This window comes from Nerophis ophidion, linkage group LG06 (assembly GCF_033978795.1).
Source record: "Nerophis ophidion isolate RoL-2023_Sa linkage group LG06, RoL_Noph_v1.0, whole genome shotgun sequence".
Taxonomy (NCBI): domain Eukaryota; kingdom Metazoa; phylum Chordata; class Actinopteri; order Syngnathiformes; family Syngnathidae; genus Nerophis; species Nerophis ophidion.
The window spans coordinates 49121943-49173988 of record NC_084616.1 but is presented as its reverse complement, the minus strand read 5'-3'; the positions used below and the strand labels follow the sequence as shown (position 1 = coordinate 49173988).

At 40.9% G+C, this 52046-nt stretch overlaps 1 protein-coding gene across 4 annotated transcripts; it reads right to left on the bottom strand.

Annotated features, from left to right (window-relative positions):
- Window positions 1–2415: 2415 nt before the first annotated feature.
- si:dkey-70p6.1 (uncharacterized protein LOC570575 homolog) lies at window positions 2416–38667 on the bottom strand. Of its 4 annotated transcripts, none has more exons than XM_061904061.1 (7): window positions 38266–38667; window positions 26966–27190; window positions 17495–17552; window positions 17184–17262; window positions 16287–16750; window positions 8661–8798; window positions 2416–4677 (listed from the first exon to the last, which is right to left on the bottom strand). In XM_061904061.1, exons 2-7 carry the CDS (start codon window positions 27097–27099, stop codon window positions 4144–4146), a joined length of 1407 nt encoding a protein of 468 aa, XP_061760045.1. In that variant the 5' UTR covers window positions 27100–27190; window positions 38266–38667; the 3' UTR covers window positions 2416–4143. The 4 variants fall into 4 exon arrangements, with proteins under 4 accessions (XP_061760045.1, XP_061760046.1, XP_061760047.1 ...); XM_061904062.1 differs by having other exon boundaries at window positions 16287–16633; XM_061904063.1 differs by lacking the exon at window positions 38266–38667 and having other exon boundaries at window positions 17184–17251; window positions 26966–27109.
- Window positions 38668–52046: the final 13379 nt, after the last annotated feature.

Genomic DNA, 52046 nt, shown 5'->3' with positions numbered 1-52046 from the left:
GGCCAATTTAATGTTGCCAATCAACCTATCCCCAGGTGCATGTCTTTGGAAGTGGGAGGAAGCCAGAGTACCCGAGGGAACCCATAAACACCTATTTTTTTCTTTCATCTGACATCACATGAACAAAGATAAGACCTTCTGGAGGAAAGTTCTGTGGTCAGATGAAACAAAAATTGCTTGTGGGTGGCTACCGAAAGAGCCTTATTCCAAACTTGCCAAAAGACACGTAACCAAATATTAACATTGCTTTATGTATACTTTTGACCCAGCAGATTTGGTCACATTATCAGTAGACCCATATTAAATTCATAAAAAATCAAACTTCATGAATGTTTTTTGTGATCAACAAGTATGTGCTCCAATAACTCTATCAAAAAAAACAAGAGTTGTAGAAAATATTGGAAACTCAAGACAGCCAGAAAATTATGTTCTTTACAAGTGTATGTGAACATTTTCTCGCGATTATATATAGTACTTTTCATGCACAGGCGAGTTGCAATACAAAGTGCTTTTCAACCAGTAAAACACTAAATCAAAACATAAACACATGCACAGACAACACTGACAATAATAAAACATGGCCCTGAAGATTGAAGAAAAACACCACCCGGGGAATAATAAATAAAAAATATGTCGTCATGTAAAATAATATAAAACATATTTTAAAGTATATATACACATATATATATCCATCCATCCATCCATTTCCTACCGCTTATTCCCTTTCGGGGTCACGGGGGGCGCTGGCGCCTATCTCAGCTACAATCGGGCAAAAGGCAGGGTACACCCTGGACAAGTCGCCACCTCATCGCAGGGCCAACACAGATAGACAGACAACATTCACACTCACATTCACACACTAGGGCCAATTTAGTGTTGCCAATCAACCTATCCCCAGGTGCATGTCTTTGGACATGCACCTGGGGATATATATATATATATATATATATATATATATATATATATATATATATATATATATATATATATAACCATGAAATATTGCAAGTAGTAATAATAGCAATAAATCAAATAAACTTAAGAACCCCCGTAGAGTTTAAAATGTTCAGTAAAAAGCATGATTAAAAGGTGTGCTTTTAATCTTTGTTTCAATACTCTGCAGTCCTGAGGCTCTTATATTTTATCTGGTTGGTCTTTCCAAAAAGCCACTAATGTACTGCGTGTTGTTTGAGCCTCTCTTCCTTTCCGAACATGGTCACTCAGAGTACACGTCATACACTGAAAGCCCTGCAGGGGTCAGTGTTGTTTACATTTAAGTTCCTGTAATAACAAGACGGGGTATATCGCGCTGGCTACACTTTGTTGAACATGTTTAAACGTATAAATGGCAGTTTCTGCCGAATGTGTTTTACTGTAAAATGTGTGGTGTGTGAATACGAAATAAACTATACAATTTCACGTCAGGATAGAAAAACAAACAGTGAAAAAAAAACTATTTCTCCACAGTTCGCGTTGTGTGATAACAATCCACCCGTGCAACCTTCTGCTCTAATTTGATCATCATAATGAAAGTGACGCCTTCACTCGTTCGTTCATTTGTGTACACGTTGCGTTGAAGGCCTAACACGGCGTGAGGATGTACGGCGCCGTGGCACATCCACGCGTGTTTTTGGCTCGTTCCTGTGCCAGGAGCGGGTGACACTACAATCACAGATGTCACAGGACGCACACTGCATCCTCCAAGACAGCGCAAGACTCACTCGACCACATGACTCCTGCCTCAAGGTTAGCCTGTTGCCATGGAGACAAGCCCGCCAATGAAAATTGGGCAGGCAGTTGCAATGTCGACTGCAAGCTTTTTGTTTAAAGGGATGACCTATTTTCACCCCCATCATACATATAAGGGAACGCGTGTAGATGACCGCCCCCCCCCCCTCACAATAAAAAGGCTACACTTACTTTACACTAACAAAGGGAATTGGGTAAAAAAAAAACATCCATATATGCTGTATGTTTATTTTTTACTAATTAATGCAAAAATGAAGACACGTTTTCCCCATCCACAATCATGTTGCATCCTCTTCCCCCACACACCCTCTTAATTTGTAATAAGCGAGACTATGAGATAAAACATATGGTGTTTTAAAGTGCCACTTTATTACAAAAGTATAAACTTGACGGACATTTCATGAATAGTAGTCTGGATATAAAATGTACAATCTTTTGCACTTAGCACTTAATCACACGCTGGCGCAGTACAAGACCCTGTAGTCTGAATAGCAAACACAAAACAAGATCCGTCACGCTGAAGTGGCGTGGAGATTTCCAGGGACACGCTACTATAGCTTCATGGCTTTCAAATAAAACAGAACACACTGGAATTTACATTGCAGCTGTGTGGGTCACCAGCGAAGTTATTCCATAACACCATTAAACATCATAGAAAAAGATAGATTTCTTGACATTGATGATATATTTATTATTCTTTCTCTTTTGTAATGTACATACACATTGCATCAACATACAGTATAATCACACACTTTGCTGAAGATATTTGGTCAAATGAAATCATCGTCCAGCATGTGGTTGCGTCTGCACTCTATGTCCTGCTTGTCTTCTTCTTATTCTTGCAACATTTGAACACTGATAACAGAGAAGATGTTGGTGATGGAGTGATGATGACGCATGACTTGTACACACCATATACTGTAATCTTTCAAAGCCGTAACTATGAAATCTAGACAGATGACCACAAGGCAGGGACTTTGATGTGATCAAGAAGGAGTCGAGCACTCTGTTGCCACCTTAAAATACTTAACCAGTTTGGTATTGTTTGTGTTGCAGGCACAAAATGAATATAAATGAATGAGTGAATGATGAGTCCCAACTCTAACTGGCCTTGTGCTCTACAGAGAAATAACGCACTGTGGAAATAAACACCCTACAACAATAGGAAAAAACCCCAAACATTAATATAGGTACCACTTGACAGGGGTTAATTTTTATGAGGTTATTTTTTATTATTTTTTTACAGCATGCAACTTGTCGCAGGCAAAGTGCAGGACAGGGTCAACAAAATAAAACAGCTCATTTACAGACAGCAGTTGAGACAGTGTTCAGTCCGTGTCAGCTGGGACACAATTTGTAACCATGAAAATGCTTTGTGTTGGCGTTAAGCAGGAATGCAAAAGGTGTTCAATTTATTTTCCTTAGAATACTCTCATAATTGTTTCTCTTTCTCCCTGAGCGTTCAAGTGTTTTGACTAGTAATTAATTCTTTAAATAATTTAAATTCCATCCTGAATCTATTTTGTACGGAGCCCCTAAAGGGACATGGAGGGTAAAAAATGTTTTGCGAGATCTCGCAAAAGGTCCTTCTTTATTCGTAGTTCATGTTCTCTAATTTAGTATATATCCACCGGTATTGTAGTTCGTTGCTGATGAATTCAAGCTGGACCGCAAGAGAACAGTACCCATTACGATGAGAAAGCGCCCTCGCCCTGAGTTTTCTTTTCAGATGTCTCTCACTTATGTCAAAGCCATGTCTACATTGAATGCAAGAACATATTTGATGTCTTTATATGTTAGGTCAATAGTAAAATATAAATCGCTAATTCTCCCACGGATGATGGGTAGGCTCATCTATCGCCGTGTCTGTTTTACTTCCGGTTCACTGACATAGGGAAAACAAACTTTTGCGAGGTCTCGCGAAACATCTTTTTCCCTCTATGTCCCTTTAGGGGCTCCGTAATATTGACTGCATTTCAGGGAAGGCCTATTCACAAGTGCTACCGAAAAAAATGTAATTGCTGTGCTTGTTTTCCAGCCCATAAACAAGTATTACCCGCTAGATCAGAAATAATTTAGGCTTCTTACTTTCTTGTGCTTTGCACATTTATAAATGAATGAACTACAGCATAGTGCTACTGTTACCTACTGATTGCGCTGCAATAGTCTTGTGCTCATCAATTACTCACTACCTTTGGGTTGCTTAGAAGGTTTGTAGATTGGACTTGGCCTAGGTCATAACAGATAAACATTAGTACCTTAAGGCCCCTGGAGCCCGGGAAAGGAATGACGTTATGATGTAAACAGTATGTGTGGGGGGGCATGACGGGGGCTCAGCCGTCATTCCTTATGGTGTTTGCTCCTTGTCGATAAGGTCACAGTGCAGCGGCCACCTCAGAGCCCTGTTACGTACATCTCCATGCCGTCATTGAAGGTGAAGATGGTGGTGGTGCTAGAGGAGGTGGAGCCTTGCTTCAGGTCACCGATGCTCTCGTACAGGCTCTCGCCCGGCAACAGCAGAGCTTTGGCAGGCAGGTGCTGTAATTTGGGGTTGTGCTGCGTGGGCGGCGGCGGAGGGGGCTGTTGCTGCTGCAAGGGCTGCTGGGCTTTCTTTCTCCTCGGCCGCAAAGTGGCACATGTGTTGGGGGGTCTCTCTCTTCTCCAGCCGCCCCCGCCATCCAGATTCTCGTAGGCCGGATCGCACTCCTCAGCCCCGAAGGACTCATAGCAGTGGTCGTCAAGGGACCCTCCAGTTGCTTTTCCCTCCTGAGGGGCCCACGTCTGAGGTTTGACAACTACGCTAAAGCCCCCGTCTCTGTCTCGGTCACCACGACCCAAGGTCCTGAAGCCGGGATTGGACGGCGGAGACCCAGGTACTGCTCTCTTCTTCTTTCCTGGTTTACACACCTTTGAGTACATCTCAGCCACCTGAAATGAAACAATTGATGACAATGGGCCCCATTCAGCAACCGTTCTTAAGAACAAACTTTGTTCTTAGGCCTATACTTACGAAGTTTTTAAGGGAGATTTTTGTATTCACCAATGTTTTCTTACTGGGATTTGTTCGTAGGTAAGAACAAAATCTATGAGTGCTCCAGAGCACTCTTAGGGTGGCCTATTTGTTCTTAAGTGTGACAAATTCCCTTACTTCTATTGTCTAATGTTCAATTAATAGCAAAAAAAAGTATTTAGTCAGCCACCGATTGTGCAAGTTCTCCCACTTAAAATGATGACAGAGGTCTGTAATTTTCATCATAGGTACACTTCAACTGTGAGAGACAGAATGTGAAAAAAAAATCCAGGAATTCACATTGTAGGAATTTTAAATAATTTATTTGTAAATTATGGTGGAAAATATGTATTTGGTCAACCATTCAAAGCTCTCACTGATGGAAGGAGGTTTTGGCTCAAAATCTCACGATACATGGCCCCATTCATTCTTTCCTTAACACAGATCAATCGTCCTGTCCCCTTAGCAGAAAAACATCCCCAAAGCATGATGTTTCCACCTCCATGCTTCACAGTAGGATTGTGTTCTTGGGATGCAACTCAGTATTCTTCTTCCTCCAAACACGACAACTTGAGTTTATACCAAAAAGTTCCGTTTTGGTTTCATCTGACCACATGACATTCTCCCAATCCTCTGCTGTATCATCCATGTGCTCTCTGGCAAACTTCAGACGGGCCTGGACATGCACTGGCTTAAGCAGGGGGGCACGTCTGGCACTGCAGGATTTGATTCCCTGTCGGCGTAGTGTGTTACTGATGGTAACCTTTGTTACTTTGGTCCCAGCTTTCTGAAGGTCATTCACCAGGTCCCCCCGTGTGGTTCTGGGATTTTTGCTCACCGTTCTCATGATCATTTTGACCCCACAGGATGAGATCTTGCGTGGAGCCCCAGATCGAAGGAGATTATCAGTGGTCTTGTATGTCTTCCATTTTCTGATAATTGCTCCCACAGTTGATTTTTTCACACCAAGCTGCTTGCCCATTGTACAAACCCCGTTTCCGTATGAGTTGGGAAATTGTGTTAGATGTAAATATAAACGGAATACAATGATTTGCGAATAATTTTTAACCCATATTCAATTGAATGCACTACAAAGACAAAATATTTGATGTTCAAACTCATAAACTTTATTTATTTTTTTGCAAAAAACAACTAACTTAGAATTTCATGGCTGCAACACATGCCAAAGTAGTTGGGAAAGGGCATGTTCACCACTGTGTTACATCACCTTTTCTTTTAACAACACTCAATAAACGTTTGGGAACTGAGGAAACTAATTGTTGAAGCTTTGAAAGTGGAATTCTTTCTCATTCTTGTTTTATGTAGCGCTTCAGTCGTTCAACAGTCCAGGGTCTCCGCTGTCGTATTTTACGCTTCATAATTCGCCACACATTTTCGATGGGAGACAGGTCTGGACTGCAGGCGGGCCCGCAAAGTACCCGCACTCTTTTACTAGGAAACCACGCTGTTGTAACACGTGGGTTGGCATTGTCTTGCTGAATTAAGCAGGGGCGTCCATGATAATGTTGCTTAGATGACAACATATGTTGCTCCAAAACCTGTATGGACCATTTAGCATTAATGGTGCCCTCACAGATGTGTAAGTTACCCATGCCTTGGGCACTAATGCACCCCCATACCATCACAGATGCTGGCTTTTCAACTTTGCGCCTATAACAATCCGGATGGTTATTTTCCTCTTTGTTCCGGAGGAAACCACGTCCACAGTTTCCAAATATAATTTGAAATGTGGACTCGTCAGACCACAGAACACTTTTCCACATTGCATCAGTCCATCTTAGATGAGCACGGGCCCAGCGAAGCCAGCGGCGTTCCTTGGTGTTGTTGATAAATGGGTTTTGCTTTGCATAATAGAGTTTTAACTTGCACTTACAGATGTAGCAACCAAATGTAGTTACTGACAGTGGTTTTATGAAGTGTTCCTGAGCCCATTTAGTGATATCCTCTACACACTGATGTCGGTTTTTGATGCAGTACCGCCTGAGGGATCAAAGGTCCGTAATATCATTGCTTACGTGCAGTGATTTTTCCAGATTCACTGGACCTTTTGATGATTTTACGGACTGTAGATGGTAAAATCCCTAAATTCCTTGCAATAGCTCGTTGAGAAATGTTGTTCTAAAACTGTTCGACAATTTGCTTACAAATTGGTGACCCTCGCCCCATCCTTGTTTGTGAATTACTTAGCATTTAATGGAAGCTGCTTTTATACCCAATCATGGCACCCACCTGTTCCCAATAAGCCTGCACACCTGTGGGATGTTCCAAATAAGTGTTTGATGACCATTCCTCAACTTTATCAGTATTTATTGACACCTTTCCCAACTTCTTTGCCACGTGTTGCTGGCATCAAATTCTAAAGTTAATGATTATTTGCAAAAAAAAAATGTTTATCAGTTTGAACATCAAATATGTTGTATTTGTAGCATATTCAACTGAATACGGGTTGAAAATGATTTGCAAATAATAGTATTCCGTTTATATTTACATTTAACACAATTTCCCAACTCGTAAGGAAACGGGGTTTGTAGATTCACTCTTCCCAGTCTGGTGCAGGTCTACAATTCTTTTCCTGGTGTCCTTCGACAGCTCTTTGGTCTTGGCCATAGTGGAGTTTGAAGTCTGACTGTTCGAGGCTGTGGACAGGTGTATTTTATACATATAACGAGTTCAAACAAGTGCCATTAATACAGGTAACGAGTGGAGGACAGAAGAGCTTCTTAAAGAAAAAGTTAAATATCTGTGAGAGCCAGAGATCTTCCTTGTTTGAAGTGACCAAATACTTATTTTCCACCATAATTTACAAATAAATTCTTTAAAATTCTTACAGTGTGAATTCCTGGTTTTTTTTTAGTGTACCTATCATGAAAATTGCAGACCTCTGTCATCATTTTAAGTGGGAGAACTTGCAAAATCGGTGGCTGACTAAATACTCTTTTGCCCCACTGTATATATGTATATATATATATATAGAGAGAGAGAGAGAGAGAGAAAGAGAGAGAGAGAGACAGAGAGAGAGAGAGAGAAAGAGAGATACATAGAAAGATAAGACAGACATACATATAGCAAAATGAAAAATATATAGACATCTCAAAATGCTGTGTGTGTGCAGGCGCGCACACACACACACACACACACACACACACACACACACACACACACACACACACACACACACACACACACACACACACACACACACACACACTCTCACACTGCAAGATGGCAAGATGCCGCAGATGGTGCCCTGGGGAGGGAGCACATATTTTACAACCATGTACGAAGTGATGAATATTTATTTGAATGCTTTAAGTAACCGAGAGCTGTCCCCCCTTTCTTAAACTTACGTTTTGACATTATTTATTTCCCCGTGGGATAATACGAATTTCTCTTCTGTAATCTGTTTGTGTTTTCTCCGTGTGTCTGATGTTTGGCTTTTCCGCCGGAATTGTGCCCTTATATGGGGAATTTAGGGTGTTTACCTGTGCAAATTATGGAATTAGGCGTGTTTACATAAGGGTGTGTTTGTATTAAAATAATGACATGCACGCCCGCGCTAACCATTTGGCATTCAGCAAGAAAAGCAGGTGGGAACAATTTGGGCGTTTAAGAACACGTCATGAATTTGAATGGACTCCCCTTAGGAAATCACTGAGGAAAAAAGATAAGATAAAAAGTTTGGAACTAATTGCTGAATGGGGCCCAATATGTTTGTATGTTTTGTTGCTTGTATTGTTTGCACTGGACTTTATGTTAATGTGATACATGTGAGGCACAAACTGTGTACCATTTAAATCAGTTAAAAAGCAATCAAGAATTTTCGGGGCAAACAAGTAATTTAGGAATAATTAAAAGAAAACGTGTGTCCTCCCTTCCTTACCACAGCAGCAGAAGGTTGCATACTCTCCATCGTGTGTGCAGCCATTGGGCCCAGGGCTTTATTTTGGAGCATGAGGGCATCTTCATCCTCTGGAGGCTTCCAGATGTACTGCTCTCCATTGCCCATAAACATGACTTCCTGTCAGCAGAGCAACACATTACATTTGGGATTGAGCTGCAGGGTCACACCACTATAAGGTGGTGCGTTACAGCTCTTGAATGTCCGTATATTCTTCAGTTTTGCACAAATAAAACAATTTAAATAAAGAAGGTGCGTTTTGAAATCACAACCAAAAGGCTCTTAGGGGGCATAGATGTATGTTTTTTTTTTAAGTGCGTAGACTTTCACTTGCACTGTGAGGAACCATGTGCTTGGAGTCTGGGTGACTCACTTTCAGCATCTTGCATCATGCACTGGAAATGCACGCCGAGCAGCTCAGCCAGCAGACTGTACGCATGTAATCCTGTCGACCGTGTCATGTGACTCAACTCAGGTTCCTGTGCATAGTTTGACCTCAGTGACTTCACATGAGACAGTAAATGGCCTCCCACTGTGACTGGAGGAGAGCGCCTCACATTTAATGCATACAGTCTACCATGATTAGTGGCAGCAATTACAGAGCGTGCTCTCTATGTTGTTATTGTTGTTAACGGGAAGTAGCATCCATTGCTGAGCGCTCTGTGAAATCAATGCGCCTAGGAAGGAAATATGTTTTTGCAATGCTTAAAATGAGCCATATACTGTAAATATTATGCTATCCTGAATGTGCCTATTACTACATGGCTGTATTCATGTGACTAAATGTATATTACCAGCATTGTTAGTCCCCCTGTGCTAGCAGTTGTTTACTATCTAGAACGCAGGGACAAGAGAAAGACGTCTATTGTTTGTCCCACATAAAGATCGTGGAGGATGAGATAAAATCCCCAAAAAGTGCAATTTTCTTTTAAGTTAACAGTTACAGTTAGCGATAGAGCCACCAAGACGTTAAATAAGGTTGCTTACATTGTTCCGGAAAAACAAAGTGTTTATAAACCCTCATAATGGCCATGAAAGCCATGCTAATTTGGGGATTTCTATGATTAATTGGAACTTTTCTTTTTTCCAGGGTGGCCCTAATGTAGCTGGAATAGGCTCCAATCTGCCCCCTGTGGGACAAGCTGTAGAAAATGAATGGATGGATGGAATTATTTTAAAATTTTAAAACAGGAACTGAGGGCACAGGTTAATTTGAATGTTCTCAAATTACACAACGTCAAAAGTATATATAAAGAAATGCATAAACTCTCACTAATACTTTGAAAATGCCCTTTAGCAAGTTTACCCTTGACTAGAATTGATAATACTTGAAGATCCCACCTAGTACCAACCTCGTCACGTCCGTTGTGTCCTGAGCAAGACACTTCACCCTTGCTCCTAATGGGTGCTGGTTGGCGCCTTGCATGGCAGCTCCCTCCATCAGTGTGTGAATGTGTGTGTGAATGGGTAAATGTGGAAGTAGTGTCAAAGCGCTTTGAGTACCTTGAAGGTAGAAAAGCGCTATACAAGTACAACCCATTTATTTATTTAAGAGATTTATATAGCACTTTCCTCAACACTCAAAGCGCTTCACAGGGAACTGAGAGAACATTGTTCATTCACTTCACATTTACATACATTTTTTGCCACATCTGCCCTGGGGTGAACTGACGGAAGCGTGGTTGGCAATTTGCGGCTACGGTTTTAATTGATTGAAATTGAGACTTTTAGTAGTAGATTGCACAGTACAGTACATATTCCGTAGAATTGACCACTAAATGGTAACACCCGGATAAGTTTTTCAACTTGTTTAAGTAGGGGTCCATGGTAAATTCATGATCCGTCTGACTACCACCAAACATTCATGAAGTCAAGTGTCTTGCCCAAGGACACAAGTGCCGTGACTAGGATGGCAAAAGCTGGAATTGAACCAGGAACCCTTAAGTTGCTGGACGGCTGCTTTACCATCTGAGCCAATCGTTCTAAAATTGATGTTTTCCTTACGGAAATATCCAATTATGAATTTACATGTCCAACCACACCACTAAATTGGAAAAATTGTCCTGTTAGATCGCACAGTTATGTGGAATTTTCAACCATTTATCGGTTTAATTTGAGGTGGGATTGAAAACATTGGAGGCACTATAGTCCTCATTATTCAGGATTCCTCCTAAAATGGCAACAAAACGACCTCAGATGCTCTCAACACCATGCTTGACGTTTGCTACAGTGTTCTTAGGTTGAAAAACCTCCCCTTGACTCCGTCAGACAAACTTTCTATTGTTATGGCCAAATATCTCAATCATCGGTTTGTCTGCAAATTCCATTGAGATTGAAACTGTCAATTGCACCTTCTCGCTCCATGAAATGTATTAAAAATTTGATGCTCTTGGAATTTGCAGAGCTTTAGTATTATATTTTTACTGAAACGTGTGCACGTTGTTAATTCTCCTTCTTAGGCTATGTCTACACTAAGCCGGATAGCCCATTAAATTAATATTTTTTTAGCGTAAGCCCCGTTTCAGGCACACTAAACCAGCGTTTAAGGTTCCCCTCCTCGAACAAATTTTAACACGGGAAGGTGTGCCGTGTATTTCTTAAATTTCCGGCACTTAGCTTTGTATGGACTCATTGATCGTTTACAAACTGAGTTCGGAGAGGAAATGACGCCAGAGAGACCACACCCCTCACCGGAAGTGGCATCAAAAAGAACGCGCCACAGCCAGCTTCATAATAAAGCGGTTTTGTAACTCAGAGCTAACCACTGGAAATATGGAGGCGAGTCATCCAGACATGCCCGTGTTTCTCCTTCTTCTACATGTACAAACGCTTGTGGAAATCACGGATGAATACCTTAAGAGAAAGCGATTGCAGCTATTTCAAATACAACACCTCTCAGACGGCAAGAGAACTTTCGAATGTCGAGGTCAGCTGTGATTCTACTTTCAGAAAAACTTTGTGCATTTGTCGGAGAGACAACGAGAATGCGAACTCCCATGGATGTGATAAAAAAAGGTAGCGTGTGCTTTGTATCACCTGGCCTTCGAGGAAAGACTATGGAAAACGGCGAATGCATTTGGACTGGCAAAGCAGACTGTATCAGTTTTTGTCCGCCATGTATGTCGCAGACAAAACATCTAGATCCAGTGTATATAAAGTCACCAAAAATTAATAGACAATGAATGTGAAGGCAAAAGAGTGATGAGTGTCCTGACCAGATATCTAGATCCCTAGTTTGAATGATGTAAAATGTTCCTTATCACATTGTTTATGTGTCAAATAAAGATTTGATTAATGTATGATGTCTCAGGTGTGATTCACTACAATAGGGCCCCACAGCGCACTGGATTCCAGTTAATTGAAATACCACAACACTGGATATTGTTCAGATAAGTTAAATTTTAGAACTTGCACACAAAGCAACACTAGAGGTGACTATGATGTGCGCATTTTCCTCTCAAGCGTATTAGGTCGCGTTACGGTGGCCTGACGGAGGGGGGAGGGAGTCTTTAACGGTGGCATTGTTGTGTGTGAACACTGTTAGGTGGGATTTACACTGGATAACCTTTTCGGCATGGGCTTCACGGTGGTGAGGGGTTAGTGCGTCTGCCTCACAATACGAAGGTCCTGCAGTCCTGGGTTCAATCCCAGCCTCGGGATCTTTTTGTGTGGAGTTTGCATGTTCTCCCCGTGAATGCGTGGGTTCCCTCCGGGTATCCCGGCTTCCTCCCACCTCCAAGGACATGCACCTGGGGATAGGTTGATTGGCAACACTAAATTGGCCCTAGTGTGTGAATTTGAGTGTGAATGTTGTCTGTCTATCTGTGTTGGCCCTGCGATGAGGTGACGACTTGTCCAGGGTGTACCCCGCCTTCCGCCCGATTGTAGCTGAGATAGGCGCCAGCGCCCCCCTGCGACCCCAAAAGGGAATAAGCGGTAGAAAATGGATGGATGGAACCTTTTCGGCTTAGTGTAAACGGGGCCTAAGTTCCTTGTACTTATCAAATTAGTTCACCCAATGCGTTCTGTCAAACAAACCATGTTTATGATGGCGAAGAGAAACCTGCAATATGTTACGGTCACACATGGTGGCTTGCGATGTGACCCCAGGATGCAGACGGCAAGCAACGTGCAGGTAAACATTGAAAAAGGCAGGTAGCTCTAGTGTGGTCTAGGCAGTTGACCATAGGTGAGTCAAAAACACTTCAGCAAGAAGTGCAAAGCAGAATTACCAACACTAACAGAAACAACGAACCAGCACTGTCTAACAGACAGCCTCCTGATTGGCAAACAGTGACAGGTGAGCCTCCTGATTGTCAACCAAGAAACCAGTGCACTGACCGCTGAAATTACCGTCTGACATGGCAACAAAGGAAGTGGATAATGAGACTATGAGCATTAGCTAGTAAGTAGACCCAAACAAAATAAACAATAATATGGAAGTTAATGTGTATCTTTAATTTGTGTGCTTTTTTGACACTGAATTTATGTTATTTATTTTTTGGCGTTTCAATTTTGTGAACATAATTTTTTTCACATCAAATTATGCTGACAATTTCATTGAAAAAATAATTCAGTGTTTAAAATTTCAGTGTAAAAAAAATTGAGTGCTGAAAAAATTTGTGTCGAAAAATTTGCTGCTTCAAGTAGCAGGACTCACTTCCAGTACAATGAGGGTAAAGCAATCGTTCCTGTCTCAGAACCAGTCAATGAGGTGTCAAGTTTGAAGTCACGTGACACGGGTCTTGCAAAACAGCATAAAAAAAGGCAGCTACATTGGCATAATACAACATATTAAACACTTCAATGTGGCCCGCTGAATGTTTTCAAACTATAGAAATGATTCCAATAGTTGAAATCTGCACTTTTTTATGTGACATACGAGTTAGTACTTTTATGATATGCAGTTAAAGGCCTACTGAAACCCACTACTACCTACCACACAGTCTGATAGTTTATATATCAATGATGAAATATTAACATTGCAACACATGCCAATACGGCCTTATTAGTTTACTAAATTATAATTTTACATTTCACGGGAGTTTCGTCTTCGAAACGTCGTGTAATGATGACGTGTACGCAAGACGTCACAGGTTTTTAAGAAGTATGAGCGCTACGCACACACACAGCTAAATGTCGTCTGCTTTAACGGCATAATTACACAGTATTTTGGACATCTGTGTTGCTGAATCTTTTGCAATTGTTTCAATTAATATTGGAGAAGTCACAGTAGAAAGATGGAGTTGGGAAGCTTTAGCCTTTAGCCACACAAACACACAGTGATTCGTTGTTTAAAATTCCTGGAGGTGAAACATTCCTATGGATCAGAGCGCGGTCAAGCGAACATGGATCCCGACCACATGTCAACCAGCAGGTTTCGGTGAGAAAATTGTGGTTAAAAAGTCAGTTCTTACCGGAGAAAAGCTGAGCTTGAGCCGTCCATAGCTGCCGTCGACTCCCCTGAGACACTGCGCGTCAACACACCCATGGAGACACCCTTCCGACTATCAGGTAAGATTAAACTCACTAAAACACTAGCAACACAATAGAAAGATAAGGGATTACCCAGAATTAACCTAGTAAATGTGTCTAAAAATATCGGAATCCGTCCCAATGCAATCGCGTTGTTTTTTTGTTTTTTCTAGTCCGTCGCTATCAATATCCTCAAACACGAATCTTTCATCCTCGCTCAAATTAATGGGGAAATTGTTGTTTTCTCGGTCCGAATAGCACTTTTTGTTGGAGGCTCCCATTAAAAACAATGTGAATATGTGAGGAGCCCTCAAACATGTGACGTCATCGTCTACGACTTCCGGTAGAGGCAGGGCTTTTCTCTTAGCACCGAAAGTTGCTAAATTCATCGTGGATGTTCTCTACTAAATCCTTTCAGCAAAAATATGGCAATATCGCGAAAGGATCAAGTATGACACATAGAATGGACCTGCTATCCCCGTTTAAATAAGAACATCTAATTTCAGTAGGCCTTTAAACTGACTGTGATACACAATGTGACCAGCAGATGGTGCTAGATAATGATGCTGGATGTAGTTCTGCAGAACAGTCATACTATATTGAATAGGTGGATGTTTTTTAATCCTTTTGCCTTTATTTTTCGCCGCGTTTGTTACGTATTTGTTGATTCTGTTCGATTCTAAAAGATGTCGATCAAGGAGGTGGTCTGGGAAGTAGAGGAGCAACGTTCATATATTCTCAATATTTAGTGTTTTATTGTTCATAGTTAATACTGTAAATCCCACATCCTATATTTTTATGTACATTCTGTCCGTCTTATAATTCAGTTAAATAACTAAAGTTAAATCTGTTTTTGAGATGGTCTCTTTTTTTTTTTTTTTTTTTACTGAAAAGACACTAGAGTGTACATGAAAATACCTAATGTGAGAATTACAATACTAACTATGAACAATAAGACACTGAATATTAAGAATATATGAACGTTGCGCCTCTACTGCAGAACACCTCCTTGATCGACATCTTTTATAATCGGCCAAGAGCAACAAAGACTCAACAAACGCCAAGGGTAAAAGACATCCACATGTTCAATATATTATCACTGTTCTGCAGAAAAGTGCAGATTTTAACCATTGGAATCAATTCTATAGTTTGAAAACATTTAGCGGGCCGCATTGAAATGTTTAATATGTTGCCAAGGTAGCACAGTTAACTGCTTTTTTGTGCTGTTTTGCCAGACTCATGTCCATCCATCCATCCATTTCTACCGCTTATTCCCTTTCGGGGTCGTGGGGGGCGCTGGCGCCTATCTCAGCAGACTCATGTCACGTGACTTCAAACTTGACACCCCATTGGCTGGTTCTGAGACAGGATAGATTGCTTTAGCCTTATTGTGGCGTGAAGAGCGGCTTGCTTTTTAAAACAGCTAATTTTTCAGCTCCAAATGTATTTACATTTAATTTTTATACACCGATTTTTTTTTACACTGAATTTTTATACACTAAATTTTCAAACAAAATTTTTTTTCAATGAAACATAATTTCATGTAGAACATTTCAGTTCACAAAATTCAAACACAAAAAATGCAGTTACATAAATTCAGTGTCCAAAAAAAACTTTTGTAATAAAGGCACAAATTAACCTCCATAAAGAAACACAAGTCCAAAATTGTCTTGTGGGATCATAAAACAGTCATGATCCGCAAATTGGTTAAAATCAGTCTGGAACCTTCTGCACAACTTATCAACAGTCTTAGGTGAGTATATGTATGATTGTACTTGTATTACATTTTTAAACTATGTGTAGATTAGAGAAAATACCACCTAAAACAAAACTTGTGCACCCAATTCTTGCAAAAATCATTGTAGACATATGTTGTGTTGTCATTCCATCCTCAAAAAAGAATGGTTGGAATAAACCATTAAAAGGAACACATTTCTATACGATAGTCTTATTTCAATCTCTTAATAATTATATAGCTGTTTAGCGCTGATTTATTGAGTCACCCAAAATATTAACAATCTGATTTGAACAGCATTATGGCTCTTCATTCGGCAGATTATGAAGTTATGAATTTTATTCTGTCGGCTTGACGCTCAGCTGTGAAAGTAAATAACATAAGAACATTCTACCAACCTTAGGGAAGGAGGGAACATTAAATGCTTCCATGTTTCTACGAGGCAGCTTTGTACTGTGTGGATGTGGCGGTGGAGGGGCGGGATGGGAAGGCGGGGGGTGTCGTGGCGGCGGCACCGGTGGGTCCCCCGTGTCCGTCCCACTGTCCCTCTTCTGTGGCGCTTTGTCGGCCTTCCTCAGCTTCCTGACACAGGCGTACTGGGCTGTCTCAGGAGGATGAGGTGGAGACATGACCTGGTTTTCGGGATCGGGCAGCCCTCCTTCCACATCCCCGTCCGGATCAGGTGGCGCCGGAGTGTTGGCGGGGACAGCCGGGGGGGCCGGAGTGTCCGTCTGGCCGGCCCTGCCTACCATGGCATAGAGCGCGTCGTCAGTTCGCGTGGTTGAGGAGCCACGGCCCACTTCAGAGTAAGTGTGCTCTCCGTCCTCTCCAGTCCCAGAGGGAATCTGGGGAAGCTGCCTGCCTTGAGAGCGAAGGATCAGAGTTAGACTGACAGCCAGGACCGAACTGGTTCTGGACACCTCTGCCAGGCTCAGGTTGGTACCACAGTCACCATAAAGCAGAGGTCACATCCTCTGCTTATAACATGAGAGCAAATCTGAGAATGTGTTTAGATTTTTAGGATCCAAATTGGCTTCCTTCCAGCAGGATGGACATACTTTTCTCCAGGGCTAAGTCCTACTACTAAAGTTTGCTTGCTCCATGATTTGACTTACTTTATATTGTTTTTTCTCTTATGGTTAAGGAACCTTGACCATTTTTCCTTTTGGGAACAACACAACCCCAAATTCCCTTTGGATGGCATCCAAAGCATCCTCCATCATTGTGCAAAGCAAACCATCCGAAGTACCTAGAAGAAGAAGGTCAGTACTTTTGCGTGTGAAAGACGCACTTACTTTTGCCGTTGCAGTTCATCTTGTTCATCTCAGTGTCTGATTTACTGATGGACCGCAGCTTGGATTGCCTGAGTATGCCCTGGTGACACACACACAGACACAGACACACACACACACAGACACACACACACACACACACACACACACACACACACACACACACACACACACACACACACACACACACACACACACACACACACACACACACACACACACACAGAGGGCCAGTTAAAGACTGATTAAGACTAAAGATGTGAATGATATGTTTCCCTGTTGAATCATGTTGCTTTCTGAACAAGGACGCCTACCATGTCCATGAGACGGTGTTTTCCACCCTCGCCGGGTACATTATGTGTCTTTCCCTTCCTGGAGAGAACACAACTGTTAATGTATGCCAATCATGGTCACATTAGCTACAGTTGCGTGCTCGAGGGATAGTCCAAGTCTTCGCATGTCAACATATAGTATACATAGTACTATATATCTTAAGTATTAACACAATTGGCCATTAGACCTAAGTTATACCCACTAATCGCTGAGATCCAAGTATGTGTGTAAAGGGTGTTCTACCATTGCCGACTAACTGGCCTTGCATGGATACTACAGCACAGTAACTTCAGTACGTTTTGCTCTTCGTGTAATTTAAAATTGTACCTTTTTAAAGGCCTACTGAAACCCACTACTACCGACCACGCAGTCTGATAGTTTATATATCAATGATGAAATATTAACATTTCAACACATGCCAATACGGCCTTTTTAGTTTACTAAATTACAATTTTAAATTTCCCGGGAGTTTTTTCTTGAAAACGTCGCGTAATGATGACGTCTGCGCTTGACGTCATGGGCTGATAGGAATATGAGCGCTGCGCACACACACAACTAAAAGTCGTCTGCTTTAACCACATAATTATACAGTATTTTGGACATCTGTGTTGCTGAATCTTCTGCAATTTGTTCATTTAATAATGGAGACTATAAAGAACAATGCTGTTGATGGAAAGCGGTGGATTGTAGCTGTCTTTAGCACCAAGATACAGCCGGTGTTTCTTTGTTTGTTGTGAAGCTTTAACACAGAGCGGTCAAGCGAACATGTTTTCTCTACTTCAACCAGCATGTTTTTGGATGGGGAAATTGTGATACATATCTTACCGGAGAAATCATTGGATTATTCGTCGTCCTGCAGCAGCTGTTTAAAAGGCAGCTGTGAGCTTGGCTCCTCGGCTTCGCTCTGAGACACTTCATGTTCACCACAGCCATCCGGCCTCGAGGTATGACTTTACAATCTTTAAATTCTCACTAAAACACTATTAAAACAATAAGCAGATAAGGGATCTTCCAGAAACATCCTAGTAAATGTGTCAAACTACATCTGAAACGCTCACACTGCCGCCGCCCGAAGCCGTCGCTTTTTAAAAAATTTATTTTATTTTATTTTTTCTAGTCCTTCACTATCAATATCCTAATTCACGAATCTTTCATCCTCTCTCAAATTAATGGGAAAATTGTCGCTTTCTCTGTCCGGATTGCTCTTACTGCTGGTGACTCCCATTAAAAACAATGTGAATATGTGTGGAGCCCTGCAACTCGTGACGTCACACGCACATACTTCCGGTAAAGGCAGGATTTCTCTATTAGCGACCAAAAGTTGCGAACTTTATCGTTGATGTTCTCTACTAAATCCTTTCAGCAAAAATATGGCAATACCGCGAAATGATCAAGTATGACACATAGAATGGACCTGCTATCCCCGTTTAAATAAGAAAATCTCATTTCGGTAGGCCTTTAAAATGAACTAACTGTACCTAATATTTGCAGAATATTTTGATAAAAGCTGAATATAAAAAAAATGTGCTCAGATGTTTTGTCAGATTATCTATCACATACAGTATTACTTTTTTTCTATCCCTTCACTTTAAAAATAACTACTTACTTAAGCTTCTGTAGCACACATTTGTCTCCTATTATGTGTTAACATTTGTCTACCATGAGGACTGGTGCATGCGTACAAAACCTGCTCTGAGGATTGAGCAATCAAAAGTGTATACAGTTATACCTTAACTTCAGTGTTTTGAGATAAAAAGCTGTCTCTCAACTAATTGTGAGGCTTTAAATGAAAACTGCTCTTATTTTTACATTTTGCTTATTATTCTCAATCCCTATGTAAGACAAGAACACATGTTTTTCTTTGTTTTCTGTAAGTCATAAAATGTATGAGGTGGCTAACGATTGAGCAAACACGAGTACTCTATTGCGCCCATAAAGCCCTCTTAAAAACTTCTAAAAGCCGCCAACAATTCTCCTTTTACATCTCATGACCTGAATATTAACCAATTAATAGTGCCATTAACACAGAGGAACTACTTTTAGCGGTGACGTGATCACAGAGGGCTCACTAGCTTATGCAGCTATTGACATACTGAGCTGCTTCTGCTGCATCCCCTCTGAGCTGGTAAAAGTTATTTCTAGATTATGAATCATGCCTCTGATCTGTATAGTAGACAGATGTGCCCATAAACTGAGAAGTTGGTCAACTTTGACATTCAACTTATACCCAGAGAGAAAGACACAAAAAGATGCTCGATGCAACAACTTTTTTTTTGTAACCTGCACGAGAGTAATGATTAATTCGTCATCTAAACGGGAAGATATACAAATCCCACAAGTCAGCATCCCAGTGAACGCAGACTTTGTACAGTAAGTAATTGTTTTATTATGTTCATAGTTTGTATTTCTTGTTTAACACTTAGCAACAGTGCTGCATGATGCTTAGGGTTTCACTATAACTGGATATGTTTAGCACACAGCTTCTAAAACTTGTAGCTCATCTTCCTTGTATTTAGGCTCAAAAATATAAGGTTTTGGATCATCATTTGTCTCAAAGTAGTTTTTTATGGCATGAAGTCTCTCATGGGTGGTCAGTTGTGTTGTTGAAGGTAAAAGCAAACTATGTGCTGCCTTTGTGAAATAAATACGTCAATTTTACATGTCATCATAAAAGTGCCTGTTACGACATACACTATACAGACTTATATATGTTACTCCACATATACTTAGAGCGTGTACATCAAATGTTTATGGAGGTTTTTGGATGTATTTTAGAGCTCTTTATAGGCAGGATAGAGCAAATCCAATTGGCTCCATTGTTAGCTGACTTTTGGTAGCGTTTATCTACTCGTTAGAATGCATAAAAATTGCCTTACAAAAAGATTGTAAAATAATAGATACAATTTTTTTTTAAATGCAGTTCTTCTTTGAAGGGGACTTATTGTGCAGAACCAACTTTTCTTACCTGTTGATGTTTTTGTGTATTTGGGATCTGCATAAGTCCTATAAATTTGAAAACAAACCATAGAGGCATAGTAAAGTTAACTATAAAACAGTCTTGCCTTCCGTCATTCTTCCTCCAAACGAACTGTTTAGAATTTTCTCTGACCGTTGATGTTATTCCAATTGGTGACATCAGCTGACATAGCCATATACAGTATCGTCACGTTTTACCCAAATATCTTTGTGCCGGACCGCCAATATGGTCCGATGTTGTAATCAGTAAGTTCCTTCTTTATACCTATCCTCTTGTTGTGGGGCAAACTGGCTGGTACATGCTAATGCATCCTTCGCTGTTTCCATTCTTAATACAAAGTATCGTATATATATATAACTTATATCTGTCATTACAATTCATATGGAAGCATTAAAAACTACAACTTGGCGGTCGGGGAGAAGACGCAGTTGAAGCGGATGCACGTAAATAACACCACCAACAAAACGGCACATCCAAAAAGGGACTTCACGACGGTCTGTAAAACATAATCTTCCCGAAATTTGACCAAAACACTGTAATTACATGTTATGTGGACCACAAGGAAGTGTTTTGAATGTAGAAAAAAAATCACAACATGACTTTGAGTTGCAAGCAAAAATTTGAGTTTCAAACATCCCCGACATTAGTTAGCGTAGGAATTGTCACTGGGAACCCCATAACATCCGACTATAACATTTGACTTACTCCCTCACGTTAGCTTATAGCTAGAGATCAACATACCTTTTGTTTTTTAAACCATGGGAAGGAAGAACGTGAGGGTGAAGGACAGTGCAAAGAAGAAGAAGTGATGTGAATGAACAAAATCACCACACAGGGCAGAGTGTGTAGTGAACTTTGCAATTCAGATAGTCAATGCTGGTCTGCAGCAAACTGAAGAAGATGGTGTCAAAACACCTGCTAAGAATGTTAAAATAATATCTAAATGGTGTACATTTATTCAGGAAAACATAGATAAGATGCTTATAGTGTGTTTGATGGAAAAGCAGCTCAAAGGAAATGCCATTGAAATCTAGTTTCCAAGGTAAATTGTAGGGGTGTGGGAAAACATCGATTTGAATTCAAATCGCGAATATCACGTTTGCGATTCAGAATCGATTCTCATTTTTAAAAAATATTTTTTTTATTTTTTGTACTTTTTATTTTTATTTTAGCAATCCAACAAAACAATACACAGCAATACCATAACAATGCAATCCAATTCCAAAACCAAACCTGACCCAGCAACACAAACACGACACAGCACAAACCAAAAGTAGTGAAACAAAAATGAATATTATCAACAACAGTATCAATATTAGTTATAATTTCAACGAAGCAGTGATTAAAAATCCCTTATTGACATTATCATTAGACATTTATAAAAAATTTAAAAAATACTGTCACAGTGGCTTACACTTGCATCGCATCTCATAAGCTTGACAACACACTGTGTCCAATGTTTTCACAAAGACAAAATAAGTCATATTTTTTTAATAGTTAAAACAAATTTACATTATTGCAATCAGTTGATAAAACATTGTCCTTTACAAATATAAAAGCTTTTAAAAAAAAAATCTACTACTCTGCTAGCATGTCAGCAGACTGGGGTAGATCCTGCTGAAATCCTATGTATTGAATGAACACAGAATCGTTTTGAATCGGAAAAATATTGTTTTTGAATCGAGAATCCCGTTGAATCGAAAAAATCGATTTATAATCTAATCGCGACCCCAAGAATCAATATTGAATCAAATCGTGGGACACCCAAAGATTTGCAGCCCTAGTAAATTGTGTACATTATTGTTTTATTATGTCACAAAACTTTTTTATTTGTTAGAAGTACATTCTATTGTACTGCGATGAGGTGGCGACTTGTCCTTGTCCTCCCAAATGCAGCTGAGATAGGCTCCAGCACCCCCTCCGACCCCAACAGGGACAAGCAGTAGAAAATTAATGGATAGATGGCATTCTATCGTATTTTTTGGATACAATATTTCTTATCTAAAAGTTAGTTTTTTCAAAAACATTTTACATGTTAAAACTGTCCTGTTTTCAAGTAATTTCAATGAAAGATATTGATTGCCGATGCAAGTGATTTGAATTAAGAGCTAATTCACAGAACCAATTAACCTCGTAAGTTGAGGTATTACTGTATGTGCGAAGGGATTCGGTGTCAGATGGAATACAGGGGCTTTTAAAATGTCACTGGATTCCATTGACACACTACAGTAAAACATTTTCAATAAAAGCTGAGTACATTCTTCTCCCCTCAGCGCATACTTGCCAACCTTGAGACCTCCGTTTTCGGGAGGTGGGGGGCGTGGTCGGGGGTGGGGCGTGGTTGGGGGAGGGGCGTGGTTGAGGGCGTGGTTAAGAGGGGAGGAGTATATTTACAGCTGTTGTGCACTCTCTAAAAGCCGTAGATGTTATTGTCACATTTGCATGATTGATTGATTGATTGAAAATGTTATTAGTAGATTGCACAGTACAGTACAGATTCCGTACAATTGACCACTAAATGGTAACACCCGAATAAGTTTTTCAACTTGTTTAAGTCGGGGTCCACGTTAATGAATTCATGGTACAAATATATACTATCAGCATAATACAGTCATCACACAAGTTAATCATCATAGTATATACATTTAATTATTTACATTATTTACAATCCGGGGGGTGGGATGAGGAGCTTTGGTTTATATCAGTACTTCAGTCATCAACAATTGCATCAACAGAGAAATGGACATTGAAACAGTGTAGGTCTTACTTAGTAGGATATGTACAGTGAGAAGAGAACATAGTGAGTTCGGATAGCATAAGAACAAGTATATACATTAGAAATAAATTTGATTATTTAAATTAGGTTATTTACAATCCGGGGAGATGGAATGTGAATGGAGGAGGGTATTAGTAAAGGGTTGAAGTTGCCTGGAGGTGTTGCCTGGAGGGGTTGTGGTGCATGTACAGTAGATGGCAGTATTGTCCTGTTTAAGAGTGTCACAACATTGCTGTTTACGGCAGACTAACTGCTTTACGGTAGATGAAAACGAGACTGCTCTACTCGCCCTCGATCATTCTACACTTATAACGTCATTGGGCAGACACACTATTTATATTGTGGGAAAGCGGACGTGAAAACAGGCTGTCCTCACTCAGGTCCGTATTGAGCTGGAGGTAGGCGTGGCCTCCAGCTCCGGCTGAATTTCGGGAGATTTTCGGGAGAAAATTTGTCCCGGGAGGTCTTCGGGAGAGACGCTGAATTTCAGGAGTTTCCCGGAAAATCCGGGAGGGTTGGCAAGTATGTATCAGAGTCATCCTTGTATTGCGCAGATTCCACCCTGACCATGCCTTATCTGTTGCATCAGTGGTCAAGGGCTTTTCTGGCTACCGTTTTTAGAAAAAAACTACCAACTCTACTGAGCCGTGGTCGTTGATTACGGCTGGGCACTTGGAAAGGTGCCGTACATGGAATTTGTAAAGTTGTAACGTGAGAAATCTTGAATTTTGTACATGTTTTTTTGTTGTTGTGTACAGTGTGCTAACGCAGTGTTTTTAAACCACACACTAGTGTGCCCTGAGATATACAGTCTGGTTTGCTGTGGGAGATTATGTAATTTCACCTAATTGAGTTAAAAATATTTTTTTGCAAACCAGTAATTAGAATCTGCAAATGTGCCGTTGTTGAGTGTCTGTGCTGTCTAGAATTCAGCAGAGTAACCTTGTAATACTCTTTTATATCAGTAGGTGGCAGCAAGTAGCAAATTGCTTTGTAGATGTCGGGAACATGGTTTGTCGTGATAACAATATGCGGGAGGCCAAGGGAGTAGGTTTGATTTTGAGATTGGTGGGGACACAAAAGTGCTCCAAGGCAGCAATCTGAAAGTTAACTTTTTTTTTTTACAATATCAATCATAATTTCACGTCATGCAGATGTTATAGGGTAAAGTAACTAAAATGAAAACAAAGGAGACAACTTCGAAGAGTTCTCATCTTTAATCTTTAGTGTAGGGCTGTAGTGCAACTGTGCATCATACTGTCAATTAACATAGCCTACTGTCCATCAACAACATTAGAAATACATTAATGCAATACAACATTGTAAATAAACATAAATGATAAATGAACTGTTAAAATATTTTCCCCAACTAGTGTTTAAATCATTCACAATTTTTTCCCTTCATCTACTTCTTTCTATTGCTGCTTTTGTACTGTAAATATTTTTGTCATTAATACTCAAATACAAGCAGATTAGTGTCCACTGGTTGTTCCTATTTGAAAGAGTGAAACACATGCCTCCGCCGGTCTGTCACAGAAATGAACTGCTGGCAGATTTCTCTCAGGTCAGTATTGTCCAGTTTTCCCTGATGGACATGGCACACAGCAAGATTGTTCAGTCTTATTTGTGTCATGGTGGTTCTAAGCCATGTTTTAAGTCTCCTTAAAAATGATAATCTAGTGAGGTTGTATTGTATTTCCACCACAAAGTTTTGTTAATTTGTATTTTCAAACAGTTGCTCACTTCTACACAAATACATGAAACTAAAAAATTATTTTAAAAATGAAACGGAAAGGTGAAATCCGGTGATCTGAGTGGGTAACCGTGGTTTAAATATTGAGCACGGCTACTATACTAAAGCCTTATCACAGCGTGGGCTATCACTCCGCCTCAGGCACGCATGACTGGTATGAATGGAAGTTGTTGTCATGTATCCATGACAACGGGCTGTTGCAGCCCGTATAGTAAAAGACAGCTGATGTTTTTACGATCTTAAAAAACGGACTAAAGTAGTTGAATTCACATGTTCAAGGTTAACGTTCACCTCCGGGGAGGGTTAACAATGGTAGAGGGGACTGAGCATTGACTTTCACCTGAAAAAAAGCGGAGGAAAAGACGAGATGCAGTGCTAATTTGGAGCTAACGTCTGGATAGGTGGGACTATTTTTTCCACAGTATGGCTATTTTATTGGATAATATGTATTTCTGGTGGAATAAAACTACATTAAATTGATGGAGTATTCCTATTTCATATTGCCTTTATTGGTAACAGTTTTATAAAAGCAATATATCACTCCAGTCCATGGTATATGCTCATTATACCACTCTAAGGGGCGTGACTGGAGTGATATATTGTTGAATTATTCAATATTGTTGAGCCTCTATACACCCTTGAAGTAACTTACAGTTTGACTCCAAAAGAAGTCTTTTATATCCAGTTTTCTTTTCACTGACATCCTTCAAAACCTACAGCACACACACACGTCCGGTCGCTAGCAACCAGCATGTAGGCTAGCCAATCAAACGTAAGTTAGCATGAAACTGGAAACCAATTAGGGGGCGATATTTAGGTTAGAGGCGGGACTTCTAGCAGAGACCGACATTTAACCCTTTCTATGCCATAATCATTGACTAAACATTACGGGCAGCGGTTGTATTGATAGTGACTACACAGTAGCGGCTGGATATTGGTAGGGACGTGTCCCTAGCGTCCTTACCCAATTCTACGCCCTTGCGGGAGGCAGCGTGGAGGTAAAAATTTATCTAACAGTTAAACCAAAAATAAACAAACGGCAAGTGCCGCTAAGTGCCGCTAAGTGCTGCTAAGAAAAGGAATTGAAGCTTGGCGAAACTAAACTAAAACTGAACTGGCTGCAAAGTAAACAAAAACAGAATCCTGGATGACAGCAAAGACTTACAGCGTGTGGAGCAGACGGCGTCCACAAAGTAAATCCGTACTAGATATAGCGTCCGCACAACTTAAATAGTCTTGCTTGCGAAAACAAAGCAGGTGCGGGGAAGACATGAAACTGCTACAGGAAAATACCAACAAAAGATGAAAAACCACCAAAATAGGAGCGCAAGACAAGAACTAAAACATTACACACAGGAAAACACCCCAAAATTCTAAATAGGTTACGGAGAACGACTTTTCATTAACAATATCGGCTGCTGAGTTATGTTTTCTTAATGTTTTCTGCTGGTGGTGTGTTTTGGGATTTTTTTAATGAAAAAAAAGTGTCTTTGCTCAGAAAACATTTAAAAACACTGTGCTATGGAATGCAGTAATTAGCACTGGCAACAAAAAGATTGAAGATGTGATTGTTAGTCTTATAAATGGATAGATAGATAGTACTTTATTGATTCCTTCAGGAGAGTTCCTCCAGGAAAATTAAAATTCCAGCAGCAGTGTACAGAGTTGAGATCAATTTAAAAAGTAAAAAGTAAATAATGGGTGTATAGATGGAAATATAGTAGAAAAATATTACGATAAGAATAAAAATAAAAAGCAACAATGGGAATAAAAATATAACAGTAAAATAAGAATATATATTGTTTTGCATCCCCTGTTATCCTAGTATGTTATGTTGAGTTCTGTGATTGACATGCGATCAGGGTGTACCCCACCTTTCGATCTCAAATCAGCTGAGTGTGCACCAGTACTTGTGTGTAGTACTTGTGTGTAGTGGGTCATCTCACCTCTGGCAGCCCACGCAAAGCACCACAAGGAGGATAGTGACAACGAAGGCTGAGGCAGCAGCGATAACACCCAGCAGCAGGACCTTGCCGTAGGGAGGAGCCGTGAAGTTCAGCCCGTCCTGCATGGAGGCCATGTGGGAGCGCTGCCGCTCACTTTCTCTCACACACACTCACCTTTACCCTCACGTTCATGCACACAGGCAAACGCCACGCTCTCACTGGGATCTGCGGTGAGAAGGAAAAGTACATCTTCTTAACAAAACAAGTCGCACAGAACAAAAAAGTACTGTTGAATGTTTTCACTGGTAAAGACATCTGTTACGACAGGGGGAGAAAACGTGAGGATTTCTGTCCAGCGCTGAGGCACTGAAGTGAACAGACAACACGCCTGCGGCATTTGCTTCACTTCTACCTTGTTTGAGGGATTACCGAGCTTGCTGTGTCACACATATTTAGACATCAACAGCAGAACTGTAACAGACAGCCCTTCTCGAACATGCCTTTTTTTGACTTTCATATGTTGTGCTTGACCCAATAAGATTTTTTTTAAGAAGCGCTACAAGATTCCAAAGAAAAATATTATCAAGGTGTATCCATGTCCTGTCAAAATGCTAACATTTGTGCTGAATCTTCCTATATGAAGTACTGGTTAGCACATCGGTCCCAATGCAGAAAATCCGGGTTCGAATCTCTGTCAGGAGTTTGCATGTTGTCCATGCATGAGTAATAATAATAATAATAATAATAATGATGATGATAAATTAGATTTAAATAGCACATTTCTAGACACTCAAAGCACTTCATATAGAACTGAGAACGCATCATTCATTCCCTCCACATTCACACATGGTTGGTGGTAAACTACATTTGTAACCACTGCTGGCCTGGGGTAAACTGGCAGATGTGCGCCTACGGTCCCTCCGACCACCACCAAACATTCATACACATTCATACACCAGTGTGAGCGGCACTGGGAGCTAAGTGGGTGAAGTGACGTGTCCAAGGACTCAAAGGCTGTGATTAGGCTGGCGGACGCTGGAACTGAACCTGGAACCCAAAAGTTGCTGGCATGGCCGCTCTACCATCCAATAACGAATTTTAGCCTCTTTATTGTCCATCGGTCAGTCCCTCCAGGATTTTGTGGGATTTTTTTTTGTGATTCTTGCGGCCTAAAATGCCTAAATTCGTTGCAGCTTTTTTCAGAAAGTTGTGGCAAAAGTTGCGATGTTCTAACATTGAATAAACTTCTGATTTTGTGAACTACCGGTAGTTAAAAATGTTTGAAGTCTTTCGTGTAACCTCAACCTCAAAAAATCTCGGGATTTCATCGAATACTGTATTAATGTTTTACCCACTTTATTCCGCACAGACTTAAAAGTAAACACACATACTCAGAGCTCATTGGCAAATTATTGTTTTAATTACAACAAATATTATGAATTTTTACTTATAATTACAGAAAGAAACACCACCAAAGGCTTCCTTATCGTCCGATGTCTGCTCTGTTGTCCACAAGTTGCAGACGTTCTCTGAGTTAGTTTAACGCTTGAAAAATGTGTCTATCTTTCTGTTCCAACAAATCTACCTCTTTGCGTTAAAAGCATTTGTGAACAGTTGAGAGTGATCTACGGCGACAATTTTTTGGGGTAATTGAGAGACAATGAAAGATTATCATCTCACTTCAACCTCTCTGTCGAGTAAATTCTGCCTCTTTGCTGGGTCACTTTGCAAATGAGAATATGTTTTTAGTTGCTTTACCACCAACGAATAAAGGTTCAATAAATATATTAAATATAAAAGTGAGGAGGCCGGTGTGTTGCAAATGTTTGCATACTACATTACCCAGAAGGCTTAACGCCGTAGACGGGAAGTTGGAGTAGGTCAGATCTGAATTGTGCAGTTTGAGAAAAAAAAGAGTTGATATATTGTTACACATTGCTGTTCCTACTTTGTCTACAGAAAAAACAACCATAAGTCTTGATTACACAGCTGACGGACACATTTTAGCAAAACTCAAAAACAAATTCAATTGGCAAAAATTATGCCGTTTAGCCAAAATGTGTGAGGAAGTTGCGATCATTGGCCAAAATTACTAGGTTGCGCATGAATTGGCGGGATGGTGACATTGCGATTTCCTGAACGGACTGACAGGTGTGAATGTGAGTATGAATGGTGGTTTGTATGTGTCCTGTCATTAACTAAAGGCCAATCAAAGGTCTACCTCACCTTTCACCCCAAAGTCAGCTAGGATAGGCTCCATGGTGTATGACCCTGACTGTGGCAAAAGAAACTGAATAAAGTGATTTTTTTGTTTTTAAATAAGACTGAATATGAGTGTGAATGCTGTCTGTCTATCTGTGTTGGCCCTGTGATGAGGTGGCGACTTGTCCAGGGTGTACCCTGCCTTCCGCTCGAATGCAGTTGAGATAGGCTCCAGCACCCCCCGCGATCCTGAAAGGGACAAGCGGTAGAAAATGGATGGATGGATGGCATTCTATAGTATTTTTTGGATACAATATTTCTTATCTAAAAGTTAGTTTTTTTAAAGGCATTTTACACGTTAAAACTGTACTCTTTTCAAGTAATTTCAATGAGAGATATTGATTGTCGATGCAAGTGATTTGAATTAAGACCTTATTTCTCACCTACAATAGCAACATGGCCCGTCATATGATGCAGTTTTCCATCTGTGTATCTTATATTTCGTATTTGGCACAATCTCAAAGAGAAAGCTGGCTTGTGCATATTTTTTCAGTGGCCTAGTGGTTAGAGTGTCCGCCCTGAGATCGGTTGGTTGGGAGTTCAAACCCCGGCCGAGTCATACCAAAGACTATAAAAAAAATGGGACCCATTGCCTCCCTGTTTGGCACTCAGCATTAAGGGTTGGAATTAGGGGTTAAATCACCATAAATGATCACCGTGCGCGGCACCGCTGCTGCCCACTGCTCCCCTCACTTCCCAGGGGGTGATCAGGGGGATGGGTCAAATGCAGAGGACACATTTCACCACACCTAGTGTGTGTGTGACAATCATTGTAACTTTAACTTATCTTTTTCAATGTTTTGTTAAAAGAATTCCGACACCTCAATATCCCAGTGTTTGTTGGTGTTACTAAATCCAACATGGTAAATGTCTCTCCCTCTGTACGAAGGTAATTAGACTTGGAACCAGTGGCTGTGGGACACAGTTTAAGTCTGTCTCTCCTGGGGATTCTTGTTTTTGTCAGCCTGCTGTTGGGCAGCTTGTAGATCATCCACTTTAGGAAGGTGTGTGGATGACAACAGGAACAACACAGACTGGAAATTAGGTATTAAGTGGAGACCTCTGCCATTTTTTTAATTATATGAAGTAAACAGTAAACCTGGTTTTAAAAGCAAGTTGCCTCCTTGGAGTGGCGAATATATAGTCTCCAAAAGGAGATGTTTTTTGATGGCATTAATGTTTGCTTATGACCTCTTTCATACAGCAAACTAATTTGACTTGTTTTGTCCTCTTCGCTCCTTTCTTTTCATTGCACCTCCAGTGGGACTTTGCTGATCTGACAGAGTAAAGGTCCTCTGGGGTCACTTCTAAGAACTAAGCAGTTCTCTCTTCATCACAACTTTACCCAGACAGGTCTAAAACCCATATGACAAATATGGTGTCAGCGGAGTCCAAATTATTTAGTGGAGAGGTGTTTTATGGCTTCGACCGTGAAAGCCGAAAGCTGCGTCATAATAAAAGCCTCATTTATTAACTGCAGGAAATTTGTGATGCAGCTGCAGGAATAGCATGAACTTCAGGTAACCGTGATTTAGGCATCCGTCTGCACAAAGTGTTTGTCGAGTTCAAATGTTCTTTTAATGCAGACCATACGAGGAGGTTTGTCTGGCTCTGGAGATGTGCAAATTTATCAGATGTTGGGGGAATTTACATTCCTATAATTAAGTTCAGCCGTGGACTTAAATTTGTAGAAAGTTTTACGGGCAGGAAACACTTGTCCTTTTAGTCATGGCGGAAACTTAACCAATATTGATTGTTATTAATTGATAACACCAAGGGTGTCCAAAGGAGACATTTGCTGCTATTTTATTTCATAGCGGGAAAACCATTTCATACAAAAATACCCCGCAAACAAGAAAAAAAAGACAGCAACAAGGCACAATGTCAACAAAACATTTTTAAATGTTGATACAAATAACTAACAATAACACATTACTATGTCTTTAAATATAGTGAGGATAAAAATGGATGAATGTGTTGGAGACTCTAAACCCTGGGTGTCAAGCTTGTTTTAATTGCAGACATCATCACAGTTATGGCTGCTTTGCGCCTCATATGACTGTTTTTTGTTTACCTGTCTCCTTAATGAAAAGGGCTTCTTACCTGCACTTGCCTGGCATCTCTACGTCTCGGGGTCCAGACAAACACCGAAACTTAACAGATCATACATTATCAAAATTTACATAACATTTTTCTCTGTCAAAATTGATAAATCAATAACATTTATCGATATAGAATACTGGAAAGTGTTTTATGGGAAATGAGCCTGAGTTCTACACCTTGTCTTCTAAATTGTCCGTAGGTGTTAATGTGAGTATGACTGGTTGTTTTTCCTGCGATTGGCTGTTGAGCAATTTTGAACGTACCCACTTCTCACCTAGTTTACCTACACCCTACAAGAATAAGCGGTATAGAAATGAAATGAAAATAATAAATATCAAGATGGACTCCTGCCTCTTGTTTTGAATGTTCAGTACAGTGGTACCTACACTCAAGGGTGCACTGCTAGTCTGCACCAAACATTAACAGAATGACTTTAACACCAGCCAAGAATGTTAAAAATAATAAATTAACGGCAGACATATGTTCATGAAAATATGAAGTAGCTGCTGATGGTGTGTTTGACGGAGAAGCAGTTGGGGACAATATATTATAGAAGATAAATTATGTAGATGAATATTATTACATTAAAGTACTGTTGTTGTTAAAGTAGTACATTCTAGGAGTGGCAAAAGGTACTTTTTTGGTTTAAATCTGTCATATTGTTGATGTGGATTATCATATCTGCTGTACAGATGTACTTTAGAAAAGAGAAGTGTTGGATATGTGTCTTATTGCCTTATTTGCATTCGACTTTATTAAATGTTTGGGTAGCATTTTGTTAAACAAATCAAGTTTTCTTTTTAATAATTTAAACATTTGTCAGAGCTGTTTGTCTATTTTATTGAGGAATGCAGTTAATCATAGAACTGGTACCCAGTGTGATTCAAAAGAAGTATTGATTTTCTATTTAGAATCGGTTTAAATCCAGAATAGATTCTGAATCGAATCGTTACCCCCAAGAATTGAATCAAATCATGTGGTCCCCAAAGATCCACAGTCCTACATTCTGTTGTAGTGTTTTCATACTGTCAAGGCGCATGCGCAGTCCTGCATGTCTTCTGCTGCATGCTCTGCCGGCGCCTCTGCTGGCAACGCGCCAGGACACGCCCCTGCTCGCTCTGGCCGCATGCGAGCAGCAATCAACGCACCTGGGACTGATGAAGGCAAGCAGTATAAAGACCAGCGGACCCAAAGATCCAGGGACGTAACGTAGTGAACTCCTTTCGTCTCTGGCTTCCCTCCCGTGTACTTGACCTCTCTCTGTGTCTTCCCAGCAGTGTTGGGACTTACAATGTAACACATCACTGTAACGCCGTCATTTTCGGCGGTAACTAGTAGTCTAACGCGTTATTTTTTATATTCAGTAACTCAGTTACCATTACAACATGATGCGTTACTGCATTTTTCTACGTTATTTTTCATGTAGTATCGGCTAGAAACAGAGAAGATCTGAGTATATTTTACTCCGCTTAGTTCTGCCTCTGCCTCTGTCAGTACGTCTCTGCAGCATCCAGCATTGTCCCACCCACAGAATGATCTCATTGGTTATACGCAGAGCGGTAACAGCCAATTAGCAGCGCATATTCAGAGCGCATGTAACAAGCTCATTTTGCGTTTTTTGTGTGTGTGTGTGTATGTGTGTGTGTGTGTGTGTGTTTGTGCGTGCGTGTGTGTGCGTGCTACGGACAGCAAAACCCTGTCTGTCTGAGAGAAAAACAAGGATTATTGGCCTACATTTAACAACTAAGTTATTTCACGTTACCTTTTTCTGTGTTGATTCATCTGTGTTGAAGCAGCAAAAAAGGACATTATGTTAAATGAAGAGTTTCTGTCTCTGATAGTTTAAATAATAATGTAACTGCATCATAAAGCCTACATGAACTCCATGGCGTTCAGGGATGAATATTCTCTCCTATTGCTATTGTACTATTTTTTCAGTTATAGTTACATTAATAAAGAGTAAAGCAGCATCCTTGTTTTGAAAGGCAGGGTCCCTGCTATCAAATGTTAATAAAAATATAACATTTACATAATAAACATCAACTACAGGCTTCCCAAATGCATATGTCAGCATGTGACCCCACTTTTAGAAATGTTTTCAAACGCTTATTGCAAACGCTTACTTAAAGTAAGTCATTAATTTTACTTATTAACAGTGTTGGGACTAATGCATTACAAAGTAACGCATTACTGTAACGCCGTTATTTTTGGCGGTAACTAGTAATCTATCTAACGTGTTATTTTTTATATTCAGTAACTCAGTTACCGTTACTACATGATGCGTTACTGCGTTATTTTACGTTTTACGTTTTTTTTAATGTAGTATCGGCTAGAAACAGAGAAGATCTGAGTGTTTTATTGGAGATCTGCAGTGTCATCCCTCTGAATCTTCCTTTGTCACAAGGGGGGAAAGAGAAGAGGCGTGTGTGTGTGTGTGTGTGTGTGGGTTGGGTGGGGTGGGGGGGCGTGACTGTGTTTACTAACAAAACATCATGGCGGAGCCGAAGTCGAATTTTTTAACATGGAGATATTCTCACTACTTTTCTTTTGTCGAGCACAAAGAAAATACAATTTTAGTTAAATGTAAGTTGTGTCTTGGATCAAAGAACCTATCTACTGCCCAAAACAGCAATTAAAATCAAATGAAAAAGCTACAAAATGCAACATGCTTCGATAAAGCTAGTAAAGAGAGACACACTTCACCTCCACCTAAGCAACAGCGGCTGGATTTTAACGGAGGGACTGGCAGCCAGGAAGGACAACATTGATTGAGCCATTGCAGCGTATGTGCTAGAAGACATGCAGGCTATTTCTACAGAGGAGTCACCCGCTTTCAGGCAGCTAATTAGCATGATACAAGGCGTCAAACGGCAAATGGCACCTGGACAGTGAGTACAGAAAAATAGAAAGCAAGCTAAAGAAAACACTCCAATCTCTGCCTCTGCTTATCATTTAGCGCTGAAGGTACACACACTCTTATATACTGTTACTATTTAATTCTAGACTTCTTGAGTGTTTGATTATCACATCCTTCTAAATGTATAGACTATAAAGTTCAAAAACATAAAGACGGATCCTAATGGGCCAGGCCAATCTTTCCTTATCTCTAAACTAAAACCGGAGAAATGCGTAGAGTGTTCTGGGCTTCAGTACAGTGTTGATCTCCTGAAGACATGATTTTATTTCACAATTCCTTGAGAGAAAAAAATGCCTTGTTAGGCGTTGTGTATGTCATGTGTGTTTTCCTTGGGTGAAGCCAGTTTTATAGCTATGTTGTTATTATGCGGTTTGTTACTTATGTTATGTAGCAGCTACTTAAAAAAGTTTTGTCAATTTGTTTTGGTTTGTAATAAATTGGCCCTTTGAAACAAATCTTTGTCTTTGTGTGTTGTATGTAGACCATATTGTTTAGCAGAGGTCAGTGATGCAAATGCATGTCAAGATGATCAACAGATTGTATTATTCTCCAGTGCAATAACAGTACTGAAATGAAGGTTAAAAGGGTATTGATGGGAGCCTTAAAAAAAAAGAAGTAACTACATAGTTACTTTTCACTGTAACTCATTACTTTTTGGTGTAAGTAACTGAGTTAGAAACTGAGTTACTTTTGAAATAAGGTAACTAGTAACTGTAACTAGTTACTAGTTTACAGTAAATAACCCAACCCTGCTTCCCAGTTGCCGTGTCTTATGTCTCTTGTGTTTCCCGCAGTACTTCTCTTGTCTACCGTGATCGAGCTGTGTGCCTCGACTTCCCTCTGGACTTTGGACTGCCTCCCTCGATCTTCGACCCCTGCTTGGACACGGACTCTGTTGACGCCTTACTATACCACCTTACTACCTGCCTGTCCCAAGGACATTCGAGCCTGCCTTTCCCTTCCGGGACTTCCTGCTTCTCACTCAACATTCAGGACTTTGGACTTCTTTCCTCGATCCTAGACCCCTGCTTGGACAGAGACCCTGTTGACGCCTCACTATACCCCCTGACTACCTGCCTGTCCCAAGGACATTCGAGCCTGCCTTTCCCCTCCGGGACTTCCTGCTTCTCACTCAACATTCCGGTAACATCCATCCATCCATTTTCTCCCGCTTATACTCTGTAGGGTTGCGTGGGGCGCTGGCGCCTATCTCAGCTACTATCGGGCGGAAGGCGGGTACACCCTGGACAAATCACCAGCTCATCGCAGATTCCGGTAACATTCAACAGCTCAGTATTACACCATACACTCATGAATTTAGTCACACTCCATTCTGTAGTTTATATATATTGTAAATATATATAATAATTACAAAGAGCAACTACTCCCCCTTGTGGTCTGTGCCATCTACCCCCCGCCCTCCCCAGTAAACATAACATATACAATATTTATTGTATTGTATTTTCTATGTTTTGAAAAATCAAAATTTCAATTAGGTTAATTTTTATCAAATTCAATGGGGGACATTGATTTGAGATACATAGCCAATTAAGCTATTAAGGTACTACTGTATGTCGCCCACAAGAGAAAAAATGTGGACACCCTTGTCATACAGTATCCATACACACTTGGTTATCAATTATTCATCTTAGCAAGACAACTGTATGCTCCCAACGTTTTCTGTTCAACTGTGTTGAAGACCACATCAAACTCTTCAAAAACAATGAGCTAAGATGACGTCTCTAGGGTTCAAAAAAGTGACCTTTGACTTCAGTCCTACATCTTATAGAACGTCTTACCAGAAGACAAAGTCCATTTTCTTCCATTTTCACTTGATGTGTACAGTATGTGAAGTGATTTAGTGTAGGTGGTGTATCTGCCCAGTGGACAAGCAACATGCAGGACACTTTTGAAGAACCGAGGAACAGCACATGAGTCATCTGTCAGTGAATGAAGAGGTGCATAGACTGGATGTAGTTCTATCTATTGTGAAATGGCAGGAGAGCCCATAGCAAAGACGAGGGAGAAGGTAATGAGCAAGAAGAAAGGGATGTAAGTGCGGAGGAAAAGAAATCAAAGTGTCAGGGAGGAGAATGAGCGTAGGAGTCAGGTGTTTGAAGACGTTCAAAGCAGGTGATGAGAGTGGCCGCCACATTTCCCAACAAGGTTTCCTCATCGGCTTGTCCACGGCTCCCCACCCATTCCCTGTCTCCCCCTCACCCTCCTGCCTGCGGTGCTGAGCCAGAGTGACGCCTTAGCACTGCAGTCTAATCTCTCGCCCGGGAGCCAACCAATTGGACCGGCCGGGTCTCGGACGGATGCCTTCCAGCTAAACAATGTTTTTTTGACAGGTGGACTGCACATTTGATACACCACACAAGAGGCCGCGATGTGTTCAGGTGCAGCAACCATGACAGAGGTCACCTGTTGACTTGGCTCCAATCTTAGAGTGAAGCATGCGTTGCATCGCCTGATTCCATTTTCCACTCAAGTGATGGTTTCTGCATGCAGCACCTGACAAGGCCGTAAAGTCAACAGGGAACTACGGTGTAGTCCTTACAAAAATAGCACGGGCAAGCATTTAGCCCAGTGCACGTTCAATAACAGAAGCGTTTTATTTTCTAGGAACATGTCCTGCATTTCTGTATGTCCATTATTAATAACAGCCAAGCCGCCTTCAGTCAGCCAGGCTGGGGCCACACTGCCAATCTGCTGCATGTTTTCATAAACCACCTGGGAGTACAGAGCAAAAACCTCACTCACTGTGTGACACAAATAACGTGTGTGTGTGTGTGTGTGTGTTGGGGGAGATGATGGAGGAGGGGCGGGGGGATGGGGGAGGGATCTGCTATTGTGTGAGAATATGAATTAGGTCAAATGTTTGCTTGCAACAACGATTAACCGTGCGCCCCGTGAGGAAGAAGACTAAAGTGGAAGAGGCTCTGCCTATATCTCTGTTATACGCTACATCATTTATTATCATTATTATCTTTTTTTTAAATGAACAGTTTTTTTGGAGTTCTTCCCTTTCCGGCAGTTCAGACAAACACGCTGTTGAATACAGATGCTGGAGGTTAAATGACAAGGCGGCAGCATCTTCTGGCTGCTACAGTCTTAACTCCTACTCCTAAAAATCAGGAAACGCACCCTTGTGAGGAGCTAAATGTGCAGAGATGTGGTTCATAGTAGCACCAGTAGCAGGCATCCATCACTGGCGGATGTTGGCTGCTGGCTCCAACCGCACCAAAGCATGGTGGCAACATGATTAGAAGTGTGTGGGTTTTTAATAGAAAATTCACACCAGAGGGTTTATTTCCAGATCAGTGTGGTTTGGTAAAGGATGTCCCTAAGGTCAGCAGGCAACTCAAATAACACACACACACACACACACACACACACACACACACGCACACGCACACACACACACACACACACACACACACACACACACACACACACACACACACACACACACACACACACACACACATCCCCCAACTCTACATGAGTGGAGAGAGGGGGAAAGAAGGTGGGGGCGGCAAACGTCCACAGAAACCTTAATTATCTTTATACTTCACCTTAGCACACTCCACAGCTTATATTGCGAGTGAAAAGGTGTGATTGTCTGCTGTTTTTCCACCTTCTCTCTCACACATTTTATGCAATAAAGGTGCTCCTTTTGGGGGTTGAACGTTAAAAAAAATTCAATGCAGTAGTACACAGCTGAGATTGGCGCACACGTGTCTGCACCTTTTAACGGATGACCAACGTGGACGTGGCGCGGCTGCACAAAGGAAACATGCAACACACCTAAATGAATAATGAAATACTTTTGTATATATCACATTTGTACAAGATTGAAGCACACGCTGTAAATGCCAACCCCCCCCCCCCCCCCCCCCCCCCCCCAACCACCCACACACACACACAGACACCAACACGCGCACAAACACGCAGTCACCCACACAGGCGCGCACATCATGATCCAGGCATTGCGCTAAAGCATCCCCATACTCACTCAGCTCAGAGGTTGGGAGAGGCGCAGCATCAGTCTGTCCTTTGGGTTCAGTTTCTGCTTCGGCTCGGACCAGCAGCCCTGCACCAGCCAACCGGCATAATCAATCACATGCAACACTCTGTCTTCTCTGGGCTGCACATAACAGGAATGCAGCATATTGCATCTGGCAGCTTTTTTTTTTTTTTTTGTAGTTGTGTGGCACTTCCCGCTGACACTGTACCGACTACCGAGCAAGCGCCGCTTTCTTCCCAGTAGAGATCCGAACCTTCCGCCCTGACGTTTGAAACCCGGTCCAACAGAATCTCAAAGAGCCGGGTTCTCCTCCAGTGTCCCTCAAGCCCCTTCCATCTCCACTCGCATCCTTTCCTCGCAGTCACTGCGCTTCCATGTGACACAGGCAAAGCTTGGAGACCCCACAATTACAATTCTTCCTTGTGATGCTGCTGCCACCCACTGGTAGAGTTGAGAAGTGCACATTCCCTATGGTGTCCACACAAAACCCTCTACAGTATTTTGCCAAATAATACATTCGTGGAGCTTATCAACCTAATACTTTTTTAAATCAGTCTTCTGATTAAATGTTCATTTGTTTTCACTTGTTTTAATCTCACACATGTTTAAAGGCTTCAGATCCTCCAGTCCTACTATTAGTACGACGACTACTGCCATCTGCCGGTGAGTCTGAAAAGAGCAGCGAGAGCATCGACCTATCAGAGGGAAGGAGTCAGTGTTGCTGTATGAGGGGCGATCAGTGCCACAATAGGCGAGACCTAGTAGGAGGAGGGCTGAAAAATACATAAATGAAAAATACATAAATAGACAACAACGAGTAATTTGCCATCAGGTTCACGGCTAGTGAAGCACTTACTCCTTTGTTTATCTATTTATTTTTTATATTTTGAGTTATTGTTCTATAATAAGTTAAAGTACACGTGATTGTCACACACACACACTAGGTGTGGCGAAATTATTCTCTGCATTTGACCCGTCACCCTTTATCACCCCCTGGGAGGTGAGGGGAGCAGTGGCCGCGCCCGGCAATCATTTTCGGTGATTCAACCACCAATTCCAACCTTTGATGCTATATGTCAAGCAAGGAGGGAATGGGTCCCATTTTCATAGTCTTTGCTATGACTTGGCCAGGCGCTGAACTCCCGACCTACCGATCTAAGGGCGGACACTCTAACCACAATCAATGTGTAAGCAAGTTGCTCATCCATCCATCCATCCATCCATCATCTTCCGCTTATCCGAGGTCGGGTCGCGGGGGCAACAGCCTAAGCAGGGAAACCCAGACTTCCCTCTCCCCAGCTACTTCGTCTAGCTCTTCCCGGGGGATCCCGAGGCGTTCCCAGGCCAGCCGGGAGACATAGTCTTCCCAACGTGTCCTGGGTCTTCCCCGTGGCCTCCTACCGGTTGGACGTGCCCTAAACACCTCCCTAGGGAGGCGTTCGGGTGGCATCCTGACCAGATGCCCGAACCACCTCATCTGGCTCCTCTCGATGTGAAGGAGCAGCGGCTTTACTTTGAGTCCCTCCCGGATGGCAGAGCTTCTCACCCTATCTCTAAGGGAGAGCCCCGCCACCCGGCGGAGGAAACTCATTTCGGCCGCTTGTACCCGTGATCTTATCCTTTCGGTCATGACCCAAAGCTCATGACCATAGGTGAGGATGGGAACGTAGATCGACCGGTAAATTGAGAGCTTTGCCTTCCGGCTCAGCTCCTTCTTCACCACAACGGATCGGTACAACGTCCGCATTACTGAAGACGCCGCACCGATCCGCCTGTCGACCTCACGATCCACTCTTCCCTCACTCGTGAACAAGACTCATAGGTACTTGAACTCCTCCATTTGGGGCAGGGTCTCCTCCCCAACCCGGAGATGGCATTCCACCCTTTTCCGGGCGAGAACCATGGACTCGGACTTGGAGGTGCTGATTCTCATTCGGGTCGCTTCACACTCGGCTGCGAACCGATCCAGTGAGAGCTGAAGATCCCGGTCAGATGAAGCCATCAGGACCACATCATCTGCAAAAAGCAGAGACCTAATCCTGTGGTTACCAAACCGGAACCCCTCAACGCCTTGACTGCGCCTAGAAATTCTGTCCATAAAAGTTATGAACAGAGTCGGTGACAAAGGACAGCCTTGGCGGAATCCAGCCCTCACTGGAAATGTGTTCGACTTACTGCCGGCAAGTTGCTCATTTAAAAGATAAAACAATTCAATACAGGCACTCACTCCCAATGTGTTTAAAGCATTACATTATATCCCTCACCCTTATTTGCTTTAGATTAGCTAACACTGAATTTATAGAATATCACAGTGGCGAGCCGTCTCCGACTTCAATGATTACCTCTCCATCCATCCATTTCCTGCCGCTTGTCCCTTTCGGGGTCAGTACTTAATTGATGTCAACACATGACTATTGCTGGAGAAATACTATACGAGAACACATTTTCACCCTACTGGGCATTGAAAACAGTATACAAAACGATTTATTTTCTGGCGCAATAAAAAATCAATTAAAACGCATCAGCAATTAAAACATATAATGTAAATTTCTCTGCTTGGCTTATGCAACTTCCGGTCAATAAAGTTTGATTCAAAGTACACACTTCTCAAAGATATATTAACTGCCCTGAACACATGATGACGACAAATACACATGTAACAATGTTAAGTAAATGACAAGCATGACACACTTTAACAACAGGAGTTTACAACATTTAGTTGTAACAGAACAACTACTGTCAACAACTTGTGATCTGATTGGCTGTTGCAACTGTCTCTCAACTCTCAAATTTATCCGCCTATGAGTATCCAATCACAGGACGTGTAAATGTCACGCTCAACGTGAGGCCATCTAGAAGGCCTTACTGACAACAACTCGTGATCTGATTGGCTGTCGCAATTGTCTATCAACTTTATATCCCCGTTCGCTTACAGTGCACAGACGCCCACATTGCTGATTCTAAAGGCGTCTGGCAGATTTCGTTCAGCATGGAAACATAAGCTAGCTGAATTCTGATTGGATACAAATTAAAACTACAAACAACAGCACTGGAATGAGCATAATTTGACATGAAGAGAATATGAATAGTTTTGGATATTTAGGGAAAGTAAATTCTAAAATAATTTTATCTTTAGTTATGATCGGGATTTATGGTTATGCTAGGCCAGCGGAGAAGGCCTTGCTGGCCCTGACGGCCTACCACTGGATTATCAAATTGTTATATTTTTTCACTGGGACAGATTGTGTCTACGTATGTGTGTACGTGCATGCACGGCGGCGTATCCAGTGGCGTGTCAATACGTTGTTTTCATAGGTGGCACAGGGGTGGCACAGGGGTGGCACCTAGTTCTAGTGTTGTGGCAACAATAAAACAGTCTGTCTACCCTAGGAGCAGCTGTTGCTAGACTCGTTACTAGGGCTGCGAATCTTTGGGCGTCCCACGATTCGATTCAATATCGATTCTTGGGGTCGCGATTCGATTATATATCGATTTTTTTGATTCAACGCGATTCTCGATTCAAAAACAATATTTTTCCGATTCAAAACGATTTTGTATTCATTCGATGCATAGAATTTCAGCAGGATCTACCCCAGTCTGCTGACATGCTAGCAGAGTAGTAGATTTAAAAAAAAAATATTTTTTAATTATAAAGGACAATGTTTTATCAACTGATTGCAAATGTAAATTTGTTTTAACTATTAAACGAACCAAAAATATGACCTATTTTATCTTTGTGAAAACATTGGACACAGTGTGTTGTCAAGCTTATGAGATGCGCTGCAAGTGTAAGCCACTGTGACACTATTGTTCTTTTTTTTTTAATTTTTTTATAAATGTCTAATGATAATGTCAATGAGGGATTTTTAATCACTGCTATGCTAAAATTATAACTAATATTGATACTGTTGTTGATAATATTCATTTTTGTTTTACTGCTTTTGGTTTCTTCTGTGTCGCGTTTGTGTCTCCTCAATTGCTCTGTTTATTGCAGTTCTGAGTGTTGCTGGGTCAGGTTTGGTTTTGGAATTGGATTGCATTGTTATGGTATTGCGGTGTATTGGTTTGTTGGATTGATAAAAAAATAAAAAAATTAAAAAATCGATTTAAAAAAACAACAACAGAGAATCGATTCTGAATCGCTTAACGAGAGAATCGCAATTTGTATTCGAATCGATTATTTCCCACACCCCTACTCGCTACTATAATAGTTTACCACGATTACCACCAACAAGTATGGAGCGACTTTCCCTGTAGGCAATTGTTGACATTAAACAATATTGCAAAGCATCGAGGTATTACAGTATGTCAGACAACACGCAACCATTGGCGGAAAATACAAATAAAGAATTTCAAATATTATCTTTAATAAATTAAGATTGTAACATTCATAAAACTTTATTTAAATTTACACAAATTAAGTTGTCATTAAAATCCACTCTATACATTGCTGGCAACAGAATAATATACAATATCACACAGTATGCCTTTAAGAGTATTTGCACATGAAAACAATTACATAGACTGAGTAAAACTAGAATAACAAAAGATGGTGGGACTAAGATAACGTTCAAAACAGATGAATACGCCTGTTCTTGTGTTGACAGGCATACACCTTTAGCACGCGTGTGTAAAAAATATATCGTAACTGAAATGACTTATGTTTGGTGAAGAACCACAGATGTCTGGAATCTGTTCATCAATCAAAAAGGAATGCCCACCACCCGTTTATGTGCGCGTCAAATCCAGCGATTCAGATTGCTCGCCACTACAATATGATGCATAAACGATAAAACATTGAATATAAGGAGTATGTGAACCATTCCTACCGTGTTTACGTCCCTGTCGACGTCCTTAATGTTTTGTAATCCATTTCAAATATTAATGCATTTTCTATCAACGTCCCTCAAGCCACTAAAATGCATCAAACATGTCAAAGTGTGTTTTGCATATTACTCCTCAGGCCCAGTAAATGTCTTAAATGGGTGTATTTTTAATTGTGTATGGTACGATTGGACATTTTTTAATGTCCACATAGTTCAGTGGGCGAGTTGTGTGTTTTTGTATCACATATTTTAACATTCTGTGTTGGTTTTTGATTAGTTGGACCATGAGTTGAAAAGGCTGTCCAAATTAGTACCTATATAATGACTAAGAGCAATTTAATCTTGTGTTATGCACTCGGTTGTTAAAAATCACTGTGTCCTTCTTCTATCAGGTAACATACCAAATCACACTTTATTTGTATTTATGTTTCAAAAAGAAATGTGGGACGATCTGCGGGCTGTAGTTTGGGGACCCTCGAAATAAGCAATTTGGCATACCACAAGATGGAGCCCGAGAGAATATAAGTCTGCACCTATTGTTAAAAATGATTGATGGGGTCAAATGTCAATGGGCGGGGCTTAACCCAGAAATGGGCTTAACCCAGAAGTGAGTGAGGCTTAGTGTGGAAGTGGGTGAGGCTTAACCAGGAAATGGGTGCAGTTACGACCGGAAAGGCCGTGGTTAAGAACGGAAGATGGAGTGGTTAAGACCAAAAGAGGGCCTGGTTAAGACCGGAAAAGGGTGTAGCTTAACCAGGAGGTGGGTGGAGCTTAACCAGGAAGTAGGTGGAGCTTTTAACCGTAAGAGGGAGTGGTTAAGACCGTAAGAGGGTGAAGCTTAACCAGGAAGAGGGAGTGGTTAAGACCGGGAGAGGGTGGGACTTAACCCGGAAGGACCTAAGACCAAAAGAGGGAGTGGTTAAGAGGGAACAAAGGAGGGTTTAGTGTGACAGCCATCTGTTTGACCCGGGTACAATTTTGTGGAATGGTGTATATATGGATTTGAATGATACATGCGGTAAAATGTGGAAAAATTTGGATTGAATGGATGAGGTCAGCCAGATGTGTCATGTTACCTTTCGGTATTTCGTCTTCACTAAATTTTTTGGCCATCTGCTTTCGATCGAACTTCTTTTTCTTGATACAAATATTCCCTTTATGAATTAAGTTAAAGACAATGCAGTTGGCGTGGCAAGACAATCGCAAGTAAAGAGATTTCAGTTTTGTTTTTGTAAATCTACTATTTTTCATGCATTAGTTGCTTTTTGGTGAAGTTCTTAATGTAGAAAAACAAAAGAGAGAAGAAACAAGTAGTTTAACTATTGGGGAAATGATGGAAGACAACGATAATAGCTTTACCAACACTATGGATATAACATTTTCTTTGGATGAAATGGTTCGAATTTTGAAAAAGGTTAGAAATACGACTCCAGGGAAAGACCTAGTGAGTTATCAAATGATCAAAAACTTAGGTAGCATCGGCAAAGAAGTGGTCTTGAAATTGTGAAACAGGATATATGAAGAAGGAAAATTACCAGCTGAGTGGAAAACAGCTGTAATAATTCCAATATGCAAGCCAGGGAAAGACCCGGAAGAGGCAGGAAATTATAGGCCGATAGCATTGACCTCAAATTTGGGCAAAGTAAAGGAAAAAATGATTAATGAAAGACTAGTATATTATTTAGAGTCAAAAGAAATAATAAAACACTACCAAAGTGGTAAATAATGTTCAAGACTGGGGAACGGCTTGGGGTTTAAGATTCTCTGTTGGAAAGACAAAAGTCATACATTTTACAAAGAGGAAAGTACAAAACAAGCTCCAAATAAAACTCTATGGACAAAATATAGAAGAGGTACAATTATTTAAATATTTAGGAATATGGTTTGATAAAAATATTAACTGGTCAACCCACATCAGCAAAATAGTGGAGAAAAGTAAAAAAGTGTTAAATATAATGAGGGCTTTGAGGGGTAAATAGTGTAAACTCACCCTGAGAGTCATTTTCCAATTTTGTAAGATCAGTCAGGCATAGTTCTTCATCTCTTACTTCAGCGTCAGTTAGTAAAAATAAAGATTTTAACATTTAAAATCTTAAATGGGGTGAAACCATCGTCTAATAACATATACCAATAATGTTGTAAAACGGAGGTAATGATGTGTGTGTGTGTGTGTGTGTGTGTGTGTGTGTGTGTGTGTGGTCGAAGTAAGTTTTATTATTTTTATAGATGGAAACAGGCGTTTCGCTAATCATGGCTGAATCGAACAAAGTCTTTACTCTAACGTATAAAGTTCCAAATAACGACTAACCTGTGCACCTCCCTTTGTAACCCCCGTGTGCATGTGTGTGCGAGTGTGTGCTTGGGTGTGTGCGCGTGTGCGTTGGGTGGCTCAAAGGACCGATGCCGGTCAGATGTCATAATCATTTTCCAAATCCCGACTCACTTTGTGACTCACACCCCTCATCATAGCCCCCTCTGCATTTTTCCCCACATTTTACCGCACGTATCATTCCTATCCATCAACACACCAGTGAACAGATGGCTGACCTCATCCATTCAATCCACGTTTTTCCACATTTTACCGCATCTATCAATCAAATCTAAAAATACAGCATTCCACAAATTAGACCCTGGGTCGAACAGATGGCTGTCACACTAAACCTTCCTTTGTTCCCTCTTAACCACTCCCTTTTCCGGTCTTAGGTCCTTCCAGAATAAGTCATGCCCTCTTCCAGTTTTAACCACTCCCTCTTCCTGGTTAAGCTTCACCCTCTTCCGGTCTTAACCACTCCCTCTTCCGGCTTAAAGCGCCACCCACTTTATGGCTAAGCCCCACCCTCTTAAGGTATTAACCACGCCCTCTTCCGGGCTAAACTCCACCCACTTCTGGGCTAAGCTCCACCCATTTCTGAGTTAAACTCTGCCCACTTCCAGTCATAACCACTCCCTCTTCCGGTCTTATCCACGCCCATTCCGGGTTAAAGCTCCACCCACTTCCGGGTTAAGCCCACCCACTTCCGGGTTATGTCCTTCCCCCTTGACCTTTGACCCCATCAATCATTTTGACAAAAGGTGTCCCCTTATACTCTCTAGCCCGAATGAAGCGCGTATCACAGTTTAAAAAAACATTTCCTCAAATTGTTCCAACTCTGAGTGAGGTGGCACCTGGGGTGGCCTGTCAGATTCTAGGGGTGGCACGTGGCATCCCAGGCAACCTCCTGGACAGGCCACTGGGCGTAGCAACAAATATTGGGCACCCATACACAAGATTCCTGAAGGCCCACTCATCCCACCGTAAACCAAACGTTGCCGCCCCATACACACACACTTGGTATGTTTATGCACTTAAAAAGTGCTTTTTGCATGGATTTGGCTAAAACCAGCTTTTTAAAACAAATGTAAAACCCTAATTAAGTGTGTAACTTTTTAAAGATGGGATCAACATATTTAGAATTGATCTATATCCACCCTTAAATAATTTGGTTTTGGTTTTGTTTTGAAAAAATATTTAACCAATTTAACATAAATTATATAGCATAAGACTGTATTTATTTTTTTAAATGTATTTATTCATTCATTTATTTATTTTTAAGTCACCTTAATATATATATATTTTTTTTTTATAACTAGAACATGATTTCAAACAGTGATGATTGCTATAATACTGTAAGGGAAGCTTCCCCTAAAATATGAAAAAAGTGGTAAAATATGTAATTTTGTGTTTACATTTCATTGATTACATGTGAGCTAGGATGTGTTCAACTTTTTTTTCAGAATCAGCTTCTTTCAGGACAGCTGATGCGACTTTCTTCTCATTGATTGTGGTAGCGTCACATTCTATTAAGGAGTGTTGAGCTCAGCGTCCATTGACTTCAATGAGGTAACATAGTGTGGGTTGTTCCACTGCAGTGAAACTGGACAGTCATTGGATAAATGCTCAGCATTGTCCTGCCCACAGGGGTCTCGCGTCTCTGGAAGTGTATGGAAAGCAGGCTGGGCCTTGGCTGGCCTGGGCGCCGGGCTTCTGCATGATGACTGGATGATCTGCCTGAGTTTGAATCCATTTTTGTTGTTGGTTGTCTTTGACATTCTTAATTTGATTCAAGCAAACATATACTTTAACTTTCCTGGCTTTATTTATGCTATATTAACATAAATCATTTTTTTGCATATTTAAATAACAAAAAAAATCTGCAAACTTAACAAAACCCCAGGGCCCCTCTGTGCTGGTTTTTGTAAACTCTATATATGGTTACAAAAGCTAGCCGATGGTGACTAGCACCTATAACTGGAAATTAATGTTGGCTTTAGCTTTATTTGAACACAAAATCCTATTCTGCAGGAAAAGCCCTTAGTTATTCTAGTATTTATCTATTTTAATTTCAAAGGTCAATCAGCCGCTTTGCTTCTATGTAGAAGGATAGCAGTGACAAGCTCTTGCCACCTCACGTATGCCCCCCCGCCCTTCATGGTCAGTACTGTACTGTGCGCCTCTCTCTATGACATTCCTGGACAATGACCAAAGCGTGGGATTCATACTTGCCAACCCTCCCGGATTTTCCGGCAGACTCCCCAAATTCAGCGCCTCTCCCGAAAACCTCCCGGGACTAATTTTCTCCCGAAAATCTCCAGAAATTCAGGCAGAGCTGGAGGCCACACCCCCTCCAGCTCCCTGCGGACCTGAGTGATGACAGCCTGTTTTCACGTCCGCTTTTCCACAATACAAACAGCGTGTCTGCCCAATGACGTTATAACTGTAGAATGATCGAGGGCGAATTCTTGGTTTCTTATGTGGGTTTATTGTTAGGCAGTTTCATTAACGTCCTCCCAGCGCGGTAACAACACACAACAACAGCAGTCACATTTTTTTCTACCGTAAAGCAGTTTGTCTGCCGTAAACAGCAATGTTGTGACACTCTTAAACAGGTCAATACTGTCATCTACTGTACATGCACCACAACACCTCCAGGCAACACCTCCAGGCAACTTCAACCCTTTACTAATACCCTCCTCCATTCACATCCCATCTCCTCAGATTGTAAATAACCTAATGTAAATAATCGAATGTATTTCTAATGTATATACTTGTTCTTATGCTATCTGAACTCACTATGTTCTCTGATTGCTGTACATATCTGACTAAGTCAGACCTACTCTGTTTCAATGTCCATTTCTCTGTTGATGCAATTGTTGATGACTGAAGTACTGATATCAACCAAAGCTCCTCATTCCACCCCCCGGATTGTAAGTAATGTAAATAATTGAATGTATATACTATGATGATTAACTTGTGTGATGACTGTATTATGCTGATAGTAAATATTTGTACCATGAATTGATTAGCGTAGATCCCGACTTAAACAAGGTGAAAAACTTATTCGGGTGTTACCATTTAGTGGTCAATTGTACAAAATTTGTACTGTACTGTGCAATCTACTAATAAAAGTTTCAATCAATCAATCAATCATGCATATGTGACAATAACATCTACGGCTTTTAGAGAGTGCAGTGCACAACTGCGCAAACAACAGCTGCAAATATACTCCTCCCCTCTTAACCACGCCCCCAACCACGCCCTCACCCCCACCTTCTGAAATCGGAGGTCTCAAGGTTGGCAAGTATGGTGGGATTCTTCATTTGGGTATTCGATTCTGTTGAATAATATGCGGGCAAACGAAAAACACGGCAACATTTTGCCAAAAACAGACAAAAAGACAGGCATACAAAAATCAAGGAGCTCCTGCATTGGCAACATGCTGACAAACATCTAACCCAGTTTATGAAGGATTGTCCAAATCAATCAGTGTCTTGGCTCACACATCCTCATCTCAGATTAATGTATTTAATCAGGAAATGTGAAAATTCAGCCATTCTTAGGAATCGATGTCTTAGGTTATCAAATTATTTTTGTTCATGAAATGAATAAATCTCATTTAATGACAGCTATCCATACATATTTTCAGGAAATATACAATAGCTTGAATAACCACATCCTCAAAAATACATGTTATTAATTGGAGACTCCTACTTATCCTTACGTTTGAATATAAGTGTAAATCGTTGTAAAGTGATTTATATTTGTACATTGTTTTTTTCTTTAGAGACTCAAATCACTTTACATGGTGAAATAATTTTCTACATTTATACTGGGAGCAATGTAGGTAAAGTGTCTTGCCTAAGGACACAACGGCCGCAACTAGAATGGAGGAAGCTGGATTCGAACCAAGAACCCTCAAGTGTCTGGCTGACTGGTCTGCCATCTGAGCCACACCGCCCCAATTTGTTGTTTGTTTATCACCCAAGGTCAGCTCAAGTAGACCCTGAGCTCACCTGTGTCCCTTAAAGGATCAACACTAGAAAACAAATGTCAGAACACATACAACAATAATGGCTGTTAAACAATACAATGGTTTATGATACCATTTCAAGTACAGTCAGAAAACCAAATAGTTTTGTTGTCTTCAAACGGATATTTAGTTAGAATAAAGATTTATATTTTAGAATATTATACAAAAAAATGGTATTCTTCAAAAGTAAGTAATGATAAAGTGTCAAAACAATAAATGGCTGAAACTTCTGGTAGAGTATGAGTGTGCTTAGCGGGGGCTCTGTGGAAAAGTAGTCTTTTTTGTGTTTTACTGGCACTTTTGCAAACTCCAGCCGTCAACTCTACCATACTTTTTACGAACCTGTCGTATGCAGTTTATTTTTAGTAAGTTGCGCCCGTGAATTCCACAATGTCTGGCCAAGCGAAATCCGACAAGCCAGGCCACTCCAAGCCTTGTGCGCCTAGGCCATTTTTAGGAGCATAGGTCAGAAGATGGACGAAATGCGAGCCGGCATCCTCGACACACATAAATCCGTTGTCAGTGGAAAGATAGCGGCTGTTTTGGAGCTGTTCGAGAGCCTTCTTTTGTCCGATGGCGTGGTCATTGCTAGCCAAGTACACATTCGCTTGCAGAGCTTTATAAAGCCAAACATGTTCCACAGTTGTGCAGAATCCAGGGAGATTTTAATCTCTGGTCCTTACTTAATGTATCTGAAGTGGCCCATGTAAACTCTGTTAAAATGAATATACATCCGCAATTTTCCTATTCGTTACAGTGTGTACCACTTTATCTCCTTCATTCCTTCTTTTGTAAATTAGATAGTCACAGCTTAGACTTCATTTGGAATAAAGAGACTCACGTTTACGGAAGCAATGTTTACAGAGACTCAAATCGTCGGGAGGATTAGCACTACCAAGGTTTAGGTTTTCCTACTGGGCCACCAACATTAAAATTCTTAAATATTAACTGCAAAATGAAGCACTTCATCGCCCTCGGTAATGGTTGGTTATGGACGCTAACTCAACTAAACCAGTATTTCTCAGGGCTCTGGTTCACTCCCCATCCACAATTCTACTCTCGCTTTTGCGAAAAAATCAGATTGTAAAAACCTCCTTCAGAATTTTTGGTTCAGTTCAAACACTATTTTGGTTTACAGACTATTTCTAGTCTTGCACCCATCACTGTTAATCATGCTTTCCCTCCGTCTCTTGTCGACAGTGCCTTTTTAAAAGGGTTAAGTCTGGGCATCAACAACATTAAATATTTACACATTGACAATACGTTTGCCTCTTTCAAGGAACTTTGTGATGAATTATCAATCCCTGATCAACACTATTTTAGATATCTACAGAGCCGTAGTTTTGTTAATAATACTTTTGCCAGGTTCCCAAACGTACCAACTGACACAGTTTTAGATGCTTTTTTGACACCATTTCTGACTTTAAAAGGATCAATTACAAGTATCTACAATCAAATTTTTCATTTACGCCCTGAGTCTCTCAATTCAATTAGGTCACTTTGGGAGGGAGACTTAGGAACGACCCTATCTGAGGAGAGCTGGACAGAGATTCTACTGTAAGTAGAGTTCATAAGTCTTCTTGTTGTGCTAGACACAGCCTTATTCATCCATCCATCCATTTCCTACCGCTTATTCCCTTGAGGTCGCGGGGGGCGCTGGTGCCTATCTCAGCTACAATCGGGGGTAAGGCAGAGTACACCCAGGACAAGTTGCCACCTCATCACAGGGCCAACTCATATAGACAGACAAATTCACACACTAGGGCCAATTATATTGCCAATCAACCTATCCCCAGGTGCATGTCTTTGGAAGTGGGAGGAAGCCGGAGTACCCGAAGGGAACCCACGCAGTCACGGGGAGGAAATGCAAACTCCACACAGAAAGATCCCGAGCCTGGGATTGAACCCAGGACTACTCAGGACCGTCGTATTGTTAGGCAGACCACTAACCCCTCTTCCACCATGCTGCCCGCTTTGTCCATCCCTGTACAGTTTTTGGACTGAAATGTTTAATACTTGATCTGGCATTTTGGAGAAAAGAATGAATCAAATCCTCTAAGCGGACTATTTGGGGTGGCCCCTCTGTCATCTACTCTTAGTAAGTCCAAAAATAACTTTGTAGCATTTACTATTTACTTGGCTAGAAGACTCCTTGTGCAAAATTGGAAGGCTGCAGCTCCTTTTTGCCACACCAGCTGATTAGATATATTCTTTATTTCCTTAAATTGGACACAATTACTGGTAGGCTGACATTGAACGGTTGTTCTGTGAAGTTTCAGGAAGTATGGGGTGTTTTTCTAAAATATGTAAAAGAGACTGATCTCAAATTTCACTGCGATTGAAAAGTATTTAAAAGGTAGATAAATGATGAGCCACTTGTACTATTTTGTGTATTGCTCCACCGTGTTGGGAAAACTCAGGAGTGCAGCTGTCTGTGGCTTCATGTCAATATTTGCCTGTACTTATTTGGCTGATGCATGTTTGTTCTTTTACAAGTTTTTTGTTTATTTATTTTTATTTATTTTATATTTTGTGAGTTACTTATTTTGGGGAAAAGGAACAATTGACCTGTGTTTTATTGTATTTCTGAAATGTA

Excerpts from the sequence above, each read along its gene's own strand:
- si:dkey-70p6.1 (XM_061904061.1), bottom strand. The coding sequence starts at position 27,099 with ATGGCCTCCATGCAGGACGGGCTGAACTTCACGGCTCCTCCCTACGGC. Across the intron at positions 17,553-26,965 it reads CTTTGCGTGGGCTGCCAGAG|GAAGGGAAAGACACATAATG; the intron begins GTGAGATGACCC and ends TGTTCTCTCCAG. Across the intron at positions 16,751-17,183 it reads GATGAACTGCAACGGCAAAA|GCAGGCAGCTTCCCCAGATT; the intron begins GTAAGTGCGTCT and ends TTCGCTCTCAAG.